Genomic DNA, 72089 nt, shown 5'->3' with positions numbered 1-72089 from the left:
AGAGGCTTGATGTGGCAGCCGCAGAGACTATTGTGACCATCAAGGAAGAACGCGACGACCTTGCGCGTCCTTGCAGCGCGATAGATAACCTTTAGCCTCGATGTTGTGGAAACGTGGCGTTGCGGGTCGCGACCCCGCTATCGCACCCTTTTAACCGCGCACAGCATCGCCGGCGCATCACTCGGCCGACACGCTCGGTGCGCTCACCACGTTCGCCCGCGTTCACTTCATTGCTTTCCGTTTGGTGCCTAAGACGTGTGGCATTGGCCTGCCCTTGTAAAGGTGAGGCGGGGTTGTGCGGCGGTCGTCCAGTGCGGAAGTGCCAGGGTGGTGCAGGTGTGGGACAGACCTGCACTGACGCGGGCTGGTGTTTGTTGCAGACGGATACGAGAGCAACGAGGATGCCGAGCGCGGTGCTGAACGGGAGCCGTGGCTCGCACTCCCCCGATGACATCGTGTTGACAGGCTTGTCAGGCCGCTTGCCCGAGTCTGACAACATCGAGGAGTTCGCGCGGCAGCTGTTCGATGGCGTCGACCTCGTCACCGCTGACGACAGGCGCTGGACCCCTGGTAAGACACATTTGCTTTTCGTTACCGCACTTGACCACATTTTAGCGCTGGTTAACATTCAACCTTGTATTTGGATCTTGAAAGCGCGAATGTAACGTCGTGTGTGGCCTGTGGTAACGGCTGACACTCGGCGAGCGCGTATTTTAGCATGTGTGCGCGTGTAATGGAATGTCAGATGCGTGATTGTGTTTGCTATCGGTTGACTTGTTTTGTTTTCACGTACGATATCTAAACGTATTTAAATAGTAACCACCATGTAAAAAAGCGGGTATAATATAACATTAAAAGCGTACTTCCCATTATACGTATAAACGGCAGTTGCGTGCGGCGTGTTTTAACTGTAGACTGTAGTGGCAGCTGACAAAGGTGACCCGACCCGCGACGCTACGCGCTCGCCTCAACTGCTGCACACTGAACGCAGTACCCAGTACAGATTGGCTCGCTCGACATCACTCAATACAGTATGTCCTCGAGATCGCGCTGTAAATTATTCCCTTCCGCTCTTCTGTAGACTCCGATTACCCGTTTGGGCACAATAGATACATAAGTATGTTTTTGATTGAAGTGGTCGGTGAGACTCATGTTGTGTCACTCGGAGGGCGCTCTTAACACTGGTCCAAACCTGTCATCATTAGCGCCTGGTTACTCGTTTAGGTAGCCTGTAGAGTATCACGACGCAGGTAGTGTTTTAAGGTACCAATACTAACCGACGCACGAAGCGTTAAGAACAAATCTGCTGGATTTATCAGGGCTTCGCAAATATACATACATAGTATTCAAGTAATGAATACTATGTATGTATATTTGCTTGCGTCTTAAACAAACTAAACTACATACACGTAGTCGTCTTTATACGCATACATGTAAGTAGTGCATGAGTATTTTAGGATATAATATTAAATTTGGACATTTGTGAAAACATTAGTGATTAGAAACATTTCAGATCATTTCACGCAAATCCATGCTTTTGAAATATTTTTTATCACTCACTAATACTATTCTATTCATTAGAACCTTACGTGCTTTGAGTTTATTTTAATTTGTGTGAGAGTTGAAACAAACCGACTCCAAAAACCACAACAATCTAATAAAAAATGGAACCACATACACGGGTTAATAACAGGAATATATAACAGAAGCAATTAAGGCAATCTTTTTGCCCATTCATGATTTTACGTTTAAGTATATGTGCACTAAATATTTTTTTGGAGTTGGTGTCACCGGCTATGTTGGCGTCAGGGAATGCTCGCTGCTGTCGGCTCGCAACGGGATCGCCAAACTAACACCAATATATGTAATCCGAATACGCTCTCTGCAAGTACTTGATTCAAATAAGTATATTTTTTTGTCTTGATTATAACTGTTAGCTAATAATATCTTATGTACAGACAATTGAATCAGATATGACATAGAGTATAGTCTATGCAAAGAGAGTCTAGTCTAGATAGATGCCGAGCAGCTTAAAGTTGTGACTTTTAAAACGGTACAGCGTTACTGGTTAGTACTTAAAAAATAATTAAAGTTTGTCGTATATGAGAGTTGAATATCATCTGGCACACAGCCATCGACTAATGAAACTGGGAGTTATTGATTTTCGTACCACCTTTACCACCACCACCTCCACCACTACCACCAACACTACTACTAACAACGCAACCAACTCCTGGCATAGAAGGAAAATAACGCGCGACTCCATGTCCAAATGAGCTACGGGCAGCAGCACGTTGTCGTCTCTCGTCAGCTCTATATAGTATATCGAGTGACCAGACGTGATGTTAAACACACTCAACCCGAAATATTATCAGCATAGTGACACATTAATAATTAATATACCATTTTCCCTGTAAGAGCGCGCTAATCGCCACGAACCTCAACTACACTCATCTGTAACAAGTAATTGCTATAGTTTAGGAAATATATAGTGCTCGTAATCTTCCATAGTCAATAGTCATGCCGTATGGCAAGTCACACCTTCACGGATAGGCATTACTAGTTGTATAATGTGTGTAGTCATGATAATCTGGACATTAGACGTAATTTACATTGTTATTATCTTCATTGCATCGCTCGTTGTTAGATATTCTAAGTGCAAGCTATGAGTAAATCCCTATAACATTATATCATTTTATCTCGTAACTAGCCTATAAAATACGTAATGTTTAAACAATACGGAAAAAGCGCGTGTGTAGTCGAAGATATATCGGCATATTATAGGAGCATTTTCCATAAAAAATATGTTATTCTAATAATAAAACGAGTTTGTATTTTCCGGTGTCTGGTTTGGCCATGAAGATATTCAGATAAAATTTTTATGACTTGCTATGTTAATGGCAGTACGATAGTACGCCGCGAGGTGACAAAGTCTGATCAGCGCGGCGCGCTAACATTAATTGTAAATCTGCGCGCCGTAGAAGTTCCAGCGCAATCACTATCGACTGCCAAAGTGGCTGATGATGCTAAGGCCCCAAAGACATAACAGGGAAGTAACCATATTATTTTACGTTAACCATCACAAAAACTTTAGTCAAAATTTAATATTGTAAGTATATTGTGAGTGAATATTTTTTATGTACTTGGTAGTACTTTTCCTATTTATAATTTCGCTGTGGCGTTTTAATGGCATTATTACATTATGAACTCGTACTTAAACGTATTACGTATGTAGCTATACCTATATAGCTTGTATCAGAAATGCAAACAGATAGGTTTTTGTCAACTTATTTATGACATGTTCTAGATGTATTTTGATTGTTTTTGTAAATATTTTATCTTATATTATAACGAGCTATGTTGTACATACTTGCAAAATGTATAAGTCGTATAATATCTACTAAGTACTTATTTCTCCGTGTACTACGCGGTCTATCACAATATAATATCGTATCTGCCACTGCCCGAGCAGTATTTTGAATAAGTCCAAATTTCGGCATTTATTGTCTTTACTTTTTAAAGTAATTAATGGAATTAATTAAGTATTTTACAACTTTCCGAACAATTATATAGAAATAACATAAGTAGGCATAGTATTTATTTAAGGAATTGACGTTAATTTACGAATGCGGTTTTGAAACAGGTTTTCCAAATGTGGGGACGTCTAAATATAGGTTATGATACGGCTTGCTGTGACGTGGGTCTACTCGAAAACGCTCTTCATAATAATAATAATATTATTAAAATCAAAGGTAACCTTGCAACGCGGTGTACGAGTTAATAATTGACGTTTTTTTAATTTGTTTATCATGTTTACAAAATTATCCCATTTAACATATCACATAATAAGCATTGAAGAATACCACAAAGATGTGTCTATAATGCTACAATGCACAATGCTAATACTTGTAATAGCTACGTGCTAAACTTGATTTGATAATTTGTCATAGTTACGGATTACGTTGTATAATTCGGCCATTTCAAGAGTATAATAAGACGTGTATAAGAGTGTGACTATGCTAATCAGACGCGCGGCGAAGCATGACGCCTCGCCGCATTGTCCTGCGAGGCGCGGCACGGCGCGGCGACCGACTGGGCCAGTGTATTAGGGCGACTACATTTATCCCTAGTCCCAACCGCTGAACTCGCATCGATTCTTTTACATTATTGTGTGTAATAGGGTAGCAACTTGATCACATCCTGTGATGTAAGTAGGCATAAACTAGCGTATAATGACGCCAATCTATATTGAAGCATAATCATTACAACGTGGTTATTTCTGTCAAGAAATAAATTCTGATGAAAGAACGCGCGTTATGTATAATAATTGTTTTTTCCGTGTGCTCATGAATTTATTTAAGACATTAGTCTATTCATTGGTATGAATGTAGTTTTAAACATATTACTGTGGTGTTTTTCTATTTTTAAAATGCCGACGTGTCGTAGACTTGCACGCAACATACAAAATACCTATGTCCTAATTATAATTAATTAATATTGTGTTCAACTTTTATAAGTAAATATTTGTTGTAAATGTTAAAAACATATATTGTCGTCTTCTTGACAATAAGCCACAGACCCAAAGCCGCAAGAAGCTGCTAACATTGTCGTGCCGATTAACTACTTACAGCCTAATTCATCTGTCTGTTACGCTTTCAATATCTACGTGAGATATATGAGTTGGTTTCGTTGTACTGTTCTGTGTGGACAGCAGCGCAGTGTGTATTGCACACACGTTGTGCACACGCGTCGTGCGGTGAGTGTCGATTGCGGAAGCGTCACTAGTTGTGCGTAGAACAATGGACGTTTTTACATGCGCTGACGTGCGCGTTTTTAAAGCCGCGAACATACATAAACGTATGAAATCGTTTAATAAAAAAACAGACTTACAGAAACTTTACTTAAAATAAATAACTATAAATCTATTAGATGCTTAATATTAGTATTTTCAGGGGTACAGAAACTAGGCATAGCCTTGTGCTACCAGGGACAAAATACTTTTAACCGAGTGTTAGGGAGAAAGAAAGAAAATAAAGGTAACAGAATGCAAAAAAATATATGTTATAGTGTACATAAACCGAGATAGATAGCTATGCGTAGACACCGACAGCTATTGTGGCAGATACATCAAAGCAAAATATAAAAAAATGCTGTGACTACACTACTGCTTTCATTCAAATAATCCTTTGTGTAGGCTCTGAAAATAGTACATAAGTAGTATACGAGATTTAATTTAATGCTCGTCGTTTGTATCAACCTTTATAGGTATAACAAAGTAAAAAGAAATAAATTAATTCTTAAATAGTAAGTAGTTTTTATAACCTCAAGTCAGATTCGTAGTCTAGATTTTTAAAGAAGCTCAGAATTTTACTTGAACACTTTTTAACTGAACAATGCTCAATAAGGTATAATCTAGAGCAGAAGTGCGCAAACGGTCGAATATGACCGAACTATTCAGGTTTTGTTTTAGTTGATCCTCAATTAGGTCAGATTAACCCCCTCGTAGCTTTCTGTTATTGTAATAAATTTATAACGATAGGAAGTTTGTTAATAAATAATACTTAACTAGTGTGTCGAAGAGAGGTAAAACGTATCAATTGAATGAAGAATTGCTAGACGAATTATATTTTGTATAGTGAAAGATACGGCCATTTTGTCTGATTTGTCATAGGTCAGTTGCAATACCTAAGCGTGGGTACTTAGTCAAGCATCACAAAAACCATGAAAAGGATTTTTCGCCACAAAATGAATTCAGCAAACGAAAAGTATGTGATTTAATTACTTAAGTACTTACTTGTTTAAAAATAGAAGTTTACAAGGCCAGCCGAACAATCAAAAGCCGCAACGGTTGCGTCATATGAAATATCTTTTATATTGACGAAATAAAAAAAGAATTTGAAGATGGACTGCTTGTGAAAGAGGCATATTTGGAAACGGTTTCTAGCCTGCTTTCAAAAATGTTGTAGAATTTAATATTAATTTGTCGTCGAAATATAGGCTTAATGTATGTATAAGTGACGATCTCTATGAATTCCTACTTCTCAATATAAGGATTTAAAACGCAAACGGTTCTCTCAAGTGGCAACATGATGGTTTAAGCTGCACCACCCCAAGCATCAATGCAATAAATAAACAGAAATTGCAAAATAAACTAATTTTATAATTTGAACATTTTCAGTTACGTAGAAGTTTCATAATTCCAATGACCTAACGGGCTCTATCAATTAGTGTACCTATATGTCACTTAAAGTTTACATTTATCAATAACTAAACAGAAGTACTTAATTCCATTGGTCGGTCGATTATATGCGCAGCAGCTACTCTCTAGTGTTAGAGTTCTCAAACTAACCAGGCGCACGATCTCGCAGAGTGGGTGGCTGGGATTAAGCAGTTTTGTTAAAGCAAATAAATTTGATTTTATTCGATGAAAATATGAGTATTGTGTACCAACCGACTTAATATATTTGGTTCTATATTACTTTCGTATATTTATATTATAATTGACTAAAATATAGTACGATATGTATAATATAGTTAGTAGAGTTGCGACTCTATCTATAAGCGCCGCCGTTAAAGAGCAGGGAAAAGGAGTGTTGTGGCTGTTTCACTTACTGATCATTCCACACCGGACTATATGCAACCGAAAAAGCCCGAAATATGCATGCAAAATCCAAATATCAAATAATGTATAGAAACTAACAAATCGAGGTTTACACTTATAAATCAGCATACAATTTGTATTTACCTATACATACCAACATAATATTATACAGGTTCATTTTAACATTGCTTTACTAAATGAAAGTACGTACTTATTTTCTTGATGTTCTTTTTACAATAACGTACACGACTCTTTGTTGTAAAATAAAAATACAAGTTTCAAATAAAATAAATATCAAAAGTAATTTTAAGTTTACCCGCCCTAATGCCACTACTAGTACCTAATCTAATGGTATAGGTCGCAGAGATGACATAAATGAATAACATGTATAGTTATTTTTAGTGACTAAGTTGTATGTATTGCGTACACGGTACGACTGTCGCGCTAAGATCTCCTTAAAGAAATTGTATTTTTTTGGACTTCAAAATTCTTTTAGTATGTTTCTCTATAAAGCCTGGCCACAAATATAGTAAACTTTTTAAATCTAATAAATAAGTAAGCGGAATCGTCCATTATCAACAAGCATAAAAAATTAAACTATATATATGTTTCTTGAATAAAAAAACTAGAGGTTAATAATTATAATGTTTATAATATGAAGGCGATGTCCCCTGCAAAACGGCGCGCTAAACATGTTTCTGTGTATTTTACATTTAGAAAAAAAATAAAGATCATATTTTTACAAAATGTGATGATTACTGTCGATAGGCTTCAGTCTGCTTAATTTCTTTTATAATTTGTGTGTTTTTTATATTTTTATAATTTCATTATTTTCATAATAAAAATGCCACCAACATTGTTGATTTGGCGGATCTTCTCTTAAAGTACCTACACATTATATTAATTTACAACTATAACTATTAGATAGGTAATTTAATTAGGAACATTTTAAACAGTTTAATATTTTCAAAAATATCTAAAACCAGTTTTTAAAGTAACTATTCGTAAATCTGCATATTGCCGCCGCAATATTCAATGTGGTTCACTGAGGCGATCTTTAGAAGTATTTTCATAGCGTATATTTATTACAAAATGCTGAACTTATTATGAGAGACGGGTGCTCCCGGTCGCGCTGTCCGTTAGTAAAACATCACGCACAGTATCCCCCGCGTCGCTACTCGTAATATTCCTTTGGCCGACGTCATCGTTGTTTACATAATGTGCGAACGCGCTCCAAGGACTCATCGTCACAGTTTTCAATTAAGCATGTTACCTTTACAAATTGTCCATGACGAGTGTGAACGCCGAAGTGTGAACGCCGATATGTACTAAGGTGCATTGCCAGTGCAGTACACTAACAACAAAGAATAGTCAGGACAGGCAACTCAGAAATTACATTAAATAGGCCTCTTTTGGGTTATTCTATTAATGAAACATAACTGCGCAGTAAATTATAATTATCTATACTTTTGTTAAATTTTTCACACAGGGACCATTATTATTAATTATATTCAAAACTCGACTGAGGCGAGGCAAATAGTAAAGTACTTAGGTAAGTAGTTATTACGTTTAAACAAACTGTGTGTGTAAAGAGTATGGTATAAAATATATAGTTATAATTGATTGAATTATAAACGTGCCTTGCGGCGGTGTCCGGTGCGGGGCCCGACGCCCTCCAGGCCGGGCGGAGGGCTCGCCCACCGCGCGATGCGTCTCGGCGGCTATCGATATCAGTGGCCCAGCTCATGCCGCGGCTGGAGTTGCGTGGTCAATGCAACGACTCGAAGTTAATTATTTTATCGATGACGACTAAACAACACAATGTGTTATTGTTTCAATTCCTGTTCGAGTCACGTTGTCGGCTTGTTTCTAATATTCGAGGAATATAATTACTTTATTGATAAATATAATATTATTTAGATATATACTTACTGACTTACTATCCGTATATCCGTCCGCATGAAAGTCCATCTGCATTAAATAATTCAAACCAAAGTTTTAAAGTAAATTCCAAATAACTTTATTTCGATATCTGATTTCAATGAAACAGTAACTAAACAGTTAACAAATAAACATGCACAAATAGCTCCAATAATCGCTGCTTGGTGTTCTTCTCCTCTTCTTTTGTCATCCCCTTTCTTTTTTATCTCTGGTTCCTGTTATTAATACTTTTATTAGCTTTTGCTTGCAGATTCGTCCGCATTAAAAACGTTTTTCTGGGATAAAAGTCCCGGTGCATATATTATCGGGATACCCGTATAGAGTAGCCTATGCCTCAGACTCTCAAATTGTCTCCATACCACATTTCTTTGAAATCGGCTAAGTGGTCCCGTCGAATCATAACCTGACTCTAACATCGCATTTATAATAGATATAAGTATCGATACGTGTAAATGCCGAGACGAACAGGCCAGTCGTTTTAGAGAAGATAAATGAATTTGATCAACTGATTATTGCGTGTAGCGCTCATCTCCTGGCAAGTCTTCATTTCTTCTCGTCATTTATACTTATAATATTACATTTAATTGTAGTCGTACATAAGTTGCATTAGAGAATAAACCGCAGCGCTGTTAAGTTCCATGATACCTAATATGTCACAGTATATTGTATGTATAAGTAATGCTTATAAGGCATAAGTAAACTCTTTAAATAGGAAATATAATATCATAAATAGCTGTATCTTTTAATGATAGCAAGCAGAATTCTTAAACACTGCCAGCGTCTGCGTAGACGCTAGAGACGACTACCGTCGGTACCGCGCAGGGGCTGGCGGTGGCCGGGGCAGGCGGCGCCGCGGGGGTGAAGATGGTCGCACCGTTCTAAACGAAGAGCGTGATAACTGTCGAACTGTTTTCCTCAATGTGACACGCACGTCATGCTTTGTGTCCACATTCACACTCACGTAATAAAGTGGTAAACAAATAATGAGTGCGAATTTCCGGCTGCCAGAGTTTGTCTTCTTAACGACTTTACACACTGGTATACCCTTACGTATCCGTCGTAATACTTAGTAACCTTTATCTAAATCATTGTTTATGGTTTTCTGTAATACTTTTCTATTCTATTTATTATTATAAACAATCAACATATTATGCTTACACCTGTTTGAAGGGGCAGAAACGAATAAGATGAAACGAGACCATAACTATAAAATCTTCAAGCTTGAACAATTTATTTGTATATATTATATATTAATCATTAATTATAATTGTTATAATACATAACAATTATAATTAATGGAGGCCACGGGTAGAAGCCCCGAAATTTACTTTGTCCAAGCAAACCTTGAGCGTGTCAATCCAGCTTTCGATGTGATTTATAATTAAGAATACAGGCTCTACAGTTTTCATAATGTTAGTGCACCGCTATTCGACTTCAGATTAATGGTGGGAAGTATGTGTTCGTAGTAGATGTTATCACGGAGCTGTGTAGTGTGTACCTGGTGGCAGGCGTGGTGTGGCGGCGCGGCGCGCGCCTGCGCGTCTGCGTGCTGCGCAGCTACTTGTGTACCTAGTTATGACTCCTTAATGAGATAATAGCGTTTGACAACTGCGCACTTTTCGTGAAATTAGTCGCACATATCCCGACGCTATCAAGAGGAGCCGAGCCCAACGCCGCGTCGCTGTTTATTGCCTGCAATTTGAATATCATTAACTTTTAATTCATGGTTACTTCTTACAAAGAAAATATTTCCTTTGTCAGTAGGTACAATTTCTCAGAATTGTGAAATGAAATAAAAAACAGAAGTATTGTAACACGAAGACGATGATGCGGTGTACATCACGCCACTGCACCGTCGCGCCGCGTGGCCCCGCCGCTGACGTCACTGGCGCGGCGGCGGGCGGCGGCGGGCGGCGGCGGGCGGCGGGGGGCGGTGGCGTGATACGGTCTCTCGACTCGCGACCGGCACATTTCGTTCGTGCCGCACACGCAAAGTTCTCGATGGTCACATATTCGCGCGACATCGCAAACTTAATTCTCCATATTTGATTCCCACTCTTCGCGCGTCGCATAGCATACTCCTTTAGGGGACATAATATCATATGTATTATAAGACACACGTGACAATTTGTTTTTCTTCAACAGAGTATAAACTAGATTTTACCGACATTGGACACGCAGTGCTGCTAAGTAAATATTTAAAATCTGGGCAGAAGGTAAAACAAATCGGGATTTAGTGTTGTAGATCGGGACTTAAAAAAATCAAGTTTTTTTTTTATTAAGGTTTTTATTTATTGCGTCTTCCCAATAAAAGAATTCATTGCAAGTCAAGCTAAAGTTGGCTTTAATTTGGATTTCTGCTTTAACATCGAAGCACAGATCGCGGGGTAGTCGCATCTTCAAGCAAGAGAATAAAACAAAATTACACCTTCAGCGCTACTGAGGTCATGCGTGCTATTTTGGGCGCAAAAAGTATGTGCTTACCACTGACGTTATTAGATATATTAAGTAGTTATCTGCTGTCACATCAGTGAGAATTGAGAGGATGAACAATATCATTGGAATATTGATAAATTTTATCAACAAGGTATACGTGTGTCGTGTATCTACGAAAGCGAAATCAATATCTGTTTAGTAGTACCCAGTCAATTACATGGCGACTGGTGACGTCATTAACGTTGTCAATATTTACACACTCGCGGCGGTGTCGAATAAGGTGTGTGGATACGTTTGTCGTTCGTGCATGTAGCTGCGCTAACGTGTTTGTGTGTGTTTTGTAGGGTTGCACGGGCTGCCAGAGCGCAATGGCAAGCTCAAGGATTTGGCGCACTTCGACGCAACGTTCTTCGGTGTGCACGCCAAGCAAGCGCACCTCATGGATCCACAGCTTCGGCTACTGCTTGAGCTCACGCACGAGACCATCGTAGACGCCGGCCTAAACCCGGCCGAGCTGCGCGGTTCGCGCACTGGAGTCTACGTGGGCGTGTCCAACTCCGAGACCGAGGAGATGTGGACCGTCGATCCCGACAAGATCAATGGATACGCGCTCACCGGCTGTTGCCGCGCCATGTTCCCCAACCGCATCTCGTACACGTTCGATCTGCGCGGGCCCTCGTACGCCATCGATACGGCCTGCTCGAGCTCCATGTTCGCGCTGGCGCAAGCAGTGATCGCGATGCGGGCCGGCCACTGTGACGCGGCCGTCGTCGCCGGAACCAACCTGTGTCTCAAGCCGGCCAATTCGCTCAATTTCCACCGGCTGAGTATGTTGTCGCCGGAGGGGCGGTGCGCCGCGTTCGACGCGAGCGGGCGCGGCTACGTGCGTTCGGAAGCGGCGGTGGCGGTGCTACTGCAGCGGCGTGGCGACGCGCGGCGAGTGTACGCCACCGTCCGCGGCGCGCGCATGAACACCGACGGCTCTAAGGTGCAGGGCATCACCTTCCCCTCGGGCGAGGTGCAGCGCGCGCTCGCACAGGAGACGTTCCACGAGGCCGGTCTGCGGCCGCAGGACGTCGCCTACGTAGAGGCGCACGGCACTGGCACTAAGGTATGCACCACTCCGCAACATTGTCTTGTACACTCCCTGTGGACTGTGTTATTTATGTTTACCGGTATATATTGTGTGTGTCATAGGTCGGTGATCCTCAAGAAGTGAACGCGATTGCAGATTTTTTCTGTAACAATCGGACGAAGCCCTTGTTACTGGGCTCCGTGAAGTCCAACATGGGACATTCAGAACCGGCGTCGGGCCTTTGCTCCATCGCCAAAGTGGTGGTGGCTATGGAGTACGGAAAGATTCCTGGCAATTTGCACTTCAAAGAACCTAATCCGGATATACCCGCTCTCAGTGATGGAAGAATAAAGGTACAACTCTTATTTTGTATGCGAACCGATCGTTCATAACAATACATTATAATAAATGAAAAAATGTATTGCGTGTATTACGTTAGAAGTGGTTTATGTAACGCGAGCTCTTGTAGGTGGTGGACCGAAACATGGAGTGGGACGGCGGACTGGTGGCGGTGAATTCGTTCGGATTCGGCGGAGCGAACGCGCACATCATCCTAGAATCGGAGCGCAGCGAGAAGCGCGCGCGCGCCGAGTACGAGGTGTCGCGGCTGGTGCTGGCGTCGGGCCGCACCGAGGAGGCGGCGCACGAGCTGCTGGCTCTGGCTGCCGAGCACCGCCGCGACGCCGACCTGCACGCGCTGCTCGACGCCGTGCACGCGCGCAACATACCTGGGCACAGCTTCCGCGGGTACACGTTGTTCGACGTCGACGGCGCGCCGCAGGAGGAGATCATTGTGAGTGTCGCACATCTGTTATTGTATCGCATTCTGTGCAGCGGATAATAATTATAATTTTTCAGGAGACGGACGGCAGCGAGCCACGGCCGGTGTGGTTCGTGTTCTCCGGCATGGGCTCGCAGTGGCCGGGCATGGCGCGCACACTGATGCGGCTGCCGGTGTTCGCAGCCAGCATCCGGCGCTCGGCCGCGGCGCTGAAGCCGCACGGCATCGACCTCGTGCACGCGCTGACGGATGCACCTGACACGGCGTTCGACGACGTGGTGACTTCGTTCGTGTCGATCGCGGCGGTACAAGTGGCGCTGGTGGACGTTCTGCGCGAGCTGGAAGTGCGTCCCGACGGCATTGTCGGACACTCTGTCGGCGAGATTGGTGCGTGTTCCCACGGCGCGGATCCAGTAAGCCTTCCATTCCACATCCGCTGACCAAATACTTACATTCTAATATTTTGTATGTAGGTTGTGCATATGCGGACGAGACGTTGACGGGCGAGCAAGCGGTGTTGGCTGCGTACTGGCGTGGCCGCAGCATCATTGACGCAAAGTTATCACCGGGCGCGATGGCGGCCGTGGGCCTCTCCTGGGAGAGCTGCCAGAAGCGCTGCCCTTCTGACGTATCTCCGGCGTGCCACAATTCTAACGATAACGTCACGGTGCGTATTAACGGTTGCACCGTTCAGTCTCTACCCAATTGCGAGTGATCGAGTTTAATATATTACTGTTTCATTTATTAGATTTCCGGGCCGGTACCGTCAGTGGAAAAGTTCGTTGCCGAGCTCTCGGCGGAGGGCGTGTTTGCTCGCCGTGTCAATAGTTCCGGAGTCGCGTTCCACAGCAAGTATATAGCGACAGCCGCGCCATTATTACGGAAGAGTCTGGAGAAAATCATCCCCAATCCTAAACCTCGTTCCCAGCGCTGGATCTCATCATCGTTGCCCAAGGACCAATGGGAATCGGATCTCGGTGAGTTGAACGTGTTTTCGATCATATCAAGTGTACACCAGGGGTATCGAGTTGAGCTAATCAGACAAGTCGTCCCTCAGCCAAGCTCAGCGATGTGAACTACCACGTGAACAACTTGCTGTCGCCGGTGCGGTTCGCGGACGCGGTGCGCGAGATCCCGGCGCGCGCCATCGTGGTGGAGGTGGCGCCGCACGCGCTGCTGCAGGCCGTGCTGAAGCGCGCGCTGCCCGAGGCGGCGCACGTGCCGCTGGTGCGGCGCGACGCGGCCGACACGCTGCGCCACCTGCTGGCCAGCACCGGCAAGCTGTACGCGGCGGGCGGACAGCCGCAGGTGGCGCGGCTGTACCCGGCGCCGCACTGGCCCGTGGCGCGCGGCACGCCCGGCCTGGCGTCGCGCGTGCGCTGGGACCACTCCATCGAGTGGAGCGTCGCACACTTCGGCTCTGCCTCGCGCTCCGGCGAAAACATCCTCGAGTTCGACCTGTCGCGTCCCGAGGACTCTTTCCTGGCTGGCCACAACATCGACGGCCGTGTACTGTTCCCTGCCACCGGGTATCTAGTGAGTACACCGTTTGATTTAAATTACATTCATTTGCCAATCATTACCTTTCGTTTTATATAAGTGACGTCTTTGTTGCCGCAGACTCTCGTTTGGAGAACCGTAGCCAAGTTACACAATAAGAAACCGGAAGAAACTGCGATTGTTCTGGAGAATGTACAGTTCAAGCGCGCTACCATCATGTCGAGCGAGGGTCCCGTGCGATTCTTGATCAACATCTTGGATGGCACGGGGCAGTTCGACGTGTGCGAGGGCGGCGCGGTGGTGGTCACCGGCGTGGTGCGCCTCGCCGACACGGACACAGACGAGCGGCTGCCGGCCGCGGAGGTCGAGCCCGACGCGACCGACGCCGCAGCGCCACTCGTCACTGAAGACATTTACAAGGAATTGAGACTCAGAGGCTACAATTACGGTGGTATTTTCCGTGGAATTAAGTCTTCGGACGCGCGCGGCACCGTCGGAGAGCTCACCTGGAACGGTAACTGGATCTCGTTCATGGACACAATGCTTCAGTTCGGCATCATCGGGGTGGACACGCGCGAGCTGTACCTGCCGACGCGATTGCGGCGCGCGCTTATCGACCCTGTGGCACACCTGCGTAGCGCCGCCGCCGGCGTGCGCGTCACCATGCGCCGCGACATCGACGTCATCTCGGCCGGAGGCGTGGAGCTGCGTGGTGTCAAAACCAGCCTCGCTCCGCGTCGCGCCAATGCGCAAGCGGCGCCCAAGCTCGAGAAATACACTTTCCTCCCGTATGACAACGCCAACATAGCCACCGAGGACACCTCGCGCTCCAAACGTGACGCTCTCGCCGTCAGCCTGCAGGTGGTACTCGAGAATGCGGGAGCACTGAAACTGAAGACGGTGGAGGCGGCACTGGGCCGCGCGGCCGAAGCTCTGCTCACGCCGATCGCGATGCGCATCCTCGACGAGGAACCGCAAGTGCGCGTCGACGCCTCGCTCGCCGCGGGTCCGGAGGCCGCCAACTACAAGGCGTCCATGGAGGAACTGGGCGTTAAGGTTGGATAATGGTTTTATATCATGTTATAATTTTAAGTATTATATTAGGTAAATAGTAAATCAATGACATCATTATTTGTAGGTGACACAAAAGGACGGGCGTTCGGCGCCGCCAGAAAGCGAGTGCCACCTGGCAATGGCGGCGGATGTGTTGTCTCGGCACGGCGGCGGCGTACTGGCGGCGCTGGCATCGGCGCTCGGCGACACCGGCATGCTGCTGCTGGAGGAGCCGCGCGGCGCCCTCAACGAGCCCGCGGCCAAAGACACGCTCGAGCGCGCCGGCCTCTGTCTGGTGTCGCGCCAGGCGGCGGCCGCCTGCGAGTACCTGCTGTTGCGCAAGCGCGTGGCGCTGCCCGCCGCATACGTCGTCATCGACATCACCGACGACAAGGCGTTCGGCTGGGTGGACGACATGCGCACGGCGCTGGCGCGCGCCGAGAGTGAGGAGCTGCGCGTGTACGCGGTGACGCGGGCGGTCGACTGCGGCGCGCTGGGGCTGGCCACGTGTCTGCGCGCCGAGCCCGGCGGCCGCGCGCTGCGCGTGTTCTATATGCCGGGCGCCAAGGAACCGTTCGCGGTGGGCTCCGCCGTCTGCGCGCCGCAGGTGCAGAAGGACGTAGCGGTGAACGTGCTGCGCGCTGGTGTGTGGGGCACTTACCGACACTTGCCGCTGGCGGCGGCGGCTGACGCACAGTTGCAAGTGGAACACGCGTACGTTAACACGCTGACGCGTGGTGACCTGTCCTCGCTGCGGTGGATCGAGAGCCCCCTGCGGTACGCGCGGGAGACACCGCTGCCGGCTGGCACCGACCTCTGCAGCGTTTACTGCGCACCGCTTAATTTCCGTGACATCATGTTAGCTACGGGAAAACTGCCGCCGGATGCGTTGCCGGGCAATCTTGCCGGCCAAGAGTGCATCCTCGGTTTGGAGTTCAGTGGCAGATCGTCGAAAGGCAAGCGTGTTATGGGCATGGTAGCGGCGCGCGGTCTTGCCACCACTGTCCTCGCTGATGAGAGCTTTTTGTGGGAAGTGCCGAAAAAGTGGTCACTGGAGGAGGCTGCGACAGTGCCGGTAGCATATGCGACGGCTTACTACGCGCTGTCGGTGCGCGGCGGTATGCGGCGCGGCGAGTCGGTGCTGATCCACGCGGGCACGGGCGGCGTGGGCCAGGCCGCCATAGCTATAGCGCTGCACGCCGGATGCACGGTGTTCACCACTGTGGGCACCGCCGAGAAACGAGCGTTCCTACGCTCGCGGTTCCCAGAGCTGCCGGACGCGAACATCGGCAACTCGCGCGACACTTCGTTCGAACAACTCGTGCAGAAGCGCACGCGCGGCCGCGGAGTGAATCTGGTGCTCAACTCTCTGGCCGCCGACAAGCTGCTTGCTTCCGTACGCTGCCTTGCCGAAGGTGGCCGGTTCCTCGAGATCGGCAAGCTCGATCTCTCCAATGACACCGCTCTGGTTAGTATGTTATATCCATCGATTTATGACTCAGTTTTTTCTTCTTTCAAATATTTTCCGTCTGAAACTCGTGTGGTTTCGTGTACAGGGTATGGCGATATTCCTCAAAAACACAACATTCCACGGCATTCTATTGGATGCCTTGTTCGACGCGGACAGTACACATCCCGACAAGGCCGCCGTGGTGCGCTGCCTGAACGAGGGTCTCGCCGCCGGAGCCGTACGCCCCCTGCCCGCCACCGTGTTCACCGACAGCCAACTCGAGCAAGCTTTCAGGTGACAATAACGTTTATTTCGTGGATGATGGATGCCGAACCAGTCGACGTAGATCGGCGTCAGTGACCGCGCTTGGTGTTGCAGGTACATGGCGACGGGCAAGCACATCGGCAAGGTGTTGGTGCGCGTGCGCGAGGAGCAGGCGGCGCCGGCGCGGCTGGTGTCGGCCGTGCCGCGCACCTACCTGCACCCGGCGCGCTGCTACGTGCTCGTCGGTGAGAACTGCTCTCTGCTCGCTGCTCGCTGCTCTCTAGTGTCTACTCCCTAGTGGTGATGGATTTACAGTTTGCGTCCTTCACGGACAATGAATCTTGTACTTAACAATATTTTCTCCAGTGGTAAACAAATATACATACTTACATTTGTCGTTGTCAAACATACATGATGTTTGACAAAATAAATCCTATCCTACGAATATTATAAATGCGAAAGTTTGTGAGGATGAATGTACGTATCGATGTTTCGTGAAAAAGGAATAAATATACATGTTCCTTTTTCATGAAAAAACTACTGAACGGATTTGGATGAAACTTTATAGTATATAGTGGTTATACATCAAAATAACACATAGGCTACAATTTATAATGATTTTGTGTAATTTAGTCATAATATAACGATACATATCAAGTACGTCGGAAAACAAATTTATCCCGGAAAACTTCACGCGGGCGCAGCTCCGAGCAAAAGCTAGTTTTACATAATTATGCAATATACCTATTTCAAAACTCTGATTGTACGAATGTACACCGAAGGTTTTCTCATAATTATTAGCATAATGCAGTGACAGTAACAGGCAAATTTTATTTGCACAACTGGTACACTTATTAAATTTATGTATTTGAATAAGTTTGTTGTGGGTTTGAGAGAACGCAGAGGCTAGTGTATGTGTGGTGAGTGACGTGTCACGTGTCGCAGGCGGGCTGGGCGGGTTCGGGCTGGAGCTGGCGCAGTGGCTCACGGTGCGCGGCGCCACGCGCCTCCTGCTCAACTCGCGCAGCGGCGTGCGCACCGGCTACCAGGCCTGGTGCATACGCAGGTCACGACTTTAACTATTATAATATATTCATTATGACTACTTCGCGCATTTCAAAAATAATCATAATAAGGATGGAAGCGTTCAACCTACGTGATAGCGAGGAAGTCCGCTCCGAGACGCGACAGCGTCCCGCGATGGTGAATCCTTTCACTGTTTAAAGCTAACTGTTATAATTGATAAAAATACACACATAACTACGAATAGTCAGAGATGTGTGGCTCGGGTTTTGAGCCTGCAGATCTTCGTCTTGACAGGTCTAGTTCTCATTCTATTCCCAACTAAACGTTCGTGCCCTAAAAAAGAAAACAACCTAATATTATGTATGTGCTATAGTTTCTTTTATTGCCCGAGCTCATATGAGCTCATCATAGCGGTAATTTCGTATCTTGTCTCATCACAAGATTATTTGAGCGTGTTAGTCTGAGCATACTGGTTGCGCTTCTGCCTGTCGCTGTGAGGATAAAGGCGTAAGCTTCGAACTTAGGGGTTTTTAACGAAAACGACACATTACTTTAGCAATTTGTATTTTACGTTACAGATGGCGGGAACAAGGCGTGCAAGTGGCGGTGTCCAAGGCCGACGCGACCACCGAGGAGGGAGCGAAGGCTCTGATCCGTGAGGCGGCCAAGTTGGGGCCCGTGGGTGGCGTGTTCAATCTCGCCGCAGTCTTGCGGGATGCGTTCCTTGAAAAACAGACTCCCGCCGATTTCCAAGCAGTCGCCAAGCCGAAGATTGATGGTAAATACTAATATATGAATTATGCTCATTTTTGACACTCTTTTTTATTGTTTCTAAAATAAATTTATCCTTTTTTGTAGCAACCAAAGCATTAGATGTGGCGACGCGCGAACTCGCTCCAGAACTGGAATACTTTGTGGTGTTCTCGTCGGTGTCGTGTGGGCGGGGTAACGCCGGACAGAGCAACTATGGGCTCGCCAACTCGGCCATGGAGCGCATCGTGGAGCGACGCCAGGCCGACGGACTGCCCGGCCTCGCCGTGCAGTGGGGCGCCATTGGTGAGTCATGCGCTGACCGCTCAGCGACTCAATGGTCACTGACGCGAGGGCATCGGACGAGTATCTCACCAACACTTTGTTTGCAGGTGAGGTGGGTCTCATCGTGGAGACCATGGGCGGTGACGAGACAGTGGTGGGTGGCACCATACCGCAGCGCATCGCGTCGTGCATGGAGGCACTGGGCACTCTGCTGGCGCTGCCGCACGCCGTCGCTGCGTCCATGGTGCTCGCCGACAAGCGTCGCGCCACGCGACAGCCACGACAGGACCTCGTGCACGCGGTCGCCAACATCCTCGGCATCAAAGACCCCAGCAAGGTGTCCGAGGCCGCCAACCTCGCCGAGCTCGGCATGGACTCCCTCATGGGAGCTGAAATCAAGCAGACGTTAGAGCGTGGTTACGATGTGGTACTGGGCGTGCAGGAGATTCGCGGACTCACTTTCGGCAAGCTGCGCGCCATGTCCGGGGAGGCGGGCGGAGGCGCCGACGCGCCCGCTGCCGCCGCGCCTGCGCCCGTCGCCGCCGAGAGCGAGGAGGCGGCCGACTCCCTCGTGCAGTTCGCCACACTAAGCGAGTTGATGCCGAAGCAGGCGCTCGTCAAGATGCCTAGCGCGTCGCCGGCCTCTTCTAACGCTCCACCAGTATTCATGGTGAATGATTTTTCTAAGTATTGACCTACACAATATTACCAAAATGAAAGTTTATATTACGTAACATTGTTTGAGACAAATGGTAACGACGGTGTATATTTGCAGGTGCACCCGATCGAAGGCGTGGTGGAGGTGTTGCGCGGCGTGGCGGGCGGCGTGCGCGGGCTCGTGTACGGCCTGCAGTGCACGGCGGCCGCGCCGCTGGACAGCATGGCGGCGCTGGCGCGGCACTACGTGGGGCACGTGCGCGCCGTGCAGCAGCGCGCGCCCTACACGCTGCTGGGCTACTCGTTCGGCGCGACGGTCGCGTTCGAGATGGCGCTGCAGCTGGAGGCGGGCGGCGCGGCCGTGCGGCTCGTGCTGGTGGACGGCTCGCCCGCGTACGTCGCGACGCACACGGCCCGCGGCAAGAGCAAGCGCGCCGCTCGCTCCGCCGCCGCCGACGAGTCCGACGCGCTCGCCTTCTTCACGCAGCTGTTCAAGGACATCGACGCCGCCAAGGTGGCCGCCGAGCTGGAGCGCCTGCCCGACTGGGAGGCTCGCGTGAGCCGAATCGCGCAGGTGGTGGGCGCCGGCGACCCGGCGTTGCCCGCCGCCGCCGCCTCTTTCTATCGCAAGCTGGTGATCGCCGACGCGTACAAACCGACTCAGAAGCTGCGCGCGCCCGTCACGCTGTTCACGGCGCGCGACAACTACGTGACGCTGGGCGAGGACTACGGGCTGCGCGAGGTGTGCGCGGGGGAGGTGAAGACGCGGCAGCTGGCCGGCACGCACCGCACCATCCTGCGCGGCGAGTCGGCGCGCGCCATCGCCGACCACCTGTCGTCGCTGCTGACACAATAGCCGGCGCGCCGCGCGGGCCGGGCGCGCCGCCGCCGCCGCTAGTCCGCGCGACCCGCCGCGCCCGCCGCCGGCGCCACCCCGCCGCCTGGCCCACTGGCCCACTGGCCCACTAGTATACAATCGTTTATTCGGAACGTCGAGGGGCGAGTGATACGTTACATTCCCGATGTCAGTGGGAGCGCGAAGAGATTGGAGAAGCTGGACCGATCTCGCAGCGTACGGGCCACACGTGTCGCGGTCAGGCCACGTGTTCGCATGCACGGTACGGGCACACTAGTGATCCACATTACAGTAAACATCCATAAGCGGTAACATTATGATGACAGAATATGGGAATATTCCATAACTGCTTATATATAGATATATCTAGATCAATCAAAGTCTACGATAATGATATAGTTATTATTATCCGAAGTTTACGGGGGGTCACCGAAATAAAAAGGCCCACGTGACCGTGCAGTCAGCCGCGAGATCGATCTTGCTTTGTAATCCTAATGAGCATGACACTAGTTTGAATCTCAAATTGTAGATAATTTAGCGGTGTAAGAGGGTAGCGAATTGTTGCATGATGGGTGTTGCGAGTCCCACGTGAGGCGTTCACGTTGGGTGTCGTCTGCGAAGAGTTCCGCGCATGCGCACGTGGCACTCGCCCGCCTCTGTAAATGGCTTATGTGTACCGAGTTGTGTAAATGTTGTATATATACAGGTGTATATGTACATAATATGTGAATGTAAACTGTTCGTTACCTCTTGTACGATCTATGTTCCAAAAGGTTTTGTTTTTTGTTATTTATTGCGTAGTATTTATTTAAGAAAATTATGTATTTTATAATACATCGGTATTGTGGAAAAGGGATTACCGCACACAAATAAACACATACATATTCATTACTCACACACATGATATATTAAAAAGCACGGATAGTTTGGAGTGCGCCGGTTTAGTTACGCTAAATTATTTATGTTCATTGAATGTATACATAATTTTCTAAGCACACTTGATTAGTTTAGTGTAAGTTGAACATAGTGTACGTGTGCATCATGTGGGACCACCCACGCGCACATATACACTTACATACAGGCGTTCATACGGTCATCACAAAAGACACTAATGGTGAACAAAGAATATGATATCATTGTATAGGAAATATCATTCAAATATCGTATTTGTATATGTTATTAAGGTAGCACGGTGAAGCTGGCGCGTGCAACGTGTCGGGACTAATGTTTTATACGTAGTTTATAATGTAATACGTTCCTAGGTAAGGACGAGCGGCGGCTCCTGCGCGGGCGCCGCTGCCGTCACGCCTCGTTCACACGCTGCTGTTATAGCGTGCAATTATGTAGCCGCTGCAAATGATATCACAAAGTATACAGCACGCAGCTTGCTGTGCAGCGGTTGTGCGCCACCGTGTGCCATGTAACAGCATCGTGTGAGGCCTTACTGACCGGTGCGGGCGCGCGCCGGCGGCTCGCGGGCTCGGCGCGGCGCCCCGCCCCGCCGCCGCCCCGCCGCCGCCGCCGCCCCCCCGCCCCGCCGCCGCCGCGCTCTCACTGCTACTACACACTTAGATTAAGTAGAATTAGATTTTGTGTACGGTTGTTGTGATAAATTATTTTGTTACTGACATAACCTTGGAATTCTGTGATTAAAAGTGCATTATTTTTATTGAGGCGTTTTATTCGTTTTAATTTCCATAAAAAAATATTTTTTCGTTTTATAAATGTGTATCTAATACTAAGTTCAGATTTCTATTGCGACTTCGAGCGCGTAATTTTTTTATGCGAAAGAAATATGCAGTGTACATTTGATTGGGGTCAAATTTATATTATAACGCTCAGTTTATTTGTATTCCTGAAAATAAATCTGCAACATATTTGTAACTGGAGTAAGGCTCATGGTCTAAAAGTTAACCCAAGCTAAACTCAGGTAATTGTCATCGGCAGCCCTAGATCGATATCCAGGGTAGATTGGTCGCAAATTCCTCAAGTGTGTGACAATTCTATTATCCCGTACAGTGACTGTGTTAAAAATCTTGGGTTATACCTAGACAAATCCAGGGTAGATTGGTCGCAAATTCCTTAAGTGTGTGACAATTCTATTATCCCGTACAGTGACTGTGTTAAAAATCTTGGGTTATACCTAGACAAATCACTCACATGGGGACCTCAGCTTCAACATGTCAGTCGTAAGCTCTTTGCGTTGGCGGGATCTTAGCGAAGGTTACGTAACTTCTTACCCATTGCTACAAGATTTCACTGGTACAATCCCTTCTCCTCCCCATCTTTGATTATGCTGATGCCAGCTATATCAATATTACTGAAGTACAACTTAATAAGCTTGAGCGTCTCCAGAATGTTTGTATCAGATTTATATTTGGTCTACGCAAATATGACCACGTGTCTGATTTTCGCACTAAGCTCAAGTGGTTGCTATTCGACTTCGCCGGAATGCCCACATCTTTTCTCTCCTCTATAGTATTTTGTTTAATCCTGTTACTCCTTCCTACTTTAAATCTAGATTCCTTTTTCCTCACGACTCACGCGAAAAGTTGCTCAGATCATCTGAAACCTGAAATTGAAGATGCCGGTGCATGCTACTGTATTTATGGAGAAATCCTTCACTGTTGTCGCTGTCAGGCTATGGAATGCCTTGCCAGTAGCAATAAGACGCGCACAGTCACTACTATTTTTTAAAAGGATGGTGAAAGAGCATTTCTTTACCCTCTAAAATCAAATCGTATGACATTGACTAGCATTTGTTAGTTATCTGTTTGTGTAATTCATATTAAATATATATGCATGTATGTATACATATGTATATGTAGTCTATAAATTATTTGTGTTAGCGTATGTGTATATTTGTGTAGTATATTAATTACTCGCGTTAACATCACCAAAATTTTAATGATGTGGGCTTGTATTAAAGATTTTTGCCATTATTCCATAGTTCTTTGACACTTCTTACAAGTTTTATTAAAACTTCTTTGCTGCTTTTTAGCATAATAATTCAGGGTTGAAAATTTATTTCGTGATTATTACTCCCAAATGTTGCCTCTCGGGGGAGGCGAAGTGGTATTGCGTGCGCGATAAAACCACAGCCACGATGGCCCAATGTTTCAATGTCCTCTGAGGATAACGTGGTATTTGGGGTTTTATGCTTATTTATACGGAGTCTGGAATCTGTACCCGATTTGGCGTTAGCCTCGCCCCATATCACATCATAAGCCTTAAGACACATGGTCTGTGCCGTGGTTACATCTCTGCCTGCCTCCTCGGGGATAAAGGTGTGATGTGTACTTCCAAGACAGTTTTTAATTATAATATTCATTTTTTTATGAACTGTTTTAACAAGTTCCTAAATATTCAATAAACTTGACTTTCTTTTTATCTGAAAATGACTTTATTAGAAAGCAATAAAACAATTCTATTTGTCTATTTGACATATCCAAAATGCAAATGCTGAGAGGCGCTACTCTTGGTTTTTGACATCGGTTTTATTTATTGTAAAGAGAAATGGCCTTATTTACAATCAGTTAATTAACTAAACCAACGTAGTATATTTATAACTTAGATAACTATATTTCATACCTGATACCATATAGTTACTAACGTGTTTATTGGCGCATAGTTTAAGACCGGAGAGATGATTTTAACTATTTTCAATCCCGGAGAAATCATCGTTCTTGTGAGACTTGTTTTCCAGAATGAGACCTTGACGTACTTAATAAAAAGTTTCACTTACCATCATTGTAAATAAACTTGTAAAGCTTCGGTTCTCAATTATATCTGAGTTTGTTTTCTCTTTGTTGTTGTTGTTAAAAACAAAACTGTATTATTATTTAGGTATAAAAGCTATTATACATAATATTATGTACTTCACAGTTACATTTTTTTACAGTCGTATGGTAATGTGTTATGAATTTAATTAACCCTCAAGTTATTTAGAGCTATGTAACTTGGATTTTTACTAATTAAATTTATTCTCGGTGAGTGCTTTTATTTCTATTCTGAGGGTATTTTCAATACACTCGTTCGGTTTAATACAAAGTGAATTTCTTTCTTCTTTTAATAATTATCAGTTTATTTATTTATGTATGTATTAGGTTTTCCAGCTGAATTATCAGTACTATATGAAATTGAACTAAGTAAGTAACATTTTATGATAATTATTAAAAACTAAAATTAAGATTAATTTATTGTGCTGATTGAATATTTTTACGGATATAATAATTTTGTTTTAATTATAAGTAGACTAGTTTTTGCTCTCGGTTCCACCCGCGTGATAAAGTTTTTCCAGGCTACAATTTTTCGTTATAAAATTCATGCTATATAATTTCCCGGGATAGAAAGTAGCCTATGTCCTTTACAGGCTCTCAAACTATCTCCATGCCACATTTAATCGAAATCCGTTGGGAAGTTTTTGAGTTCATCGCGTTCAATCAGGCAGATGGAGGTGGCTGGGGTGTTTGTTTTATAATATTTTTTTGTGAATAACAATTCCGTCATACATAATTGTTGCATAACTTTAGCCGCTTACGTAGCGCACGCAACGGATGTTCTTAAAAGTAATAAATTTTCCCTGTTTTTGCGAGATTTTTTATTACTGCTCCGCTCCCATTGGTCATAGCGTAATGATATATATAATATAGCCTAAAGCAATCCTCAATAAATTGGCGATCAACACTAAAAGAATTCCTGAGTTTAGCGCGTTCAAATAAACATGTGGGGAAGTGTGAAACAAACAAACTCTTCAGCTTTATATAATAGTATAGATAAAGATATAAATAGGCACTAGCCAGTAGGATTTTCACAGTTGTCAAATGAATAAAGCGTTAGGTAATGCATATGTGACAGAAGACTACGCAATGAGTTATGAGAATGAATCGCCCATGCTTCTAATGCCGGTCCCTTACTTTTGTATTTACTACTCGGTTTTGTCGCAAATGAACCTACCCTCGTGAAGTTTCCTTCAAGTCAGCTCCTCACTTGTGTAAAAATATGTTCAATGTACGAATATTTGCATCAAATGTTTCAAATCGTCGATGTGCTGCGTTTGAGTCCGCAGTGTGAGTGTACGGGGTTTATAGAGACTTTCCCGCCCTCACACCCACCACTACAACTCCTGTAAGCCAGGATCAGCAGTGGCACGCATTTTGTGACACCGAGCAGTGAAGCTCGGCGAGTCTCAGGGAAAACTAATATGTCATTATCCCGCAACGAAATTAATCAAATAGAAAAATAGGGAGGAGTTGGAAATATTAATTGTCCACTTCCCTCCAGAGCAATGCGGGTGACAAAATCATGATGTAAGGAGGCGATTTAACCTCAAGGATAGGGACGTTTACAACTAGATAAGCTAGTTATAAAGCACCACGGATAAAATTAAATGAAAGGGTCCTATCACATGAGCTGTTAGATTTGATTACAATAGGCATGGCAAAAACGCCGAAAAGCACGGAAATTCCGTCTAGTCTCAACAAGGTCCATGTAGTATACAACCCCGGATGTTATTTGCATACTTTTTTAACATGATGTTGCGCTCTTCATGCCAGAGACCACACTCCCAAAGTACGTGATGAGCAGATTGTTCAACCTCGTAACCAGGTGTAGAGCATGGGCACGCAGGAGAATCAACCAGTCTAAATGAGAACAGTTTACCCTTAAAATTACCATGGCCGGTAAGAAATTGCGATACACAGTAATCTATTTCTAGCCAAGTTTTAATTAGGCGATCGCGAACGTACGGAAAGTATTTATATAAATGACGCCCTTTCGAAGACGAGTCCCACCTACATTGCCATTCATTTAATAACTCGTTGTGTACATCAGTGTGCGGTTTAAATAGTCTATCGATTCTTAAGAGCTCGCGAGACGTAAGAAATTTTTTATCCATATCCTCTCTGGTTGAGTAATACATAGCGGCGCGACGCTGTACCTCCAAATCGACGGGGAGTACACCCGCGAGGACAGGCAAAGCTTCTGTACTAACAGTTCTATACGCCTTGCACAAGAATATCAACGCCAATCGTTGACTCTGGAGCAGTTTCCTGCGCACAGCACCGATAGTTGCCCTATCGGCCCATACAGGTGATCCGTATGTAATGCAAGCTAAGTAAGTCGCTCCATAGATGATTTTGAGCGTAGTGAAAGACAGTCCCCACGTAGAGGTCGATATCCTTGTCAAGGCGTAACAGTTACGTTTTGATTTTTCCCCGACGTTTTTATATGCTCTAGAAAGGAAAAATTTCGTTCTAAAATCAAACCTAAATAACAAACCGATTCTTTCCTTTTTACAACAATATTATTAAATTTTATTCGCGGCGGTGATTTTAATATACCTTTTAAAAGCAGTTGGAACGTTTTGTGAGGTGCGAATGAAAGGCGATTTCTTTCACCCCATTCAGATATTAATTGTAAACACGTATCCGCCAAACTTTCAAGCCCCGATCTACTATTAGATTCTATTAGTAAGAGGCCGTCATCCGCATATCCGGTTAAAGTGCATCCTACAGGTAAGGGAATTGAAAGAAAATCATCGAAGCTCAAATTCCATAAATAAGGACCTACAACTGAGCCTTGTGGACATCCCATACTCAGCGACTTCGACACGGCATGGTGGCCGAGTTTCAGTTTGGATGTTCCGTACGAGAAGTATGAGTAAATTAGGGAATATATATTCCTATAGCAGCCTCGTATTTTTAACTTAAGAAGTATCATAGGCCACCAAGCATTGTCGAAGGCACCGGAGATGTCTAAGAAGATACCGAGTACATATTTATGTTCCGATATACTTACTGTTCTTCTAACCGATATTGCCGCGTCTGTAGTCGACCTACCTATGGTAAATCCGAATTGATTTTTGTGAAATACTGGTCCGCCCGGTAGCAGACGAGGGACAATGAGGCGTTCTAGAAGTTTACCTAAAGATGGTAACAACGTAATAGGTCTATATGACTTGGGATCATCGGGAGCCTTGTCGCCACTTTTAGGTATTATTCGAATGAAACCGGAGCGCCATATTCGCGGAAATATACCTTCAGCAATACATCGGTTAAAGACAGATAGTAACGAATCTCCGGCTGATTTACACGCTTCTTTAATCATCTTGTTAGACACTTTATCCTCGCCGGAGGCTTTGTTTAACGGCAGAGATGCAACAATGGTAATAAATTCATCTAATGTCGCAAGGTTTGAGACTGGAGAGTTTGGCAATTCCGCGGCCCACATTCTAATTTGGTTGTGATAATTGTTGTCATTAATAATATCATCGGGTATAAGTGAATGCAACAGTGCTTCCGTAGTCTCCTCAATACCAGTCGTATAGCTATTATTAAATTTAATATTATCGATGTAAGATAAATTAATTGGTCTATTTGCTTTAAACTCTTGGTATAAAGGAGACCACGGGCCCTCCTTATCTAACCGCGCGGCGATTTTACGCAATAAATTACCTTTCGATTTTTGTACTGCTGCTCTATAGTGCGACCTGGCAATTTTAAGTTCATTAAAAGCAGATGTAAAAGTGTCACCTGTGACACAACGCTTTTAAGCCTATTAAACCTCCTGCGCGCTCTACGAAAAATTCGGCGTAGGTGGACTAGATTTTCGTTCCACCAATCACATCTACGAGTATTTGTAATTGAACCTCGACCGATAGCAACATCTGCACAGTATGTGAACGTGGCCGACATAAGTTCAGCACATGTTTCAGGTGAGAGATCATTGCGAGTAAAATCTCTGGCATGTCTAGCAAATAAAGAGCTAAAAAAGTCCCAGTTAGCCCCTTTCGTTTTATATCTAAAATCATAGTTGCTATGAATAAAACCTTGTGTCAATCTAGGCAAGAATTCGTACACAATCAGGCGATGGTCACTACATGACGCATCCGGCAGGACACGCCACCTATCAAGTCGAACGTCTCCACTAGAAAGTGTGACGTCAATAGAAGACTCGCCCGTAGGGCACAGTAAGTTGGTGGTGCATCGGGAGTATTGTGAATACCAAGATTCATCTCTGCGATGAAATCTTCGACGGCGCAACGCCGATCGGTATCGGTGGATCGATATTTGCCATACCAAAGAGTAGATGACGCATTAACGTCAGCGCCTATAATTACTTTACGACCTGCAAGTGATCGTAAAACCTGGCGGAGATGGTGTATATGTGGTCCTACCGGGTCCGAGTATTGAAAGTAACAGCTCACTATGAAAACCTTACAGCTCGGATTTGAAACCTCCGCGACTGCACAGTGTGACGTCATGAGATTACGCACTGAAGTTACAGTGAAATTAGAGTTCGCTACATAAATGCCAGCTCGTGAGCTGCTATCAAGCTGTACGACTCTGCTACGCAGTCGAGCGTGTTGATATTGTTCCTGTACAAGTACAACGTCGAGTTTATAATCCCGAACTAACGTATCTAATTCCGACGTCGCCACCCTATCGTTGTGGAGATTTAATTGTCCGATAATAAAGTTATCCATATTAAATTTATTTAATAATTAGTTGACAAAATGAGGGTTTCTAATTTATGTTTGTATGACGGACATTCCTGAGACCCACAGCGATGGTCGTGGGGTTTCTTAAAACGTTTGCAAGTTGCGCATACGGGCTTAAAATCACGATTGTCCTTATGTGGACAAGCCTTGGTTTCATGTGCCTCGGCACAAACGGCACAAGTTGGTGTTTCAATGGTGCAGAACTTATGCACATGCCCGTATTGTTGGCAATTGAGGCAGCGGACTATCTCCACGTCATCAATAAACCTGCAAGTTGCCCAATCTATAAATAGTTTGTCTTTGGTCGCAACTAGATGTTTTCTCACTTCCGAATCAATTTCCACGCCTATCCATTTACGTCCGTGTTCCAAACTACGTCGCCGAACGATTTTACGGATTTAATGAAATCGTCCTCTTTAATTGGCATTTCATCCTTAATATTTTGCCGATACAAAGCTGTTAAAAACGGTTTGTCTTCCATTGAGGATGTGACATCTTTAATTAAAATTCGCGGACGTCGACCTTTTGGTTTCTCTAAACATAAACCAGCTGATTTTAATGCATCCACCGACTGGAGTTTGTGAATCTGACGTTCGTTGGCAACGCGAAGTACAACGCCAGCTTTCGCGGTTTTTAACGCCTACGATTTGAAACCCGTCGTCGCTAGGTTTAATTGCATTAAACAGCGCCTGTTTCGTGGCAGACGATGACGTGAGATCAGCTGTCCGCTCGCTAGTCGGGTAAGCCACTACGCACGGGAGAGGCGCGCGAGGCTCCATTGCCGGGGCTTGTTTTGGCAGACGGAGCTTAACGGAACTCGCGTAGGTCATTTTGCCGTCCGCTTTGGGTGGAGTAGGACGGGGACAATTCTTGATACCTTCTAGCTCCCGTTGCGCATTGGCTAACTTGGTTTCGTTGCACGATGACTTTAGGGCCAACACCGAAACGATTGCTGTGATGCGCTGAGTAAAGTCCATTATCGCAGACTTATTCGCGACGTTCATACGCGAACCCTGATCATTCACGAGTTCATTTATTTTGGACAAATAATTTGCGGCCTCAGAAACCAAATCGCAATAATTATCCTCTTTTTCAATGTTATCGTCGGACCTAGGCGAAACCGTATTTTGAGATGCGGATCGATTTATTTCCGGTGAAGCATTGATTGACGGCGAATTTTCACTAAAAAGTCGCTTGGGTTTTGCGGAAGAAGGCGATCTCGATATTATTCCGCTTTTACGAAAAGGGTTTGGACCCCGATCAGGCGGGTCGTCGTTATTATTTGGCATGTTGAATTGAATTAAACGCTATTAAAAATACTAAGTTAAATGGCAAATACACGGAATAGAAATACTTATTACCTTTACGGCAACCGGCCAAGTACCCTCGCAATAAAAATAAAAATAAAAGCACTTACCGATGAAACAATTTGATAATTATTTCAAAAATCCGAAATAAAACACTCAAAAACTTACGGACCGTAGTACACAGAACAACACCACACAACCAGAAACAGCCCACGAGCCGATAATCAAACCCTAAACGCAATTTGCACAATTTTAATAATCAGTGCGTAAGTACGTCACCGCACCGTGCGCGCGCGCGGAGGGAAGTACGGGGTTTGGTGTCCGTATAAGGATTTACGTTTGGTTCGTAAATATAAAAGACTAAAGTCCGGGTAAAATATGGTTTATTTACACTGAACTAGTCTAAATGGTAAAATGGTAATGGTAATGAGAACACGCGAAGTGGTTGACGATCGAATGTGAACTGATTGGTAAAATTAATACAATTAATTCGTGTGGTGTAAAGCGCTGACACAGCGCTGTGTGGTGTAGGTTGCTTCAACCGTACAGTGAGTAATGGTTTAGTTGTGTCTTGATGTGAGTCCAGTGTTTGTCATCCATGTCGTATCAGCCACATCCTGCACCGCAACTGTAACCCAGGGCCGCCAGGGTAACACAGTTAGTGTCACGCGTGCCACTGCACGCGTGACACTAACTCCGAGCATTGACGCACTTTGAGTCTCCAGAACTACTCCAACTTGTATTCGTTAGTAGTCCACCACTCTGCATTACTAGTTTGCGAATCAGGGTTTTGAATTTAGTTACCGCGACCCATTTTTTTTCAGTGTTTTATTTTAGGTCATATCAATATTACTGCTGGCTATTCCGATCAAGAAATTTAAATTAATCCAAGAAGAAAATTAGTACGTTTACGTTGTTAATGTGTTATACTGTAGCGGTGGTTGATAACGCTGGGGGAGCAGTGAGGTGCGACAGCTTCGGCAGGCGGCGGCGGGCAGCACACTCCCCGTTTAGTTAAACATTGATGAGCACCGGGCAGTCGGCGGGCGGGAGTGCGCGCGGTCGCACGACGCTGTCCTTGTCGCCGGAGCGTACGGTAGCGTGCGCGCGCGCTTTCTGTCGCCACTGTCGACACGATAACGCGTTACTGCAACTACTCGAAACACTTGTCATTGACGAACAAATGCCGACATCACAACCGCTTACCACATATCGATGAGAGAATTGAGATATGGGAATACATTGGACTGTGTGCTGTGATTATTATTAAAAACTTTATGATTACCTAAATAAAATCTTGGGTCGCATGTGTAAGAGGCCCAGGCGCTCGTGGAAGGAGCGACACGTGCTGCGAGGGCACCGCGGAGCTGCCCGCCGGACTACGCTCTCTTGTACTCACACATTTCCAGCAGGTAAATTAGAAACGGAACGCAGTTCTTATAAGTAATATAAAAAATACATCTATCATTAAAGGCAGCGGCGCCAGTTGTAGTTTCTACAGCCGCAGCTCCACAATTAAACGTATCGTTTTACAGCCGCGTTCATTACCCCTCATCGACTGATTATTCTGCAGATTACACATCCCGGAGCTCGACTCGACAATTCCAACATTATCTGATATCTCTAGCAGTATTACTCCCGGAGTCGGGTGTATGCTACGATTGCCGTACAGTGACATTAAGTCGTTCGTGATAGTAGAAGAAATAATGTTTGAAGTGCGAGTAGAGACGGCGGCGAGCCCGGACGGTGCCGCCGTGGGAGCGGTAAGGTGACACCGCCGCCGCGCCGCCACTACTTCTATTAAATACCGGGCGCGGAATATTTATTGCGGCACGGTGAAATTCGCGCTCAGCCGTGTGGGAAGCTATACATAATGGCGTGAGAATTTGAGAAGGCGCTCCATCAAATCGACTTAAGTAAACAATTAGCAAGCGAGTTTAGCTCTGAGGATAGTGCAGCGTCGACAGAGGCCCGCAGCAGACGCGCAGAGATCCCTCGGAGAGCCTCGTTCAAGAGTTCATTATGTAATTAGAGGCGCGGGCGGCGGCGCGGCGTGACCGGCGCCACCCCCCTAACTGCGTGTATGACGCCGGCGCATCCTTTATCCGCGCCACGCTGATTTGCGAGAACTCGTTCATGGACATTATATCTATTTAGCCTCGGTTTGGTGATATGTGGTTGTACGTTGTATGTGGCACGTTGGTGCGTTGTATCGGTGTACATACAGCGGCACTGCGCCCGGAGCCCGACCAGGTCGCGCGCGCAAAAAATCTAGAGCACCGGGTGAGCCGCCAGCCGCGGCCGCGACAGTTAGCCGCGCTCTGTGTCGGCCAGCGCCGTGCCGGGAATCGAGAGCTGGGACTGCCACCCCGATGACTATAACTTATGTTCCTTCCCTCATAATATAGGTAGGTACCTAATAAAAAACAAGATGTTACAGCGTATGCAGATTGTATAGTGAACAGATGGAATAAATCACACGGCTAGACAAATTCTCGTAAGAAAATTCATTACTTACCTATACCTAATTACGTATGTATGTATTATGTACATAAGATAAAATTGTAATGCGTGACGTGAGAGGTGTAGTCGTGTTGCGTTGGACGATACTTTCCTATAGGCAGGTAGTAGGTTCTCTAGGGTTTCATCTGCGCCGCCTATACTGACGTTACGATGCGTCAAAGTTTAAATAAAATTATTACGTCAAATATATTCAACAACACCAGAATAATAGTGGAGGTGCTTCCAATCTTTACATTATGTGTTATATAATTATCATACAATGTGTCACCATTATTAGTCTAACGGCTAACAGAGAGATATTGGAATGATTTGGTTTTGAAGAAGCCGGCATGTGTAACTAACTGTCTAGCGAGAGATGATCGTCTCTAGTCAGTCGATAATGTTTAACGCCCCTCCACTTACTGTGAGGGCAGTGGTGCCACGTTGCTTAATTGCTCCCTATCACCCTCTCTACCTCGAGACAATTCTTGTGCGCTCGGTCTCCACACTGAATATACGCCCAGGGGATATTTATCGCGGCCCGTGGCACATACAAGTGTGTACCTCATGTTTGGTAATTCACAATGAGGCCTATGAGGGCTCGCGAACATTTCTGGATCTTCTCCCCTCCTCCCTTCCTACCTAGAAGATTCCTTTTCCTACCCCCACAGTCCTTCCCCGGATATCCTCTCCCAACTTTCCTCCAAGATCCTTCAGTCGCTAAGCCGGGGGATTCCAGTAACCCATTCGTAGATTTCCGATTGACCAGTATTGACTGCGGAGTGCGATACAGAAAAAAAAAATTCCCTACTAAGTCTAATTTACCCGTTACCGCGCGTTACTGGTTGTACCAAATAAATCTGTATATAAAACATGTGGGTAATCCAGTGATTGTCTCGTCCGTGGGTGTCTTGAGCCGTGACACGAGCTCCCGACGCGACGGTTGTTTCGGTGGATGCAATTTCTCTTTACAGCGACGTGCGCGTCTATCTGCAGCAGAGGATCACCATATTGCTGCACATACTGCTGGTGCAGTATGAGACACCCTCCAGTGCGGGTGTGCATTGTATGTGTGTGCACGTCAGTGAGACGGTGAGAGCGTGTGCGTGCGGCGCGGCGCAGTTCCAAGAAGCGCGCGACGTCACCGCTAGCGCGTCTCGCAGCGACGCGATCGTGTTTTTTCTGGTTTTCCAACAATGGAAATGCCGAAACGTACTGCGCGCCAGAGAAAATAAATATGGACGCAAACATTTATGATACACTGCGTGATTTGTGCGAGGTGTGCCGCTCTAGTGCCGCTTGGAGTCGCCGCCCCGCTCACAGCTGGGACCTTGTCGCGAATACGGCACGGTAGAGTTATAAATAATATGTAAGCTAGGCAAGTATTGGTGGATGCTGTATATTATAAAATCTCGTGTATTTCTCCGAAGGCATAAGGATAATATGTGCAACTAATGTTTTCAAATGTCGTCGTTCTTCTGAGCATCGTCGAGCGATACGTCTGCCTACATGATTATGGACAAACTTACTCTCTAGTACCTATGTCACGTATATACTTGTACCTGAGAAACGCTTTCATTTTTAATAATGACATCGATATGGAATCGGAGTTGGTTTTTACCTCTTATAAAGTCGGAATAGCCTGCACTAAACTACAGGGTGTTTGCCCATAAATAGAGATTGTCTGTGGTCTACATCTCGAAAGATGCTCTAACTAACGTGAGTGTGTATTTAACTCTCCGAAACTGGAGAGATCTGTGCGCGCTGCACGTACGGTAAGCGGTTGTGCAAAAAGCGCTACATTCCGCGACGGACATGTGCCTGCCCCCCGAGCTGCGCCCCCGCCGATGTTCCCTTATTTTATTAAGACTCAATTAACGGACATCGTTATAGTGAAATGTGTTGCACTACGTGCCGCACCCGCTTCCGTCCAGTGCGTGGCGCCCGTAGCTCGAGCCTCGTACTGTCAGATTGGTAAGCGCGGGCGACGCCGCGTTGTGGCCCGCGGGCAGCGGGGCAAAACAGAATACATCGTATACATTGTTATTTGTTACGGAATGCCGGAACCTGCTATTAAGACTACCTCTTGTTATCCCCCGTCGCAAAAAATGGGGTGTCATATGTTTAAGCTGTGTATCAGTCCAGCTGTCTGTAGCATTGTGACTCCCATACGAAGAGACCAATTGTGACGCGCTTTTTTTTAAAGCTAATGTGATCGAAAAGGTTCGTAGCTAAGGTCAGAGTATAATTTATAAAGATATCTATACAGTTGTTTGAAGTTTCATCAGCTCATTTCCTTTTTTCACAGGTTTATTGAGTTGTTGAAATTTCTTGTAGGTATTAACAGCGGTATAATTGTTTTGACTCCTAACACTAGTCTCAATGAGTAGGTTTTAGTTAGAAGATGATGATCCAGTCTTATGATGGATAATAACCGCTTTCACAAAAAATACTGTAAACAGTAAAAATAAATGTGTTTATATTTTAACTTTATTATGAGTAAGTACCCAGTAATATTTTTAACACAAGTGTCATCAAGAGATGTTAATATGTCGTTAGCGGTCGATCGTATTTAAATTTTTAACCGACGTCAAAAAAGGGGGAGGTTCACAATTCGACTTTTTTATGTTTGTTACCTCGGATCTCACTCATTGATTTACCGATTTGGATATTTAAAAGATTATATATACTTCTAGACTAGTCTAATAGAATTAAAAAAAAATCGCTTCAGTAATAGTATATAAAAATAACTAGAATAAGTATGTCGTCCAAGTATATGAAATTGCGAATTATGCTTTCTTGTGACTATTTCAGTTGTGTTTTTGAGTTGAGTTTGGTCTAGCACTCTTTCCCATTAACAGGAACAAATGTATGTATAACAATGTTTAATTTTAATGAGGTACGGACTCTAAAGTTGGTAACTAGTAAATAGACAATGATAAATTCTTTTATTGCTTTTAGTTGTTCTTGAAGGCGGTTTAATTATTTGTAATTTTTACAGTATTTTTTTTTTTCGGATCTTTAAAGAGGACCCCATGAAATTTCTTGAGTTTTATTTAATTCTATTTGATTGAAACTAGATTTACAAACTTAAAAAAATACAATTTTTCAGAAATGTGCTAGGTTTGAGCAACATTGTCAGACGAATAATTGAAGTGATAGTAGTGTTAAGCAGTGATGTCATAACTTGCGCCGAGTCACGGGGATTAATGAGGCCGGCAAACGCTGCGCCGCCGCCACAGCCGCGACACTCGCGTGCTCTGCTGCCGCCACACGCTGCCGCCTCGCATCTACGCTTTGGGTCAGTCGATACCGCCATGAGCACACGAAGTATTTTGCAAATATTGTGTTAAGTGTTTATTTCGTATTTGTTGTTTTTGTCGTGCTCGTAACGTTTATTGTATGTAGTAATTTTTTTTGCAGAAGTTAGGGTATCGGACATCGGTGCATACTGAATTCAGTGATTTATTTGAAGCTTATAGTGTTGTTTGGCAGGGGCGAGGGCGCGGCGCGATGCGCGCGGCATGCTGCTGCCCGACCAGACGTACGAGGCGTGCGGCCCGGGCCCGGTCTCACCGCCGCTGCATGCGTTGCTCCGTGCACATCGCGTGCCGCCAGAGTTCTTCTGCGCAAACAGAACGCGTCGCCGGCACAGGTACGATTGATAGATGATACCATCCGTCTTCGTCAACTGTGTTATAGGTAAAGTTGCTCAAAACATACAGGGCCGTTTAAGAACGCTGCTGCGGGACCTATCTAATTATGAACTTTCGCTCTTCGGCAACATCATGCAGTAAGTTCTATGTACCATAGTGTTACTGCGACGCGGCCCGGTATGACTGCCCATTCACACTGCTAACAACTCTGCAAGTAAGCACGCGGCAAGTAAAAAGCGACTTCTTGCATACAAATATTTATCAGAACACTGCTTTCGTAAATGAACATTTCTTGTGATGTGTGATGTGTCTGCAGTGGTGGCGGCGAGGAAGCGGGCGCGGCGGCTGCAGCGGGAGCGGTTGCGGGAGCGGGGGCGACGCGACGGCGCACGCGCCACCAGCGCCGTCGGAACGGTGAGTCCATACCACCTTACTCTACTAGCACTTTCAGCAATTCTATTCTAATGAATACTGAAGCAGGATGTGTAATAGATCATGGCGGTGTTCTTGAACTATTAATAGCCCGACTGCACTTTTATTCATGTATCCGATATTCATTTCTTTAATTTATAGACAATAATTATAATTAAGGTTATTCTCGGGTATTATTTATTAGTGACTAGAAGAGGGATGATCTGTCAAGATGCGCACACGGATGCAAACGTACATTAGATATAAGTACATAATATTGTATGTATATAATATTGCGCGCGGGCGCTTTGTTGCGTACGAGTTGACTCTAATCACATATTGAAGGCGCGTCCGCGTCCAACTGTCCGGCACACAATAACTACGCGTCAGTAAACACGCCGCTCCGCTATTTGTTCTCGAGTCTCTGACTGCTCGTCAAATTAAATCATATTCTGTCGCGTCAGTTGTATTTATTAGTGTGGGACAGCGTGGCGCGTAATGCGCGGTCATCACGCAGCCGTGGCGTGGCTGTGGCATAGCTGTGGCGGCGGTGGCGTGTGCTAATAAACAAGCTCGCGTCGATATCGCGAACCGTAATTGGCGTTATCTGTCGGGCGGCGAGCGCGCCATTGTCCTGCGCCACCTCCTGCCACGTCCACCACGCGCACGCGCCTCGGCTATAAATATTGCCTTACTCTGCACAGGATTGACTTTCCTTAACGTGAGAGGTTTGGTTATTTTGTTTGAATTCATTTTGTCGTCACATTTTGAATTAATGTCTCATACATTTTAACGTGTGAATGATTTAAAACACGATTAAGATAAAGTCGATATTCGGTGCTTCGGACCACTGAGGAATCCTGCGGGATGTGAAGATGGGTATGCGGTGGTTTACCGGCAACCTCTCTTACTGCGCGACCATACTTACGAACATTCTCCCCCGCCACCACTCTGCCACCGAACAGCAGTACATGAGTACTATCACCGGTTTCAGTAAGAAGGATATTTTGAATTGTACGCAATGTCATTATGCGACGGCGTAGTAGTATTACGGGACGACTGCGGTGATAGGGATAAGGTCTCGGATTCGACCTCCCAGATCGAGCAGAATGACATTCGGTTTTTGTATCTGCATTTATGGAAGAAATACGGCCAAACACTGCGCTCGCAATCTGCAAGAACTATTGTAGAGATAATGGGTCCTATAGATCAGACCCCTGCCAAGTAAAATGTCTTAAACTTTTATATTTAAGGCAGATTTAGATAAGGTGACTTGTCGTAAATGGGCGTACCAAGGACGCCACACCGGTGTGGCTATGAGACGTCGAGAGGTGTGTATCAATTGCGTCACTGCGGGTCGCTGATGGACTTCCTCGCTATTACGCACATTGCACACTTCCATCCTGGAGCTCAGGTGTATAGCTCTTGCGACTTCAACCCCTAACCGGCCATTAAAATTAAACAATAATAAATAAATAGTAAACGTTATATTTATATATTTGTTAATTTATTTAACGAACTTCCTTAGAATTTTAATAAGTCACCGACTCCAAAATTGGTAACCAGTATATACCTGTTATATGTTAAATAATTTGTGGTTTTTTAAGGTGTTTTAAGTTTTTGTTAATAAATTTAGATTTTTTCCTTTTTTGTGCTAGTAATAAATTAATCTGTGAGCGAAAATTAAGATATTCCTTTTTTTTCCACCCTTATGTTTGTTTTATATTTTAAATTTAAATAGCAGAGACTAATAAGGCTACACACAACTCAGTATTAAAGTCAGTGAGTGAACAATCATCATCATCATCTTCTATATTTCCACGCTTAGGGTTTTTTTTTTCAAATTTATTAATATGAGACCAACTATAAGGTATGAAAGGTGTAAAAATAACTCAGTGAAATCAGTGAGTTAATACGCAATCATCCATTTAATTATTTTTAAGTTATGCGTGGTCTAACATTAAACGATATATACGTGTCGAATTGAGAAACGTTGTTTTCGTCGGTTAAAAAATGAAGATTTATGAATAAAACACGACCAGTCAGAATATGAAATACATACGAAGATAAAATGGAAATTAATACAGGAAAAGAAAATTATTTATGAAAGGAAATACTAAGGACAAATGAAAAGTGAAGATGTTATGAAGAAACTAAAATATAGAAGAGATATAGAAAATATGCAATAAACAAAAAAAAACAACGGGGAACATAGCCTGTCTGAAAAAATCCTGGCCATGTTGTCGTAAAATATGAAATTAATTCCATGTACCAACGAAGTTTAAAGCGGAAAAGCAAAAGTGCAGCCCGTGAAGGAGGATTTATATCTACTTAAATAATATACTCTACACACTACAGGGCTGCGTAAAAAAATCTGTTCGACTGTGGACATACTCATTGTCAACGTAGGGAAATTTGTCAATTGTTTCACTACTTTATAATGAATGTGAGTGCCGTTGATACGGTGTGATGGCGCGTCACGTGCTCGTACCGCACATGGTCCTGCACGCGCTTCGCGAGGCTTAATTTATTGTACTACGGGGATATCCAGCTTTATGTGTTCTGGCTCCTTGGGCTCTATTAGCACCGTAGCTCTATGGAGCAGCAAAAAGTACAGTACATTCTACTGTAAAAGTAATTATTAAAATGAACACTGAATAAGATCTCTATTGCTTGTGCCCCTCGGTAGTAAGCTTTATCGGCTAATGTGTCATAGCCTATTATGACAGATTCTATAGAATTGTTGAATGTATAAAACATGTTGAAGCAATTCGCCGTGGCACGAGCGCGCCGCTCCTTGTTGTAGCAGAGGAGCATTATAAATGAGGGAAAAGTGGCATATACGTATTTCGAGCGACTGCACTTCGGCTTTTGGGTATGAAGTAGTACTGACAACGTTGCCTCCACTATGCTGCGCTGCGCCGACAGTGGCAATTAGCAGATGTTGCGCAGCTTGTGCCGGCTCGCGTGCGTGTCGAATGCAGTGCCGGTGTGGGCGGCGCGAGTAACTGTGCGCCGGCGCAGTGCCGTGCGAGCGCGCGCCGAGAACCAGCGCCATGGACTCCGCCGCGGCTGCTGATGTTGCTGAGCAGGCCGATGCTGCAGATGCCTGCACCGCTCCTCTCGATGAGTGCGCCGGTAAGTTCGTCGGTAGTTCCGTTGTAAAGTAGGGGAGAACTAAGAGGATTGTTTTTTGAATTCTTATCTTATTTTACTTTACAAATATTATAAAAATCCGCGTGTTAGTTAAAATGTTTGGATATTTGTTAGAAGAAAATGCTGAAGCTGCTAAACAAATGGAGAAAGATACTCAGTTGTGTATTATATGACAGTGAAAATTATAACATAAATAATAACACAAAATAGAAGGTATAACGGACTTCTAAATAATAAAACAATCATTATTTTTATAGTGAGGTTTTCGTACATCATTAGAGATGAATTTGGTACAAGCGTAGGTTATTCCTTGGGATTCGCGATGTGATAAAGTACTTATAACATCGCTATTTAATATTTCGATGTGAAATAGTTATTATGTTAATGTTATGGAGGTGAACGCGGTATCTCAATAATAACAAAATATATTTCTTCATAATGGTTCCTTCCTAACCGAATACAGGCCCATGTGGCCACTCTGAAGTCTGAACGGAGATCAGCCAAGTACGCAGCTGATATTATAGTGCACAAGTGTGTGCGCAGTACACAGGTGCACTCTCTGTTCCTTCACTGTCATAGTTCGGTGAGACGGCAATCCGTCATGAGCGGAGAGAGATCAGGCGCAGTATCAACGGCTTTACATGCTTCTCGAGGTACAGGGGTATCACGCCGCCAACTGCCGGAGTCCGAGCTGCGACTGAGTAATATTTTAGTTTTTCGTTTTCGTTAGTCGTACTCGTATTGTGTACAGTTGCACACGCCACCAATGGTGTCTTCATAATATAATATCATAAAGACAACTCAAAGTCAACACAATATTGCCCTTGTAATTCAAATAATGCAATTTTGTGATTATAATAACTAAATATCGATGTTTCAATAATATTGATCATTTACCCGAATCCCTAAGGTAGGTTTTTGACAACAATGTTGCTCTCAAAACCGGCGTTCATTGAAAATGGTCAAACTAAACATAAATCGTCTCATTTAATAGCATATATTAAACTTCGAAACGGATTTCTTTAAAATAAGTTGGTATAATTTCTGCAAATATTTTGTAAGTTACGAATAATTTCGCGAGGCTTCCTTACAAGGAGTGGGACAGATCCCGGTATTCTCTATCTATAATTAATTATTTTTTTTGCAGTGAAGTGTCCCACGTGGATAATGTACAAAGTTACCTACTTCCCGAAATCCTTTCTACACTGTCGAATAAGGCAGCGTAACATTCTACTGGTGTCCTTTCTTCCATTATTGTCACTGGGTGGTTACATTAAAACCAATGTCGGTCCGTATGAGACGCCCCCGCGGTGTTCCCGCGGTGCGCATGCGCGCCACGCTGCGTCTGTCGTTTTTGCAGTTCGCAGCGCGCTTGAGGTGACCCATGTGCTTTATTTTCCGCCTGACGTCCGCGAGTAAACTTTATTTAAACAGATAACAATTTGCACACCGATTATAGCGAAGTTTCATGTTAACTCTTAGTCAAGACAATGTCGCCAATGCAAGAGCCCTAGCCTGACCTCAATATATTCATGTGCCAGGGGTTGGTCTGATGTTTTCACACAAACAAATTTAGTTATTATGTAATGACTGTTATAGTGGACTTACGACATTGAACTAAATTAAGTAGGTATACGGTGATTGTAAATCTGTTCGTGTAAGTGTCTAAAAGATTACGTCTAAAATATATTGGACGCAATCTTGTACTACGCTATTGTGTAAACTTCAGCACTATGGCATTAGAGTTGCTTTTCTGAGTCGTATAGCATCCTATCTTAGTGATAGATTACAGAGCGTCGATGTTTATGGAGTCAAGTCTTTGGATTCATGCATGTGTAAGGGGATTCCACAAGGTTCTATTCTGGGCCCTTTATTATTCCCAGTAAACTACCTTTTAATGTTAGAGGTTGTGTGTCGTAGTCCTATTTACTGAGGATACTTCATTTATATGTATTTTAGGTTGACAAAAAAAAACAAAACATTAACGATGTATCACTATTTCGAAAATTTTAAGTTGGTTTACTTCCAGTAATTTACTATGAAACGCAGGAAAACTAATCGCATTAAACTTAAATGAATTCAAGCAATTTATAGAAAAAAAAAAAACTGTAAAAAGGCTACTAATACTCTTTACGTGTTCTTTAGTGACGAGAATCCACACGTGCTTGGTAACCAAGAAGAAAATATATTGTAATTGATTTACGTTACATTAAATAAATATTATATTGCAGACACTTTATTGATTATAATTTATAACTCTAGTCTATAACTATGTACGGATGATGTGTATAAGTGCCTTATGTAACTAATAATTCCCGTGGTGACTCACAGCATTATAATGTATAATGTTGGTAAAGTACTTATGCTACTACGTAGTTGTTGGTGTGTGGTGCCATCTGTGCGCGTGCGCTGGTACTGTCACGGCGACACAGCCTCCGATCGATGACATGCAGCCTTGAGTATAGAGTGGTCGCGCGGTACTATGGTGGCATGATGGTGTCCGCGATACATGGCCGACAGGTGGCGCCACCAAACTCGTAGGTTGCGTTAGCCGCGCCGCCCCGCTTGGCACTGAGATTAGAAGCCTACATTACGGGCTGAACTGTAACCAATGACAATACCGTGAAGGAGCTCTAAATTATATATTGTTTTTAAAGAACACTGCACACTTTTTATTTTCTGGACTACTTAATAATATGCAACCTTAAATATCGCTATTTCAATTAGTATTTTTTTATTGTAAAGCATCGACATATTAAACTTCGTTTTATTTTAATTTATTTTGAGATAAAAATGAACAATATCTATATACATTCTTTATAATTATAATGTTCTGAAGACGATAAATAAAATAAACCTAATTTTGTCACAAATACGCAGCAAGCTTGGGCATGGGCTAATACAGAATGAATCCATCTCAATACATTAGACATCAACGCGCTCGGCCCGTTCTCGCCTTTGCGACACTGCACGTTGCACGTGTGCGGGCCCGCTCCTATATGTACTAAGTATATCATTAAATATTGGCGCTGTTTCTTCGAACTTGCTTGTATTATTGTCAGCAGCAAAACAGATCTGTCATTAAATGTGAAAGACTAGGAGTTGGTAATCTTGGAGTCTCTACTTTTCTTTACATTAAGACTAATGGTATCATTTTGTTGAAGTATGCAGACTACTATACGATACGAAAGCATGTCAGTGTAAGCCGTTTTTATTAAGTCGCGCCTGGCGAGGTAGTGCGGCTGGTCAAGACTACCACGCAGTGAGGAGCAGGTTCCTGAGGGTCGTCTGGTTCTGCAGCTGAAGGCAGCGGTATCAGTGCGCAACCGCGGGAGGGGTGTGCATAGCTTTCGGCGTGCTCGAGCTTACAAATAAACCAGTTTTGCCGCGACCTCTCCGCCGTCTCTTGCGCCCCTCCGTGAGTGCGCGCTATCTGTGCAGGCCCCTCTCCCCTCCCGCTCCGCTCCACGCACCGCCACCGCACCTGTGACCTCACGAAATGCCCGTTTAATGCTCGGATTTAGCTTTTTACATGTGATATGCCACACGCGGCGCCTTGTGCCGATCTCACCAGCCTTTGTAACCAACCAACTACTCCGCTACCGACTCACTCGATTCTGTAAGATGTCTTTATATTGTTTCGCGTTATGTTCTATCGTATGACTCGATATTTTCTTTTTTGAGAAGGTTTTACATGTATTATGCAAATATTATAATGACGATAAAGTATTGAGCTCTTGCCCAGGGCAGGAAATGCCATTTCTAGTCCCAAAAGCAGGCGTCTTACGCGGTTGGATCGGTGCGGCGAGCGGGGTGCGCGCCGCGCGGCGCGGGGCGGTGTGGGACGGGAGTGGCGCGGGGGAGCGCGGAGGCGCCAGTGCTCGTGTGGAAGTGCGCGCGAGAGGTCGCTCTGTGCGTAGGAGCGGCGCGGCCGCGGAGTGTGATGCGAGCGCGCCGCCCGCCATGGCCACGCTCGGCCTATCGAAGGTGTTCATCCTCGACAAATACTTCACCGAGTTGCAAAAGTTCTGGGAGACTGAGAAGAAGCTGCAAGGTGAGCGAGCCACCCCCTGCCGCCCGCGTCGCGCCCCACCCGCCCCCTCTGTGATGATTATTACTTTTTGTGTGGTGTTCGGCGCTCGAAAGCTCCGCGTCGTGCACGAAGCGCGCGCGCACGCTTCTGTGTGTGTGTGATAGTGTATGTGTTTGTACGCATTGAAAGACCTATCGGGAAGGTAGACACGCAGGCCGATCGACGGTGACGGTGGTGCGGTGGCGTATGTGATCACAGCGCAGGCGCGAAACGTCTCAATGTTTGTAAACAGCAGCGCCGCCCCCCGTGCGCGACGCTGCACTAATTAGAAACATCCCAGGCAGAGGTAACAAAGCGCGTTGTTGGTGTGTGTCGGCTTCAGCGGCCGGTACCTGCCCGCGCGTACCTGCGCCGGCGCAGCGCGGCGCGGCGGACGAACTCGAACGCTCTTACTGATCAACGCCCTGATATCCCACAAAATGTAAAGACATGGCGGTATTACAGGGTGTAACGTATATACATATATAGGAGTACTGCAAGATAGGCGGGTTATTGTAGATTCAGTTTCTGTAATCGTATAAACCACGAGAACCAGTATTGACACAGTATATTATCGATTAACAACAACAATAGTGAAGAGAGTATAGAGAACTTTCTCGGACGATGGCTCTGGCGCTGGCATTTGTACCGGGTTCTTACAGAATATATAGGTATGTTACCTCGAGCGACACTTGCGACACTGGCCTCTCCGCAGCCTCGTGGCTACATACTCTCATGCTGCAGTTATTGTAAACATCTACTACACAACCACAAAATTTAACTGTAAATTACATTTGTGTATCAGGGTACACTGTGTCATGATTGTAAACTAAATATAACAGCTAATGTAGTTGTCATAGGCAGGTGTGCGGAGTGGAGAGGGCCCTTATGCAAAACTGCATTTGTATCTCGGAGGCTGCTGGCGAGCGCGGGTGTAGACGGTGCGGGGGGGCACCGGGGCCGGAGGCAGCGGGGGTCGGGGGGCTCGGCTAACGGCACGTAATAGATAGGTGGGCCGCGAGCCTCTCGCCACCACTATACTAAATATGTTCGTGTTTTTGGTCCCTTTTCTGACGTTGCACTAAAGTTCAGTTCTTTGTGTTAGTTCAATAATCTAGTCGTAGTATATCTCCATTACACTATCTTGTAAGATGAAGTGGAGACTCTGGCCATGATTGTCATCTACTTCATGACGCAAACAGCGTTCACATCCACCGCTGATGATCAATGTGCTGTCAGTAATTGCAGCTATGATATCAATGCTTTATTTTATCGTGGGGGACGGTGGGTACAGTTATTTGCCATTATTTTTGGTTAAACACGGCAGTTCTGATCATTTCGTTTGAATGTCGTGTATTCAGTTTTTTTACCAGTACTTACAGTATTTCGTGCCGTTTGGAATTCTTGTGGAAAATGCTCGTATGATTTGCAAGAATTTGTTGGATCGAATGTTGTGCGATTTAAATTAGTTATTATTACAGCTCAGTATCTGCCCGGAGTCTGGAACTTGTGCTCGATACGGCTCTGGGCCCGGCCCCTATCACATCATGGGACTGAACACACTTGGCGAAAAGTAGGTGCCTTCGTTGCGCCTGTGCATACCCCTTCGGGGATAAATGTGTGATGTCGTGTGTGTTGACAGCTCTGCGCATTTTGCATTATGCACATTAATGTAACGTGTACATTAGGGTGGAACGATTTTAAAAAAAAAATATAATCGCTTCAGAATACGTGTAAAAAGTTGCTCTTTTAGGTCATAAATAAATACAAAAAAAATCAGTTGGCTCATGCTATGTCTAGAGGTGCCCCCAAGATCATAAAGTTTTGGGAAATTCACGAATTTACTTATAAAATTACACATATTTTATGATCGCCGAATGATATCCTGAGCGATGCAGTGTTAATGTAAGATAGATAAAAATAGCATTGAAACGTGCGTGTTAAGCACCGTGGGTTGCGGGGTACGGGGGAGGTAATATTACATTTCGCTATTTACACTTAAACACCGATTGAGAGCCATCTTTGTGATAGGCTTGCGAAAGCCTAAAATTCTCACCCGAAAGTCCGGTATGTTTGTATAAACCGACTTGTGGCAGGCTAACAAACGTAAAAGTCAGATTTAAATAAATGATCGAATGTTAATAAATCTATTCCCGCGCGTAAAGTAGTTCACTAGTTTAACGTTTTACAATTTTACGGCTGATATCGAGATATATGATGTAAATAATATTTTCTATTTTATATTCGTAGTTTAAGTAATTTTTCTGATACTTTAATATATATTCTTTGTCTTGATTATAGCACAATGTTTTAAGTTAAACCACGACAAATGACAAACTGTCTTGTAATTGGTTTTCCGGCGAATTTACCAATATCTCACATACCAACTTTTAATGACGCAATGAAAATTATCTATTAATTAAACATTAATTAAAGCCTGACTAAACGACAAAAGAACCGACAGTTCATTATATATCTGAAAGATTGGTTCACGAAATTGAAAAGTATGGTAAAAAGTGACGCTGCCAACTGTGTGTGGGTCTAAAAAGAATTCACCAATTTATTTAGATATAGAGGCTTAATGAAACCATAATTGTCAAGTATATTATATCGTATAATATCCAGCATATTGAAGAATTATAAAAGCAAGATCAGAAACTGCTCAAGGACTTCGAACGTTTCCTTAAACGTTCGACGTGTTGGGCCTACACTCAACTTCAATGCCAAAGACTATAATATCGACATTCTTATGTGATAGGACTGTAAGATAACTGAGCCACTTCGAACTTGAAATATGTCTGATGATGCCTTAAAAGCCATTGTTAACAATGGTCTTGTCACATTTTTATTTTATTTTAATATTATATTTACATGTTAGAATATTAGGGATTTTCTATACCAAAAGCTTCAAGTGCAGTTTGTGAAGAAAATAAACGAGATGGTTTCATTAGGGCAATACTACTATCGTGTCAACTAATGCCTAATTTTAAAACAAAAAACAATTTGATATTTGGGTATTTATAATGAATTTCTGGACAATTCCTATCGTAAGTAATAACATGAAAAAATATTATTTTCTGATTTTCAACTGTGTTGGGGCACCTCGAAACGTCAAGACAAGTTGATAAAATTTTGTATGTTTAATTTATTTATTGTAACGCAACTTTTCATCGGTATGCCGTTCAAAAAAAAGAGAGATAAAAATTGTCCATACATTATCGCTCCACCCTAATGTACATAATATGTTGCTATTGTTATTTTTTTTAATATGAGATTTTATGACTAGTTCAGTAGAGAGTGCACTCGCGGACATTAGAGAGGCACGCGACGGCACGAGTGCTGCAAAAACTATTCTCTCTCCCGAAGGAATGTGGCACACCGCCGCGGACGCTCGTCGACACTCACACGCACATGCTGCGGGCCGGTAACCACTACCGACATAGTGATGAGTAGCCGCGAACAATACGCGATCAATAGTATTCCGTGCACTATATGAGACATCTTTAAACTAGCGGAAAATCGTAGCCCTGCTCCATGTCCTTAGCAACGGCGACGATGTTATTTAATGATGCGAGCACACCGGATGTACTTGACTGACAACTGAAGTCAGCTGGAGAGAGTGACACAGGCTTGTATCAATGTATAATTCGGTCAACAATCGAAACATGCAGCGTCTGTCGCTAAACGACGTAACAATGTATAATGTATATTATATTGGTTATACTGTACTTACTGTCAGGGCCAGTGTAGTCATTGGATACCTTATCATCACGGCAAATAAAAAAAAATGCTACATTTTATTGCGTTGCACAGAGTGGCACCGATCTCTAGCGCGCCGTCAATTTGTAAATTATTTTTTTTAACAGGGTTTTTAATTCGGAATGGGATAGAGATTGAGAAAACGCGAAACTGACTAGATAAATTGATCTGATCAAACCTTAAGATCACCAAATTACGTAGTACCGGAAGGTTTATTAGAATTTACTAGAGCAACCCAATACGTGAAACGTGGTTGGAACACGAGTCTACCTCGCCCTCTCGCCTTCTTGCCCGCTACAACTACAACTCCTGCACGCCAGGATCAGCAGTGACACGCACTGTGTCACCGAGCGGTCAAGCCCGGAGTCTCAGGAAATACTAATTAGACTTCAACTGTCACAAAATTAATCAAATATGATAAGGAGGGGTTGGAAATATAAATTTATTTAATTTCTGTTCTCTCCATAGCAAAACCGGAGACAAAATTATAAACTAAAAAGGTATTTTTAACCTAAATCATGGAGACATTTAGAACTGGAAAAGTCAGATGAAGCCACCACGGATAAAATTTAAAAGGGTCCTATCATTAGAACTGATATATATTTTGATTCAAATAGTTGGTGATTGGGTAAGCATATCCTTGTTGGATAAAACCCCGAAATTAAAGAAAATAAAATAAAAAATAGTTGGTAGCTACAGACTAATAATATAACCGCGGCACGCAGTGCCCTCAAAAGAAATTTGGAAAATAGAGAAAAAATTGCCATTATAAAGGACAGTATTAATACAAAAATTATGAACTTACAATTTTCGAGTATTTGCGTACCCCAAAAAAGAAAGTGACAAAAAAGGTCTGAATATAACGAATACTAGATTTTTATTATAGTAAAAAAAAATTGTAATTCATAAATTCGAATCCAGAATAACAACATTTTCATTTTTTATAAAAAAACAAATTCTATGTATAAAAAGACTAGTTGATCTGATAGACGTTGTCCCGTTATTCATAGTTACGTCCTAACTATGAATTTGCAGCGCGCATTCTGTCAATCGCTGACAGTTATTTCAAACAGTTGACTTGTATAAAATTAATATTTTCGTTCCGAGGAGAGTTTAATGAGTAGATCCGTAGGAGAACAAAGGTTACCGACATAGCCCATAGGATTAGCAAGTTGAAGTGGCAGTGGGCCGGGCACATAGCTCGAAGAACCGATGGCCGTTGGGGTCGAAAGGTTCTAGAGTGAAGGCCACGTACAGGCAAGCGAAATGTTCGGACGCCCGCCTATAAGGTGGACGGACGACCTGGCTAGGTCGCAGGAAGTCGCTGGATGCAGGCCGCTTCCAACAGGTCGACGTGGAGATCCTTGGGGGAGGCCTATGTTCAGCAGTGGACTTCCATTGGCTGAGATGATGATGATGATGATGAATAATTTCGTTAAGTGTTCTTAAATTTTCAAATTTTCCGCCCAATTTTTTGAATTTTTTCTTTCATAAGAACCTTCACCTGACAATAAGAAACACAAAAAAAATATTGTGAAATCGGTCCAGCCGTTCACGCGTGATGGCGTGACCAAGAGACATAGGGATTCATTTTTATATATGTAGATAATACTATTGAAAATTTTTATTTTGTGCAAAAAATGTGAACATGTTTCTCAACGGGTTTGATTTTCATAAAAAAAAATCACAACCTTGTTGGTTCTTTGCCGTCTTTCTTTACATTTTTAAGACTTTTCTCAGTTTAATATTATTTTCCCATTGATCGAAAAATTTTGGCAAACACGAACATGAACAACTTTTATTTCGCAGGCAAAAACGCGTTAGCTCACTTGGAGAGTGAGTGGAACGGTTATGTTCGTTCCACGGTCTTATGGCCTAATGTCGACACTCGGGCGTATGGCATAATTCGAGCGATCATTGGAACGACTTTCTAACCCCGATCCCTGAAACCCACTCTGGTCTTCTTCGGCGCATACGTGATGGTTCCGGGGTTAGGTCGTTTCACTAAGATAGCTGCTCGAAACCGTCGCTGCACGATACCGCAGAGATACTGCAGAACCTTTCTAATACACACACGCTAAAAGACGCCTTTGGCGTTACGACATCGGGAGACTAATTACATGTATTTTCGTGGACCTCAGAGCCGTTGTAGCCTCTCTCAAAGCCCCAATTAGTCGCCACTTACGACAGGAAGGGGATGCCGTGGCGGAATTCTCTAGATGCCCCCGAGCCACAAAGCTCGATATCAATCTTGCGAATATTCGTTACATCGCCATTACAGTCCTTGTCATCTTTACAATGTAATAATTAAGGCACATTCTCCGCGGCCGCTTGCCACGATTATAACATGAATACAGCGACGGTCACTGCCAACTTTTTCTATTGACTCCTGTCTGTTTTTTTTTTATTATAATTTATACTGTCGCTGTCTTTTAAGTGTTTTAAGGATTGATAACGGGTAATAAATTGTTGGTCTTCCAGCAATGCCACTAATCCTGCGAAACGAAATAGAAAAGCTGTTATTTCGTTTCGCAGTTTACAGTAATTTGGTGGTACTATCTCGATTAACCTGGCACATTTATGTTGTATAATAAAGTAACAGTCTACCATTACTAATACAAAATATATAGTAGGAATTATATGTAGAGTGATAGATAATGCCTAAGGAATTAAATGTGAATCAGCGTAAGTGCGATGTGACCAGTGCGTGCAGAGCATGCGTTGCAGCGCGAGTGTTCACCGGACGCAGGTGCGGCCGCTCGCCTACCAAAAGACTCCAACGCGCTGTATACACTACATACATACAAACCGACGGGAAATCATAAACCGCTAGCGGTGCATGTTTATCTCGCAAGATTTTTTACGAGAACCGTATTTTGGTCAACATTATGTTTTATAATACATTCTCTAGCTGCGTGTGAAAATTGTTTTGATTAGATAGAAGCATGCATTCATTTCAATTAGGCCCATAAACTTCCAAATTATTTTCGATGGGAAATCAAGTTGTTGGACGCTAAATCTTTGTTCAAATTTGATCGTTTTAAACTTTAAAGTGATCCATCTGTCTGATGGTCTAGCGTCTGATTGGAACATAATATTATGTACTAACTAATCGTAGGCTTTAAATTTTATGCGATAGTCTCTCACATTGTATGCGTTAGAATAAATCCGTCGTTTTATTGGTCAGCTAATATGCAGGTATAACTAGATATTGCTCGCTGCTTATCACGCGTAGAATACCCATCGGAACAAAAGATCAAATCTGTATTGTTACCGGGATAGAAACTCTATAGTTGAAATAGACTTGTCACCAAAGTTACATGGTAAAGTGCATGTTTGTTGGCGGCGTGTGCGTCGTGGCGCGGTGAGTCAGGCGCGTGGTGCGCATGCGCTACTCGCATCACCGACATTCCGCACTTCTGCCGTCCAATACACCAAGACTAATTGTCGCGCGCCGCTAGCCACTGGCCACTGCAGGGTTGGCACAAACTTCGCGCCATTTGGTACCGCGACATATATATAAAATTTTCGCGTCCGACACGCATTTCATATTCATTCATTGTTACGAGACATCATCGATATCGAACTTTGGTGAATTCAATTGCGGAATGTGAGGACTTAACCCAGAATGCAGCAATACTAGGCACAGCCCTGCGATCGTCGCGTGCCATCAGGCGGTTGTTTTTGCGCGAGTGACGCTCGTGTGTGGGAATGTCGTCGCAATAAGTGTCAGCGGCGAGAGCGGCCGCGCGCTTATCCCTTCCCCTCCCACCCCGCCGCGCCGATAGAAACACGTCGGTGATGTGTTTTTGCTCGTTTCCCGCATATCGCGCCGTTCCTGGTGCCATAACTTGGGCATTGACGTCAGGATGAGGCGTGTTTAACGGCCAATTCGTTGAGCTCAGCGCGGGGCATGTGTCTTATGCTCCAGCGCAGAACGCGAAGTGACGCGATGGTTATATGACGGTAACGCGGCCGCCATCCAAATTCCAAATCCTATCCGCTCCAATATTCAACTGACGGAGATTTTGCATGGATGAATCACACATAACGAACATGAATTTAAACGAAGAGGTCGTCTTTTTTACATATAAAAAAAGAAATGATATTTCGAGACTAAGATTCATGATGATTAATCATGCAAGTCGTCAGGTAAGGTCAGTGAAATAAATAAGTGAAAAGGAAACAGAATGTGAAAATCATTACTCCATACCTGACCACTGTGCACGAGCGTGGATATGATGGAATGTGCCAAAGTAAAGTTTAGTGAAGACGGCGAGTATGTATGATGTATGAAGCATGTGTTTCCGAGGTATTGTTCGGTGGGTGAGCCGGCTAGAGTGGCGGCGCGCGGCGCATGCCCTGCCGAAAGTAAAAGCGGTGCTGAGCGGCGTGCACTTGTCGCGACGAGCGACGCGTGCGCATTTTTTGTCCGCTCTATCAGCGGCTCGGTTGATTTATGTGCGCGCGACGCCAACTCGCAACTAAATCGCACCATTTACATTAAAACGCTGTTCCTCTAGCATTTTACGGTTTTTCCTACGTTTGTTTTAATTATAGGATCATTAGCATTACTCCGGGTACAGTTAATAATACGAGCTCGCACGTGCCGCGTGCGCTGGTGCGGTGCTACGACGTTCGGTAGCGACTAGTTTTGCTCTGTTTTTTGCCATAGCTGTGAACTACTTACGTTCCGCAGGAAAAGAGGACAGTTTTAATTATACGTATTTGTAAAATCTTACTCTTACTTTGCTTATTTCTTACTCTTAGTAATATTATATATAAATGAATATTATAAATGTTTGAATATTTGTTAGAAGTAAACACCGAAACGGATTTGGATGAACTTTGCCACATATGCCACTTTATCCACATATACTATGTCCTGGATTAACATATAGGCTACCTTTTATCTCTGTTATTTGCTCAATTGATATATCATATATCTTGGATTTTTCAAATAGATGGCGTTGGCATCGTACCTGTGTACTCCTGTGAGTAGGTATGCATTACTACAGTGATTTTGGAATTTTTACAGCATGAAAGGCTTTTCATGTGCTTGAAGCTGTGAGCATCAACTAGTTATATTATAAATTGTTTTAATCAGTCTCGTTGTTGGGTCATAGCCGCTCATATGTGAGAGTCCGCTTGGGTAGGTACTACCGCAATGTCTATTTCTGCTGCCAAGCAGCAGTGTGTAATCACGGTTGTGCTCCGGTTTGAAGGACATTGTAGCCAGTGTAACTACTGGACATAGTGAGACTTAACATCTCATGTCTCAGGATGGCGAGCGCAGTGGAATACCAAACAATACTTTGTAATTCAAGGTGTTGGATGATGTTTCTGTTGTTTTTGGGCCGTCGTATCGCACATCATGAGGCGAACGACGGATTCGTCTCGTCATTGAAAGCAAAAAGAAAACAAGAATGTGATTGGCCCCTTCACATACATGTCTTCTTTACATCACCTCGTCACGAAGAGCTGCCCGCTCGATTTGTAACATACACCTGTTATTACGGATACAATCCATAATAGTTTATGTCATTCATGATGGATCCAGGCGGTGCCCATCGGCGCGTGTACCAAGAGAGGCACTGTGATCCGGTGACAGAACCGTACCCCCTTCTTCCTCCACCTCGCCCCGCGCACTCGCTACGCAGTAACCGGTTTGTTGTGTATTTTCGTCGTTGACGTGTAGCGACGTTATTCGACCTCGTTCTAGTTCCTTCCTAATATATACAAAATGTCTACCATTAATATTGTATGGTGGTAGATTTAGAGCGCAAGTAGTGACGGCTACCCTCATCCAAGGGACCTTCACACGACCATGGGGTCCGCTATCAGTTATCATCTTAATCCTGGTGTGTTGGCAAATTAAAAGATAGTCTAGTTTGGATATAATATTATAATTTTTTTAATCAAGTCCACGTATACGGTACTCATTGACAATGACTCGTGGACGGACGAGCTGCGCTCGCGTATGCCGCTCATCACAGCTCTTCGCAAGTATTATAACTTTCACGGAATCCGAGGGCGTTTCACTTACATTAACGAAAGCTCTTTCAAAATACACCCGGATGTGCGCGGCGCGGTTAGGTGCGGGGAAGTGCCCTTCGATCTCGTACTAATAAAAAGGTTTTTGACGCGGACCGCGCGGCGTGCGGCGCGGCCGCGGGCTCCGTGGCGCGCCGTGAAAGGGCGCCGGACGACCGGTTGCGTCTGAGCCCCCTCGCCTCCGCTCCCGCACCACCGCTGCACCGACCACTACTCACATCATCATAAAATAATCAGGTGGACCGAACAGTTGGCCGTTTAGTGACGATAATATTTGGTTGTGACGCGTACTTAAAAGCTACACGGGCTTACTACTGCAATCAATCGGCGTCTCGTGATGAGGCAACATTAGTTTCAGGAGTGATATCGCTCGTATGATTAAATAACAATTCGACCAAACATCGAAATTGATATTTTACTACAGTCAAAATCTAAAGTTGGTATATCACGCTCACCGTGCGCCGACTCTTGTGCCGGCGCAGCAGGCTGTCTTGAATCTGACATTTAATTAATATTTCTATAACACTAATGCTACAGGCTGTATGATATTGCTTGTGAGTACCTCCGCCCTTGTCTGTAAGTGTTATTTATGCCACTTCATCAATTCTGGGATGTATCACACACATTAATAACTAATTGCACCAATTTACTATCGACACAACCAATTACTTTTGTGAAGCTCATCTCATTGTATTTTTGCTTTATATTGTTTTTATCTAATTTAAATTGAAATAACTAATTTATAATTAAGTCCAAAAGTTGTAACCTGTTTTATGGTAGCCTAAGATACATGGTCTTTGGGGGTTACTGGCAATTCAAATTAATACAACACGTATACACAGTATGTATTGTATGATGTATTATATTTTATCATTTAACGAAGCCTTATTTTGTCATAACGTTACAACATGTGTACTGTGCCATAGAGTTAGCTAGTTAAAACAACAGTCTGTTTTGTATTTGAGTCATTTAAAACTGAACGATATGATGCAAGACCGCGCAGGCAATTAGACCATGTTTTATAGACTTCGGTTTCGAGTGGAATGGACAATAGCTTATAAACAGCGGGACTTAAATGGATGGACAATTACAATAAGACGCAATGAAAACAAGATTCAAGTAGACAGTGATATTATTGAGAAGGAGCTCTGAATTGCACCTGAATGTATTTGTTGTCTAGAGGCGCATTTGTACATAACATGAAACGTAATATTTATAGACGCATCGTCGTCGAACGAGGCGGTGCACTTGCAGCGGCGGCTGCTGAGCCTCAGTTCGGAGCTGGTGACGCTCCGAAACCACTTGCACGTGGGTGCGGGTGGAGCTGGCGGCGCGGGCGGCGCGGGCTCGCAGCCCGCCGTGCCGCCGCGCGCACACCACCTGCCGCCGCCACCCGCCGCCCTGCCCCACCACCCGGCACCACCACCACCAGGTACTTCCCGCTGCTATTGCTACTATACCCTGTATTCCTATTCTTAATATCCTTACTCCCAAGCTCACATATTCCACGTGACATGAGTGCTATTGCTCTTCCTTTACTTGACCTACCCTTAACCCGAACTCACGTGGCCGTGTTTGATATTGTGATGTGTACAGAAGCTCGATGGCGGAGTGCGCCAGCTCCGGCGCCGACGCCGACGGCGTCTTGCGCCGGTGCAGCGGGCGCCGGCGGTGCGGGCGGCGCGGGCGGCGCGGGCGGCGCGGCGGGCACGGGCGGTGCGGTGGGAGGCGCCGACGTGGACGACCTCATCCACCTGCGCGGCCCGCTTACCGAGGACGCGGTGGTACGCACACTGCAAACCAGGTTCTACCACAACAAGTTCTACGTAAGTTACTTTCTTTATGACGTATATTTTTTAACGGCTCCGAACGCAGACAACCTAACGGCTCATCTGATGGTAAGTGGTGACCATTACCATGGACGTCGGCAATACCAGAGGCATAGCCATTCGCCTTCTACCATAAAGATATGATTTTAAAATTTCATTTTAAGACATTTCATAACACCGTGGGAGTACTTATTCTAGAGTGCACATGTGACTGATAAAATTGATCTCTGCAAATGCATACTGCTGGCAGAAGTCGTTTCCAGACGAAAAAAATTAACTTTACTCCAAAAAAAGGGTGACGGTGTCATCGCAATCAATTCTTAACATCACCCAACATTGTATGCATTTTTGGGAGAGAATTTACTTCTCTTGCGACCCAGTAACTTATTATAGTTTACAGTAATATAACAAAGTGAACTTTTACAGAGGTACAATAATTATAAATGTGATAACTGCAAAAGTAAATTATTATATAAAACATTAAACGCTTAAACGACTAAATTTTGAATGCTCACGCGTCACCTAACGGGTTCACACGCTCTTATTGGCTGAGCACGCATGTCGCGTCATTGGGAGCCAATGACAGTAAATTCCCGAAGTAATCCGAGGTTGGACCCAAAGGTGGCTATGCTCATGACAGTAGTAAATAATGAATATTCTAAATTAATGGAAAGGCGACTAGATGGGGTTTTGTGGGCACTGCGGGGCGAGCAGGGGAGGGACTGTTTGCTCATCTACTTCAATGAGGCGATCCCAAGACGGACGCCAACGCGGATAGTTGGCTTCGCGTTGACATAGACATTAAGACAGTCTTTCGGAATTCAGGGGCTCCCTTAACTCCCCTTCTTAGTAAGTGAGACGGACCGCGAGGCGGCATCGCGCGGACTGCTCCGCGTGGCTGTCGTTATGCAACACGATATCCCAGGGCTGTCTCTTATGCGTCGAAAAAGGCCACGACGGGTTCTGGTCCCTATCTCGGCGTGTATAGTGAGTTAGGGACTCGGCGCAATGCTCCGTCGGACCATGCTATACTGCCGTAAACATTGGGTCGTAACACCAGTGAAACCTATATAATACCGCACACAACTTGTTAAAACACCGGGATCAGCCTTTGTATATACGGTTCCAACAGACCGGCATAATTGTGTCGACTGCCGAGGGATAATAATCTCTCGTCAGTCGAAATTCTATTGCACCGCACTCTTCTTACCAGAACGTAAAGTGGGGTAACTTTGCACGTATAAAAGTAAAAAATAACCTTTCCACTCATCTGTCCTGTGGGGGTAGCGATACGTTTTGGCCCGCGATAAAAAAGAGTTTGTTTAAAAAATATAAAACATAAACAGTTTATCGCGTGCATTAATAATTTAATCTAATCCGGACACCCTACAGTGTTGGATACGTCTTTATAAGAAGCTTTTAATATACTTTGCAATTTTAAGAGTTGACGTCAAGAGTTAGTGGCATTATAGCTGTTGGTTGTTTTGAATATACATAGTAATATTGAACGTTTATTTATAAGTAGTGTTTATTTGTGTGCATTTTGCAGACGATGGTGGGCCCGATCCTGATCGCAGTGAACGCGTACACGGACGCGTGCAACGCGCTCACGCTGACGGCGGCGCGCGCGCACCGGCCCGAGCTGGCGCGGCTCGTGCACGACGCCGTGCGACACCAGGCCGACACCGGCTACCCGCAGGTACAAGGCTTCTAGATTCTTTTGATATATACCACCGATTGTAAATACCATTCATCTATCTATCTATCTTCTATCTTCTTCTATACGCTATACTTATAATAAATCTGTAGAGAGGTCAATTCTGTACATGAAATATATTTCCAAAATAACTATCAGGGGGTGATTAGGGATCGATACTGATGCCAAAAATGCAATTAGTAAAATTTTTGTCTGTCTGTCTGTATAACCGTTATAGAAACAAAAACTACTCGACGGATTTTAACGAAACTTGGTACATTTATTTGTCATACTCCTGTGCAGGTTATAGTATACTTTTCATCACGCTACAATTAATAGGAGCAGAGCAGTGAAGGGCAATGTTGGGAAAACGGGAGAAGTTACTCCATTTTTTTAAGCTTCCGCCGCGTGTTCAACCTTAATTGTTAAAGCTACACAGAAATCATGTATGACGGAAATGTTCGCCTTAAAATTATATAAAAAATATCCCACGACAGCATATGTCTATCTTTTATGGTTGACTCACAATAACACGTGTAACTCCCGATAGCTTAGCAGTTCGAAGCTTTCTCATTATATTTGTCTACTCTTACGTTTATAACACTCTCAGTCAGCCTCTGATCTAGGGGGGGGGGCAAGCCAGGGCCCGTGCCCCGGGCGGCGAATTTAGAGGGCGGGAAATTCAAACTTGGCAGACGAATACACGTCTCATCATTAACGCAACTTTGACTACTGCGACATCTATACTCTATACTATTATATAAAGCTGAAGAGTTTGTTTGTTTGAACGCTCTAATCTCGGGAACTACTGGTTCAAACTGAAAAATTCTTTTTGTGTTGGATAGCCCTTTGTTTGTGGAGTGCTATAGGCTATATATCATCACGCTACACCCAATAGGAGCGGAGCAGTAATGGCTAATCTCAGGAACTACCGGTTCGAACTGAAAAAATATTTTTGTGTTGGATAGTCCTTTGTTTGTGGAGTGCTATATATCATCACGCTATACCCAATAGGAGCGGTTCAGTAATGGCTAATCTCAGGAACTATCGGTTCGAACTGAAAAATTTTTTTTATGTTGGATAGCCCTTTATTCATGGAGTGCTATAGGCTATATATCATCACGCTATGACCAATAGGAGCAGAGCAGTAACAGTTTCAACATGTTGCAAAAACGGGGAAAATATATTATTTTTGAGAGCTTCTGTTGAGTGCGCTGCTGCGTAAACGATTAAAGTTATGCAACAATGATGTATGACGGGATTGTTCCTCTTAAAAAGTTATACAAAATTTATTATAAAACAAAGTCCCCGCTGAATTTGTCTGCCTGAACGTGTTAAACTCAAAAACTACCCAACGTATTAGGATAAAATTTGGTATGAAGACAGTTTGAGACCCTGGGAAGAACACAGGCTTTCGGAAAAATATATAGCGTGACTTTTATAACGGAAAACTTTAGCCTGAAAAACTTTATAACGCGGGCGGAGCCGCAGGCAAAAGCTAGTATTAATAACTATTGTCAAAAACATTTTAACAAAAAATTAAACCAACTTCAAAAACCACTCAAAAACAAAAAATAATTTCTCATAATAGGTATATACTTGATACCAATCTTGAAGTCGGTGCCTAGTAAAATTTGCTAGTTAAACTAGATAAATGCTTGAACAAATATACGGAAACATTGTTTAATTTTAATTGCATAGTCCATCTATGAGCTAAATTTCTTTCAAATCAATTAAAAGGAGTATTCATTTCCTACTAACAAACATACACAGTGGAATGTGCAATAGCACATGTATGGTGTTTCACCTTTTTCTTTCCTCATTTTTCGGGGTAGGGAGTGTAATACACCCACATTTTACCAGCTATATGTAACAGGGTAAACATTTGGGTACAAATTTAAATATAACCTTAGTAGCTTCCATTTGCTGTACTGCGGCCGTGTGTTCATCTCTGGCGACGATCTGACTTGCTGTCTTTGTACGCTGGCAGCACAATGTATTTGTATATTTGTTCATGATTTATCTAGCTTAAATATCAATTTTAATTAGGCACCGACCTCAAATGAGCGAGTTCTGTGGTAACAAACATACAAAAAAAAACAATTACGTCGAATTGATAACCTGCTCCTTTTTTTTAAAGTTGGTTAAAAATGAACATGTGTTTAAGGCGATACCTCAAGGTCCATTTTCATTTTGTTTCATTTATCTGGTCAATTAATTAAATTCAGTTGAGTGTAAAATAATTAATAATCATGGATATTTCTGACTTTAAATTTTAGTAATTTTACATTTAAAAGGACGAAATATCCATTATTATTAATTTTTTTTACGTTTTTCTTTCAACTGCGAGAACTAATCACTAACTAGACGTGAATTTAAATTCTTTACTTGCCAATACTTGTTTAGTTACCCAGATTAAAGGTGAAACAAAATGTATGAAAATGGACCTTGAGGTATCGCCTTAAAGCACATTTTTTTAGACACATTTCTGTACATTTTTTGGTGTTGTTGATGAGGCTTGAAGCAGATTGAGTCCGGCGACGACCGATTCGAGTTCAATGTTAAGTGGTTTTGTGATTGGCAGGCCATCATCTTGTCGGGAGTGTCGGGGTCGGGCAAGACGCACGCGTCGATGGTGCTGCTGCGGCGGCTGTTCGACGTGGCGGGCGGCGGGCCCGAGACCGATGCGTTCAAGCATCTTGCCGCCGCCTTCACCGTGCTGCGCGCCCTCGGCACCGCTGCCACGCCCGCCAACTCACACTCCAGTCGCATTGTAAGTCATATTATACTCGTACAATACACATTCATAACTCGTAACTCGACTTCTGACACCTCATTCCATAGTATTATCAGCGTTTATTGATATTACACTTTGTGACCACCAGGGTCACTTCATCGAGGTGCAGGTGACCGACGGCGCATTGTACCGTACCAAGATTCACTGCTACTTCTTAGACCAGACCCGCGTTGTGCGGCCGCCGCCTGGCGAGCGCAACTACCACATCTTCTACCAGATGCTGGCCGGCCTCACCCCTGACGAACGCGCCCAGCTTCACCTTGAGGGATACGGTCCCCAAGATTTGAGGTATATTTAAAGTACCAACTAATAAAGATCATTATACCTTGTAGTGTAAATACCATAAATCGTTGTGTATCGCATGGCCAATAGGTACCTGGCATCTCCGCACCAACGTCGCGCGGAGCCGGAGGACGCGGCGCGGTTTCACGCGTGGAAGACCTGTCTCGTGATCCTCGGCATCCCATTCCTGGACGTGGTGCGCGTGCTCGCCGCCGTGCTGCTGCTCGGCAACGTGCAGTTCATCGAAAATACCGAGGGCGGCGCCGAACCAGGCGGCGAGGCCGAGCTGGCCGCCGCCGCCGCGCTGCTCGGTGTCGCCGCTCCGGCGCTGCTCCGCGGCCTGGCCACTCGCGCCCCGCCGCGGCGCTCGCTGGGCACCGGCACGGCGCGGGGCCCGCGCGCTGCCGCCACGCCGGCCGCCGCCAGCGCCGCGCGCGACTCCTTGGCGAAGGCATTGTACTGCCGTACAGTCGCTACCATCGTGCGCCGGGCTAACTCACTGAAACGACTAGGCTCAACGTTGGGAACGCTCTCGTCGGACTCGAACGAGTCCGTGCATGGTCCGGAGGCGGCCCGACGCGCTCTGTCCGCGGGGGCCGCCCGAGCCGCGCGGGCGGGGCGCGCTCGATGGCGGCCCTCAACGACGCTGTACGTCACGCCACCGATGGGTTTGTAGGCATCCTGGACATGTTCGGGTTCGAAGACGCAGCGCCTAGCCGTCTGGAGCACCTGTGTGCAAACCTTTGTGCGGAGACCATGCAGCACTTCTACAACACGCATGTGTTCAAATCGGCGGCGGAGTCATGCCGCGAGGAGGGCGTGGCGTGTCCGCTGGAGGTGGAGTACGTGGACAACGTGCCGTGCATCGACCTGGTGTCGTCGCTGCGCGGCGGGCTGCTGGCGGCGCTAGACGCGGAGTGTGCTGCGGGCGGGTCGGCGGAGCAGTACGTGTCGCGCGTGCGCGCCGCTCACCGCGCGCACCCGCGCCTCGCCGACGCGCGGCCGCCGCACGCGCGCCGCTTCGCCGTGCGGCACTACGCGGCCGAGGTCACCTACGATGCGGCCGACTTCCTCGAGGCCAACCGTGACGCGGTCCCAGATGATCTGCTTGCCGCCTTCGACTCCGCCACTTGCGAATTCGGTTTCGCTACGCACCTTTTTGGCGCCGAACTAAAGGTGCCCATTAGTTTGATTTATTGCTGTATTTTCATTACCTATCTACACTGTGACTTAAATTATTGCTATGTTCGTTTATGTACAGGCGTTAGCGGCACAGGGTGGTGCGGCGAACGCCGGCGGCGGTTTCTTCCGCGCTTCGCCCACCGTGGCAGCCGAGGGAGGGTCCACGCTGACGCAGGACTTTCACACGCGACTGGACAACCTACTGCGGACACTGGTGCACGCGCGTCCGCATTTCGTCAGGTGTCTACGAGCTAATGCCACTGAAACACCTATGCTTTTTGAGCGCGCCACGGTTGCCAGGCAGGTCAATATCGAATCCCATGTGGAAATTTTAGTGCCTTCGAATACTAACATGCTATCAGTACCTAAACGAATAAAAATCATACTGGCCCTACAACTAGTAGTACCTACAATTTTAAGTAACTTCGGTTCGGTTGTTGTTTTCTAATGAAAGGACATACAATAACAGCGTTGATATTCGTATAAATAGTAAAATGTGTTTTCCAGGTGCGCGCTCTACAAATCCTGGAGACGACGCAGCTGATGGCGAGCGGGTACCCGCACCGCATGCGTTTCCGAGCTTTCAGCGCTCGCTACCGCGCACTGTGGGGGCGCGGCGCGCGGGGCGAGCGCGGGGACCGCGGGGAGAGGGCGGAGCGCGGGGAGCGCGGGGAGCGAGCGGAGCGCGAGGGGGGCGCCGAGTGCGCACGCGTGCTGCGCTCCGTGCAGGCCGCCGCCGCGCCGCCTGCGCCCGCGTCGCCCGCCGCCGTGCGCTGGGCGCTCGGCAAGCGACACGTGTTCCTCAGCGAGGGCATGCGACAGGTTACCACTCACCACTTCGAATATCCGCATTACAAACTAATCAACTTACCACAAATACGGCATTCCTTTTACCCCTATCATGTGCGCACTTCTTTGCCAGAGACAGCTATTCTGGGCTACTATCTCCCTGAAATAAAATCGAATAAAAAGAAACTCACTACAATAGTATTGATATTACAGACATGGGCATAAATAGAGACAATTACCAGAAAGGGCCTGTATCGTAAATAAATTTTGACTAGTCAATTTTTAGTAGTAGTAGGTTGAGTCAAAATGCTGTGGGTGGTCATCAGACAATTCTAGGATGGCCACGGGCCAACGAGACCTTCCTCTATACATTCCTATGATTAAGATTATAATTAAACAGAGAACGGAATCGTAAAATGCGCGAGCACCTGAGGCTGTGTAAAATTTTACTATTAAGTACGTTATGCGTAGCTCCAACGTCGGTTGATTCTATAAAGCAAATATATTCATTGTTGAAATGATTACGTGTAGTGGAGGCACGTATGACTGTATGAGTGTTATTGTTTAGGTCCTGGAGCGCATGCGCCGTGCACGACGTCAGGCAGCGGCGGAGTGCATCCAGGCGACGTGGCGGCGGCACCGCGCGCGCCCCCGCCCCCCGCCCGCGCCCCCCGCACCCGCCGCGCCCGCGCGCCCTCGCCCCGCGCCCATCGCCGGCACGCCGCCCCCAGAGCCACCAGACAAGTGCGACCCCGCGCTCGTCAAACGTACCTGCTCCCTCTTCGGTCTCGACTTGGTAAGCATCATTGAAAATTATGGGTTCGTTGGTAAGGTTAGGTAACAACTTGTGAGAGTCTTTTTTGCAGTTTTACTTGGGAATGAATTCTACTAAAGGAGTCTATTTGGCATGAGTCTAGCGACTGCCGTATCACACCGCGTGCCACGCACATTGCGAGGTGGGTGTATGTGTATGCGGGTGCAGTAACGGGCGCGTGTTGCAGGAGCGGCCGCCGCCGCTGCCGGCGCCGCGCGCGTACGTGGTGTCGGGCGGCGTGAAGGTGCGCTACCCGCAGCAGCGCACGGCGCGCGCGGACTGGGCGGACGAGGCGGGCGCGCGGCTCCGCGCCGGCGACCACGTGCTCGTGCTCGGCGCCGCGCGCTCCGGCTCCGGACACCTCGCCGTGCAGGTGAACTGTCCAATGGCACTATTACAGTTATTTCAGCCGTTAAGTTTGTACATATCGGGATGTGGAATACAGTGTGACTCTTTTTAAGTTTAACTTCCCTCGCATAAATAAGTAAATTTCCTACAGCATAATATAACTTCTTTAATATGTTTACGGTCTATACAAATATATCACCTTTGCGAACTAAGTTAGAATAACCTAGCTTAGTATTCGATCTGCAGTCGTATATACATGGACGGTAGTTAGAATAAAACAATTTTAAATATTGTATCAGACGAGAGCATAAAATGAGAAGTGTGTGTGTCGCAGCTGTGCGGTCGCACGGTGCAGGTGCCGCACGCGGTGCTGTCGCCGCCGCGCGCCGCCGTGGCCGCGCGCCGCCACTCCGCCGCCGCTCCGCGCCGCCGCCGCCGCTCGCCTGACCGCGCGTCCGCGCCACCGCAGCACGGCGGCTGAACGAAACTGCTCCATCACGAAATCGGAACAAGATTTCTTACTAAAAACTTCCTTTTACAAACGTGCCTTATATAATAATATCGAAATAGTATCGTGTAAATATTAGGATAAGTATTTATATCGGCTCCGTAGCGTGCGACTCCGGACGCGACACTGCCGCCAGTGCGGGCTACACACGTGCTGTTGTGACACAATGATCGGTGCTGTGTTCCGTCGGACTGTATAGGTATTAAAGTAATTGCTCATATTATTATATTAGGATATTCAGATTTTGTCAGTTGCTATGTACTAATTTTAGTTTGTTCAAATACAAAATATATAAATGCGCATGTAGTCCAACGATTTTACTGCTAATAAATGACAATGTTACGAATGCAATTGTGTGGCCCGCTTGACGTCGCTCGTGAGTGACCAGTATTTATATATCGATGTGCAATCACACGGCTGGCTTTAATTGTTGAAGACTGGTGACGCACGGCGCGCGGCGGCGCTTGCTTTTCGCCAAGATTTACAGATAAGAGCGTTAAATACAGTTATTACGCAGTATTATATAAAACCGTTCGTAAATTACCACTAAAAGTAATACCCTATCAGATATTATTGTATATACATAAAGGAATGGATGTATATACATTTGGTACCTAATGTAAAGCGCACAGAGTCAATGTTATTACATTTGTGATGTCAACGGTTACTTTTAGGTATTGATAATCCTGCGTTATACCAGTACAGGTATATTAAACTATCATGTTAAAATGTGCATGTAAAATATATTGTAATAGATGTAAACAGGCAGATACGTTTATATATATTATGACGCTGCGAGAACAATAACAGCCTGTGCATAAACTGTCGCATATAAGTATAACTCCTTATTGAACTGCTAAACTCCGAAATAAGCATTTTTTTTTCATTTAGGTACTCTTAAATTTCACATTAGTGAAATGTAGTTTTCTCTCTCCAAATATAATTATTATTTAGCTGTTATGCTAGACAGGCGAGGTGGGCTGTTGTTGTGCTCGTGGATCGAGTTCTACCGCTGTGAATGAGATGTAGTCATATGCGTCGCGTGACCGGAGGTCGGAGCTCGTGCAGCGAGTTTACTAACGGTGCTATTTGAGTTGTGTATCGCGAGAGTAGCTCGTACTTTAGTTTATATTAAACCTTCAGTATTCTTCAGAGACGGCGGCTTTTTCTCTGCTATCTATCAATTCGCCCTCTTGCAAAAAATCATCGAACATTCGACACATAATAATAGATACTTGCTTTCTATACACAGGTGTTATCGATGATTTCATTAGAAATTAAACCAATTTTCCGGATTCTATCGCGGTTTTGTGAATTTTATTTTTCTCCCGACGTTTCGAAGACTTTGCAGCCTTCACGGTCCCGAGGGGGACTGATGATTTAATTTATTCAAATGTATTATAACTAGTAGTTTGTTTTAGCTAGTATTTTCGTTTGTTAAAATTTTACTACTCATATACAGTACCTATCCTTCAAGTGGTCACCGCCAACAATCGGTGTCGCTCGAACGGTAGGCCACGTAGTCTTCACCGTTTCAACATCTGATATAGTGAATTGATATTCTCGTAATGCCTGTGTATAAGAGGCGTGGTTGAGTGGACACAATCCAGTGTTAGACTACAACACAGTAGTGTTAGAGCGATGCTCCGCGCGGCGGTCTCTGGACTCCGCGCAAGTCGCCATGCTGTGTTTATACTCACTAGTGCTTTCCATTTTACGCCAGCGCGAGTGCAGTTCGCAATTAAGATGACAAATCAACCAATGCCACGGAATATGTACAGTATCTGCAATCACATCCCCGTCATCAAACAGAATCCAGCCGTAACATCCGACGCAAGTTATCGCCGCGGCTCGCTCCTGGCTCTTCCAAGCTGCTCATGATAGTATTGTAAAACCACAAAGCTTGCCAATATGAGTCTGATTAATGTTTTAAATCTAAACTTTTTCAATAAAATTTAAGGTACAAAAAGAAAATAAATGTGTATAAGTATGATGTAGAGTTTTTTTATGTCGCTTCAATATGGTAGTGGACAGTGATAACTGTAATGTATACTTTGTGTTGTGGTAGTTCAAGACAATATAATGTATCATCCACGATCTATGTTCACCTACAATATTACTTAAAAATATGAAATATATTATATATCCGGATAAATAAAAACAATTCATAAATGGATGTAAATTTAATAGGGTGGCGGCACACGACGCGGGATATGTGGTAAACAAGGAGGATGATGTAGGACACGTGGGTGAGGCGGTGGCGGAGCTGCCCAGTGAAACTGCGCGTGTCTCTATACACATATCAATTTATTCCTTATAACATGTATATATAGAAAGTTAAACTTGTTTGTGTGCAGCTGTTTGCAAAACACACACACGCGCGCGTCATCTCACACTGCCACTCGCGTATAAAAATCTGTTTATTGCCTTGATTTTTACCTACATGTAAAACATAACAATAATATACGTAATACTAAAAAGGCAAAGGAGGCGGCTCAGCTCGTGCCGATATATATTTTATAATTTTGAAAGCAGACAACAAATAAATCCAGATTAAATATTGCATAGAATGTGGGCAGTGTGAGTGACATTTTACAACGTTGCCATTATAAGACGTAAATAGAATATAATAACATTTGCACAAGTTATAATAGAACATAGTAAAAATAGCTGAACAGTGAACAGCTACGTGCGGTAATTCTCTCGTTAAGTTGTATGACAGAGACGGCGACAGTGCCGCGCTCGCTCGCACGCACGCACATGCGCACGCGCACTCGCCCTTCACTAGAGGCTTACTCATAGCTAATACATTTACATCACAGACGTGTCCGCCGAAGACGACCATCGCAAACATTACAATATAATTTAATTCAACAACGCTTTACAAAAATACAATTGTCCTACTCCGTTTACATGAACAACACTAGAGTAACAAAAATCTAAAGGCGTCAGCAAAGCCGAGGGCGACACTCAACAGAGGCGGATACACGACGCGAGCTCTAGCGAAAATTTGGCCACTGTCATGTTGAAGTAGACGTGCCGCTGTCACGTCAGCGTGTCGGCACGCTAGCACGTCAGCACGTCGGCACGTCAGCACGTCGACTCAACGCAACTGTTCAAATTTATTTAAGATAGCTTTTGCCCGCGGCTCCGCCCGCGTTATAAAGTTTTTCGGGCTAAAGTTTTCCATTATAAAAGTCACGCTATATATTTTCCCGGGAGCCTATGTTCTTCCCAGGGTCTCAAACTGTCTCCATACCAAATTTTATCCTAATACGTTGGGTAGTTTTTAAGTTTAACACGTTCGGGCAGACCGATGCAGCGGGGGACTTTGTTGTATGATATATTTTTGTAGAACTTTTTAAGAGGAACAATCCCGTCATACATCATTGTTGCATAACTTTAACCGTTTACGCAGCGCAGGCAACGGAAGCTCTCAAAACTCATAATTTTCCCCGTTTTTGCAACATGTTTCATTACTGCTCCGCTCCTATTGGTCATAGCATGATGATATATAGCCTATAGCACTCCGGGAACAAAGGGCTATCCAACACAAAACGAATTTTTCAGTTGAAACCGGTAGTTCCTGAGATTAGCCATTACTGCTCCGCTCCTATTGGGTATAGCGTGATGATATATAGCCTATAGCACTCCACGAACAAAGGGCTATCCAACGCAAAAAGAATTTTTCAGTTTGGACCGGTAGTTCCTGAGATTAGCCATTACTGCCCCGCTCCTATTGGGTATAGCGTGATGATATATAGCCTATAGCACTCCACGAACATAGGGCTATCCAACGCAAAAAGAATTTTTCAGTTTGGACCAGTAGTTCCTGAGATTAGCGCGTTCAAACAAACAAACAAACTCTTCAGCTTTATATAATAGTACTAGCTTTTGCTCGCGGCTCCGCCCGCGTTATAAAGTTTTTCAGGCTAAAGTTTTCCGTTATAAAAATAGCAGTTTCCCGGGAGCCTATGTTCTTCCCAGGGTCTCAAACTGTCTCCATACCAAATTTCATCTTAATACGTTAGGTAGTTTTTGAGTTTAACACGTTAAGGCAGACAGATGCAGCGGGGGACTTTGTTATATTATTTAGAAATTTTTAAGTGAAACAATCCCGTCATACATCATTGTTGCATAACTTTAACCGTTTACGCAGCGCAGGCAACTGAAGCTCTCAAAACTCATAATTTTCCCCGTTTTTGCAACATGTTTCATTACTGCTCCGCTCCTATTGGTCATAGCATGATGATATATAGCCTATAGCACTCCGGGAACAAAGGGCTATCCAACACAAAACGAATTTTTCAGTTGAAACCGGTAGTTCCTGAGATTAGCCATTACTGCTCCGCTCCTATTGGGTATAGCGTGATGATATATAGCCTATAGCACTCCACGAACAAAGGGCTATCCAACGCAAAAAGAATTTTTCAGTTTGGACCGGTAGTTCCTGAGATTAGCCATTACTGCCCCGCTCCTATTGGGTATAGCGTGATGATATATAGCCTATAGCACTCCACGAACAAAGGGCTATCCAACGCAAAAAGAATTTTTCAGTTTGGACCGGTAGTTCCTGAGATTAGCGCGTTCAAACAAACAAACAAACAAACAAACAAACAAACAAACAAACTCTTCAGCTTTATATAATAGTATAGATTAGCGTCAACGAACGGAGTGGTAGAAAAGTTTAATTCAATAACTATTTAAATTTTAATACCCTCTCATTTTAGAAAGAATTAAATGAGTACTTTTTATCAAATGCAAAAAATACCGTAGAGTTACTAGATTATAATAATGACAACCGTAAGATATATGAAATTAGTGTGACTTTCAATTATTATAGAATATAGTGTTGTGGCGGTCACGCCGTCCGTTCGCGCTAACCCACACCACATACATACATAACATATTAAATTTCGACATTAACAATATATTAAATTACATAACTATATAGTTAATTCAGAATTCATTTTATAATAAAATATTTGAACGACAACATTACGGATAATTTATTAAAAAACGAATATTTTTATCATAATATTATTATTACATACATATTATAATACTGCGGTACTTAAGTATAAAAAATCATTCTGTCCATGACGTCAGGTCGAAGCAGCCGATGCGCAGAGAACATTGTTACTCTTACTGTAATATTCGTTTTGCTGTCCACACAGGTAGGACAGCTCGGCATAATGATTTCTCATACTGTGTCGGTACACATAAACTATTCACGAGTATAATATAATCACAACGTATCGAGGCGCGCAGTGAGTCGCCTCTCACTACCTTGTGGATTATGAGAGCATCAGCGACATCTCCTTCCGTGTATGTACCCAGACACATGAGTCACAGTATACCCAGTACTACGCCATGAATGTCCGCCGACACGTCGCTATCGGCAGTACTGTGACGTGCCTCGGCCGCGGCGGCGACACACTGCGCCCTCTGGTGCGCCGGCTAACACGAGGCGACTCTAATCAGATCACACAGAATCGAGATAGTACAGTATATCAAATGTAAAAAGATCAAAAACCTATAGCTAAACGTTAGAGCAAGTGCTAAAAGAATCGCCACCACGTGTTACTCGCGACCCCCGACTAGGGCCGAACGCCAGAATCGATATTTTTGAACTGTCGACACTCCACAATTAAATATCGATACTGCTGATACGTGATACTTTAATGAAAAATATCAATACTTTGGCCCACATTTTACTTTGTGAACAAGAATGTTGTAAATTGCAAGAAAAACATTACTCGAGACATTCCAAAGTCAAAGGAAAATTTGAGTACATGTATATGACATTATAACTCAACAAACAATCTATATGAGGCTAGATGAATCATTATTTTTGTAAATATCGATATTTTCATTTACTATCGACGAATTGATACATGGTAGCAGATCCTAGTTGACACCGATATTGTAGGTTCGAACTTTCGCTGCTGAAAAACCTCCATAACATTCATAGGCGCGGTGACACGTGACGCTATAAGTTTTACCAAATCCTTACCCTAGTGGTTATGTCATATAATAGGTACAACATAGCTCCAGAAAATAACCGCTACGCGACACTACGCTACACTATAACCAAATACACTCAACATTATAATTATAAAAGCTATTAGATCTAACGAGCATGGATGTGCATGTCTTTGTATCACCACCGGAGCCTGCTCTCCGGTACATTACAGTATAAACTTTATAATAAGCGAAATAACACAACATGCAACAGTTTCATAGTACGCAGTACGAACGCCTCACGTACGTTATCTATATTAATAATATAATCTATGTCCACACTCGTGCGCTTGTCACATCTTGCATTTATGTCGTATGGCAACAGCGTCGGCGCTAGTACTCGAGCAGAATAAATACGTGGCAAAAATTCCATTGCATGAAGTAAAAATGACGGTCAAACACTATGAAGCGAATTAAGGCATTGGAAGTGCAACAAGAATGCGTAGGACGATTCGGCTAAAACCACGTCTACAACCAGTTTATAGGCTCGTACGATAAATTGTTTGTGTTATCGACAATGTAGACATTATTTTAGCGAGCGTGGGCGTTAAGGCAACAGGCTCTAACCAACCTCTACCAAGAATGAATCTCTATGTCTGCTAAAGCCCAGTGCTCGACGCGACAACACAGGACATTGAGGAAAAGCGCAAGAGTGTGGAATCCACTAGAGGGCAGTGCATTTGCAGTGAACACACGCTATAAGGCAGTGTTGGTCTCGCCAGAGCGGCGGCTGTCCCCCGCATTCCATACACTCACATATCTACACGCGGAAAACCTTCGATATTGGGCGCACGGGCTCTTATACAATCTAGCATGTCCGTACATTACATCACACATAATTTTACTAGAATACCAGTACTTGCATGCCGATTGCCGGCTTACCAGTGCCTACTCTGCACCTGCTGTTATATAGTGAATCAAGGGCTACACTATAGCGGTACGAGGGCTGATTACACGCCTCGCGCAGGAATGTCGAGAGCCGCGCATGTGATCTGTCGGTAATGTTAGCTTCACTCGCGATATACAATCCAACCATTCCAGATACATAATCATAAATCACACGTCCGGGAGGGAGCACGGGGGGGACCCGTCGTCATCGGCCGCTCGCTATAAATAGATAGTTTTGTCCGGTGTTTCGGCGCATCCTGCGTATTGATTACACATTAAATAAAAATATAATTTGGCCCCGGAAGGTCGCGGCCGCCGCGTGGAGCTCGGCAACCGCTATTTATACCGATTTATAGCTCCTCGTGTCGGCCGCGACGACGTCGTTCGCGGTCGTCGGCGGTCCCGCACCGGTGGCGTGTTCGCTCTCCGTTGTACAAACAGGTCGACGAGGGCAGCGAAAGATTCTTCAACACAGCACCGTAAAAGCGTCACGGGACGAGCGTTGTCCATGCACAACATTAGAAGGTGGTGTCTCTGAAGCAGCCCGCGAGTCCCGTGCGGAAGAGGTCGCAGAGGGCGCGGGGCCGGGCGCGGCGCTAGTCCCGTGCGATGGGCGTGCTGCACGCGGCGGAGGGCGCGCGCCGCTCCAGCGGGGACGCGGCACGCTCCGCCGCGCCCTCCGCCGCGCTGCCCGCCGCACTCCCCGCCGCGCCGCTCGCGCCCGCGCCCGCGTCCGCCGCGCTCTCCTCCGAACCGCCCTCCTCCGCGCACATCGACACGAACACGCTGCTCTCCGACACCTCGCGCACGCAGCGCCGCTGCTCGGCTGCAACGTACACA

The 72089-nt window shown here is 44.8% G+C and overlaps 2 protein-coding genes across 3 annotated transcripts in view; both read left to right on the top strand.

Annotated features, from left to right (window-relative positions):
* The window catches only part of LOC115451366 (fatty acid synthase), a 27478-nt gene extending 5134 nt beyond the window's left edge, over positions 1-22344 (top strand). Inside the window, exons 1-18 of one of the 2 annotated variants that reach the window (XM_030179653.2) lie at positions 94-282; positions 381-570; positions 11323-12089; positions 12176-12406; positions 12523-12846; positions 12912-13221; positions 13308-13501; positions 13583-13811; positions 13892-14370; positions 14455-15390; positions 15473-16855; positions 16944-17131; positions 17216-17346; positions 18047-18167; positions 18706-18905; positions 18986-19183; positions 19270-19832; positions 19938-22344. In XM_030179653.2, coding sequence (XP_030035513.2) covers positions 402-570; positions 11323-12089; positions 12176-12406; positions 12523-12846; positions 12912-13221; positions 13308-13501; positions 13583-13811; positions 13892-14370; positions 14455-15390; positions 15473-16855; positions 16944-17131; positions 17216-17346; positions 18047-18167; positions 18706-18905; positions 18986-19183; positions 19270-19832; positions 19938-20675 — 7161 coding nt within the window. In that variant the 5' untranslated portion in view covers positions 94-282; positions 381-401 and the 3' untranslated portion in view covers positions 20676-22344. Of the gene's footprint in view, positions 1-93; positions 283-380; positions 571-11322; positions 12090-12175; positions 12407-12522; positions 12847-12911; positions 13222-13307; positions 13502-13582; positions 13812-13891; positions 14371-14454; positions 15391-15472; positions 16856-16943; positions 17132-17215; positions 17347-18046; positions 18168-18705; positions 18906-18985; positions 19184-19269; positions 19833-19937 lie in introns of those variants that run through there. The other variant, XM_030179654.2, reaches the window with a different exon arrangement.
* A 9189-nt stretch (positions 22345-31533) lies between these two features.
* Positions 31534-64310, top strand: LOC115455414 (unconventional myosin-IXb-like). The gene is given in 15 exon segments (XM_037438983.1): positions 31534-31894; positions 36480-36639; positions 36957-37054; positions 55312-55524; positions 55689-55918; positions 57471-57620; positions 60202-60390; positions 60503-60702; positions 60787-61268; positions 61271-61872; positions 61958-62182; positions 62386-62700; positions 63236-63463; positions 63669-63854; positions 64164-64310. Coding segments are annotated over 15 exon segments (3531 nt in total). The 5' UTR covers positions 31534-31788.
* The last annotated feature ends 7779 nt before the right edge of the window (positions 64311-72089 follow it).

This window comes from Manduca sexta, chromosome 15 (assembly GCF_014839805.1).
Source record: "Manduca sexta isolate Smith_Timp_Sample1 chromosome 15, JHU_Msex_v1.0, whole genome shotgun sequence".
NCBI lineage: Eukaryota > Metazoa > Arthropoda > Insecta > Lepidoptera > Sphingidae > Manduca > Manduca sexta.
This window is presented reverse-complemented; position numbering and strand designations above follow the sequence as displayed.